The sequence below is a fragment of the Echeneis naucrates genome, chromosome 3 (assembly GCF_900963305.1).
Source record: "Echeneis naucrates chromosome 3, fEcheNa1.1, whole genome shotgun sequence".
Lineage (NCBI taxonomy): Eukaryota > Metazoa > Chordata > Actinopteri > Carangiformes > Echeneidae > Echeneis > Echeneis naucrates.
Window position 1 is genome coordinate 4,736,707 of NC_042513.1, and position 60,948 is coordinate 4,797,654.

A 60,948-nucleotide genomic window follows, 5' to 3' on the forward strand; every position below is an offset into this window, starting at 1 on the left:
TTTTGGCAAAGCAAAAAAAAAAAAAAGAAAAAGAAAGAAATATACCAACAACTTTGTACGCGAGCTCTCTGTAGGTAGCAAATGTCCACTGTATGAGAGCATGTAGTGTGTGTTTTTTTTTGTTTTTTTTTTTGTATGTGTGTGTGTGTGGGGGGGGTGTTTTCTTTCATTTCTTTTTCTTACTGAAACAGGAAGCAGTTGTAACAATGTCTCTTTCTAACACTCTGTGAATCCCTCTCATGGAACATAACAGCCTTTCTCCCTCTGTTTCTGTCTTTCCTGCTCCTCTGGGGCAGTGGCCCCTAATTAGAAGTAGTGCTGCTGGATAGACGTTTTCTTTAACAAGGTAAAAGCAACTGAATGGGACTAGCATAAACGAGGCAGAATATCAACACAATGATTCCTCTGTCTGAGCCCTACAAGTTTGCGGAAAAGTGTTTAACATACTGTTGGAATGGCAATCTGCTGTTGCTTTATCCTCTCTTGCGAAGCTGTGAAACAGCCCTTTTCCTGCTGCAGAATATACAAATCTATGTCTCAGAATCTCCAAATTAAACATGGGGGCAGGCGCTCGGAAAATGAAAATGTAAATCTGAGTCGGAAAAGCATTTCAGTTTCGTTTGCTTTGAGGAGATCTACATCAGTAACTCCTTTCTCTGTTTGTGACCTTTATCATTTGGCTCTTATCTAATGAGCCTAAAAAAAATTTGAAAGGTTTGAGTGGCGAAAATGGTCAGCGTAAAATATTTCGTTGACTCTTCAAAGTTACATTTACCATCAATTTCTCGGGCTGCACTTTGACTGAAACAGGAAGCTGGAGAAAGACTGGGTCTGAATCCTTGTAACTGAGGTCTTGTTGAACTCATGACAACATTACTTGTGTAAAAAATACAGCTGGCTTAGGTTGCAGATACAGTAGACTCATTAAGTATTTTAGTTTTGAAAGCACAAAACTTTTGATTGCTCAAATGGCTCACCTCAGACATATTTTCATTGCTTTTGCAATGAGCAAGGGATAAATTCTTTGAAGAAGGAGATTAAAACCATGTGATCATTTTAATTAGATTGTTAGTCAAGAATTAAGATCCATGTGTGTAACTCGCATTAGCAAAAATGCAAGTGGATGCCAAGAAAGATTTGAGCACTGCATTCAACGCATTTCCATTTTGTCCCATTTCTCTTTCCATTGCAGCAGATCTTTGTGCTATTGTTCTTGCTGTCAGTGCATTTTTTTTGTTTGCTCTTTTATCACATCAAGGTAAAGAGAAGGTGGGTTAATCTCACTCAATCTGTCTGTGCTCTATGTCTTTCAGGCTGTTCGGTACAACGGGGAACTGTGCAGCCTGCAGTAAACTGATCCCAGCCTTTGAAATGGTGATGAGAGCCAGAGATAATGTTTACCATTTGGACTGTTTTGCCTGTCAGCTTTGTAACCAGAGGTAAGAATGGGGATCATAACAGCACAACACAGCATTTTATGTATATATACAACACAAGTATATAAACAAAAAGAACATGCTCGTCTTAAAATGGACAACAGCTTTCTTTTTTTTTTCTTTTTTTTTTTCTCCCCTATAATATAGACCACACTTTGTGAGACTGAAGATTGACTGAAGCCCTGCTAATTATTTTCTATTGTGAAATATTGCCGGTGCTGCGTCCTTTTTCTCCCTAGGCCTGTGAATCTTTGAAGCCTCGGGGAACTAAAATAAGCTCTTATGAGGTATAGAAGCAACCAAAATAAAGTGCTCACATAATATGTTGCTGCATACGGAAGTCCAGACCTACACAGGTGTGAAAAAGTGTTTCGGTAGCGATAGAAGCTGTTATGAAATTGAAGCGATCACAAAGCCTATGCTGTGATGTGCATAGAATATGACATACCCAAATATTGCTTTTCCCCATTAACATACTGTCAGTAATGGCACAAATCTGGGAGCAGAACGTCCTTTGCATGCTTGTCAGGGGTGGTGTGACCCTGTTCTTCCACACAGCACAAGCCCATTAACCTTCTGCAGGCCAAATTCAGTTACCATAGTGAACACCTGCTGTAAGAGAATTATGACTGCAGTCTCTCTCCTCAGCTGGCAGCCATGAAGCCAGGCCTCATCTGGCATGGTATTGCCATGGCCGTGACTGTTTTACCAGTCTGGCACATTACTAAAGCCAAGCTATGCTCGCCTATATTCTTATCTCCGCTCCCCTTCAGTCACATTATGAAGCTGTCTGCACTGTGTCACACAAACAAACAGCAGCTTAGAGGGCAGACTGCTATGTGTTATTTTCCCTCTTCAATTGACTCTTAGATGAAAAATATGCTCGAGCACTGGAACCAAACTGATGCATGAAAAGCTAACCCTGTGGCAGGAGTTTCCTTGGAAACTCTTGTAGTGCCAGAGCTTTTTTTGCCAGGCCGAGGAGCGTTGACCTGTCTTTCACTGGGTGCCAGTGCCCATGTCTGCTTGCCTGTAAGGATAGGATCTGAATCAACATTTATTTGAAGCTGTGCATTTATGATGACAATCAAACAGGCATTGCATCTAACGAGGCACAGTGTCAAAGTGCGTTAGGTAAAATGTCTTGAGCTAAATGTGTGCAATCAAACAAAATCACCCATTACCTTCTGATATGAAATGCTACGTTTTTTTCTGCCAGTAAGCAGAGTGGAGGCAGCCAGCCATCATGCTCACACACACACACACACACACACACACACACACACACACACGCATCCACGCACCACTAACTCCCAATGCCAACAGTGATCGTCTTTGTGTTCTCATTAACAGTTGTGTCTTTGCTTTTCTCTGCCAACAGGTTTTGCGTCGGGGACAAGTTTTTCCTTAAAAACAACATGATTTTGTGTCAAATGGACTATGAGGAGGGCCAGCTGAATGGGAGCTTTGAGACGCAGGTTCAATAGTTGGAACCTCGTGGCAGCAACAATCGGCTCCACACCTTACACAAGATGGATGTTCTGCTGCACTTGGAAAAAGACAAGCGTCTGTCTGCTTGCCTGCAATACTTTTTAAGACCCCTTTATCAGTCCCTAAGGACTGTATTGTAAATGTTCAACTTTTTGCCCCTCCCACACCCCAACACTGAGCAGTTACAAATTTTGATGTACAGTTGTGTCTGCTTAGCTGAGCACTGTATTGCTTGTATGTTTTGTGAAATTGATTTCAGGTTTGTTTTCTTTTTCTTTTAGAAATGGCTCATTGGAGGGTATGTACAGTCTGTTTTCTCTGTATATATAAACTGGAACATTTATTTTATGAAATGTAATGCAATTTTATTACTAGTGTGAATTAAAGATTCTTAAATGTTCATAGTGAGTTTTTTTCTCTTGTACCAAAACCAAAGTTGTTGGAGGAGGTTGGCCCATATGTTGATATGTAATCATGTCTTTAAAAACTGCAACGCCATAAAAAGCCTTGCAGGAGAAAGATATATTTGAACTCCTTCAAAACATAATGCAACAAAACAAGTTTTATTACATTTTGCAGAGTTCTGATGGAATTAGAAATGCTGTTTAAAATAAACTAAATAAGATTTGGAATAAAAGTATGCTTCTCCAAACTGTGTTGTTGGGAACATGCAAGTGCTCTGAAAGGGAGTGCGTTGAGCTGAGGCACTCTCTGTAATTCAAGCTTCACTAATTGCCATCTGATTATGAGGAATCGAGAGGGTGAATTGGCCTGGAAATGAAATGCAACAGCAAATAAATTAGAGACAAAATAAATGCTCATTGAGTTTGAACTCATTGAGACTCATCAGTGACAGAGGTGCAGAACTGTATTAAAAAGTACTTTTCCCAGAAGACTCTGTTAATGGAGTTGTGTGACACTCTCTGTTTATCTGATGAGGTCCTAATCTGATACACACACCTAGAGCCCAAAATATACCAAGTGTGGTGGAGCTGTAAAATATTTAGCTGATTCTTCAAGTGATAATGATTTTGCTTAGTACTTTAGTTGTATGAATTAATTAAGGAGTTACTTACTTTTGACACTGGAAACTAGTTCTTTATATATCATTAATGCTACTGCAACAAAATAATTCTGTGAACACTTGCTACGAATAGTCTGATGCAGGTGACAAACAGCTATATGTATACCTGTGATTTTCTTTTTTTTTTTTCTTTTTTTTTTTTTGCTGAAATATTAAAATATTCTGAAAGCCTGATTTATTTTTACAGACTAAGAAATGCAAGAAAAGTTTGTGATGGCAGGATGACACAAATGTATACTTTCTTGGACTTAGGTTCGCACAAACCTGAGCCATGAATACACTTAATTATCTTTGGTCTGGAATGTACAATGATTTTCACTATGGCTTTATCTGCAGATAATATTTCTTATCATTCTTTGAAACATTTAGTGTGCAAAATTTCACATTTTTCATAACCCAAGATGACATTTGCAGTCACATTGCTTGTGTTATCTGACCAACAATCTAAAACTCAAAGACAATTATATAACAATTATGCACCAGGAAGAAGAGATTTATCAATTAATCACTTCAGCTCCATTTTATATTTATTATTTTAGTGCAACTCTGGATTTACATATTAATTGACATAAAAAAAATCACAACACTATTGTCATGTTAAACACATTGGAAACTCGTCAGAACAAGTTGTGTGTGTGTGTGGGGGGGTGTTTTTGTTTTTTTGTTTTTTTTGCAATAACCAAATAAGAATGCAAATGGGAACAGCTTAGAAAAACTAAGAACTCTAAGACCGTATCTATTTTACTCTAGTCTTGTAACAGGGCAGTATGCTGTGGCCCTTAGGTTCACTCTGGTAGAATGACATCACATCTTACCAGAGCTCTTATATGACATGTCAGACTGAAAACAAAAAGGCCCTGAGTTGGTCATCTTGCATCATTAGCTCTGATTTAGTGGAATGCTAGAAAGCACCTGAAAAACTGTATGACACTCCTGCACCCTCAGTGCAGTGTGTATAATTCAGGCCTTGAAGATAAAAAGTCTCTGCTGTAAAAAGCAATTGCACGTGATGTCCACCTGCGTTAATGCTTTACACATCTGGCATACTTTCCAGTTGTGTGTTACAGTATATGAGGCAGGGGTTTCCAAATATAGCAGTACACGCTGAATAAAAGAGGCAAGGTAGGAGGAATTTGTTCCAGGTGCATGTAGCCATACACCAAGCTAAATGTGGCTCAGCTGATGCATGAATGTGTTTTCAGTGACATTGAAAAGGGCCTACAACTATTACGGAATAATTAAAAACATGTAAATCGTCCAGCCTCTACTGGTGGATTATAAATTATTATTCAACACAGTATCCTATCTTTTTGGAGAAAGCAAGCAGACTTTAGATTTCAACCTAGGTGTGACATTCTGTAGGCACTCTCCTACCAGCAAGACACAGAGCAGCAATATAATTTGCTAACACATAAATCAAGTTTTACAAAGAGAATTAATTAGAAATTCATTAAAAATTCAGACTCACGGCAGGTGTGCAAATAAAGGATTAGGTAGACATCAATTATACCACATAAGAGAACATTTTAATTGCAATTCCTGGATTGATTTACTGAGAGAAACAATCAAGCTCCATGCAACACGGCTGATTGCTGATTTTATGGAAAAATAATTAGGAAAACACCTCACCAGGTAACACTATCCCCAGTTATAAATTTACACACACATGAAGATTTGCATTCGCAAGAGTCGCATATGTTCTCTGCAGATGCACAGACACATCCAGGCTTTTATCTATCGGTCCACATCTCTATCTAGAAAGAGATAGATGTATCAACATATTTATATATGTGTGTGTGTGTGTGTGTCAAACAGGTGTACAGGCCCACAATTCACATTCTAATACTGACATAAGAAAACATACATACTCACCCTGAATTACAACACACAACACCACACACACACACACACACACACACACACACACACAAATACACATGCATTGCAGCTTGGCATTCCCATCTGCTTGTACTAGTGGAGAAGTTCTTAAGCACCAAATGTTGTGCTGTTATGACTCAAGTTTGTGAATTCTCCAACCTCCTCTGTGTTCCTGATTACTGCATTATGGCATCTGCTTAATTAGCTTGGCTTGCGTCATATGTTGCACACACGGGGGTGTTAAAAAGTGCCCTTCCCTATTGCTCATTATCTGCCTCGATTCATGTGGTGTATAATCTCTCTTGACAGACATTCATATTGACATAGGGACAGCTGTCAGCAAAGCATGGTCATAAAGGGTTCACATAGACTAGAAACCACAAGGAGAGCAGATATGTGGAAAGGCTGCCAAAATTCTGAGTGAAACTAGTGATTTTGTGTTTCATTTTGCATCCATCAACACAGCAACAGCTCTAATTATGTTGAATTTAATTTTATGCATGAGAGTTTTTTGGGAGAAGGAACTGATAGTAGCTTATGCATTTTGATTACTACAGGTAACATTCAAAGTAACCTCCTGCCAGCGTATTTTCCAAACTGTCATGGTATCCAACTGTTGGAAAGGAATCAACTTCATTATTGCCATATGGGAAATTGTAATTGTTATCTACATAAAGTTCTGGACAATCATTTCTATCTAACAATACGCTACTTTCTTGACACAACAAGGGGTTAAGATAGGAGATCTCTTCTTTAAATGTCATAGGATCACATTCTGTCAAGTCGAACAAATATGACTAATGAAAGCCGACCAAGAGGACTGTTATGGGATCTTACCATCAAAAAGAACATTGAATGAATTATTTTACAAAACCCAGGACTATCTACACCTTTGGTTTGTGTATTATTTAGACATGGCAACTAAAGGATGGTGACCGTCAATAAAGTATGGTTATAGCCTATGCGCTATTGCATTACCAATGCCAACGCTCGCATTCAACTGTACAAATTTCCCTGCTCGGACTGCCTTGAGCGTTTAAGGTTAGATCACCAAACTCACCCAAACTCGACTTTTCAGTGAGCATTACGACGGTGAATTGTACAAGTTGTAAATGAATGTTTATGCTGTCGTTGTTGGCCATTGACACGTGTGTATTAAACTCAATGCTGCCATTTCCTGTGAGACAGAGAAGCTAATAGTTTCAGCAAAAATTGTTATCATTATCTGTGTGTAATGTTTTGTAGTTCACTGTTTTCAGTAGAAGATGCAATTATCTATATAATCTCCAATTGTCCTGAACAGTCACATTTATGAAGTTTTTTTGTATTCTTTGTATTTATGCAGAAAACCACAACCTCACAATCAGACACCCCGAAAACTGGATGTCATATTGTTGGAGTTCATTAAAGATTACTTTACTACTACTACCAGACTTATATACTGTAAGACAGCAACTAAAACATAAATATATTTCACAGAACCTTAGCAAAGTACACAAATCACAACCTGCATAACCATGATTCATGAAATACTGGGCTGTCATTCCCAAATGTCAAACTCATGGTGGCACTAGAGGAAAAGTCAGGGTTCATCTAAGTCAATAGGATTCACCATCTGCAGAAAATGACAGCAAAAATTTCATGGCATTTAATAGTTGTTGTGATATTTCAATTTGGACCAAAGTCATGGTGGATGGATGGACTGCGCAAACATTGCCAAGTCTAGCCATGCCAGTAGCAAGCCAGCAAACACACGTTGAATTATAAATAAACTATAACAAAAAGAAAACAGAGAAACAAAAACATAACAGAGTGACTGAGTTAAGAACAGTGGGGCAGTGTGCAAAAAGTGGGAGGTGTGGAAGATGTGCACAAACACGCATGGGAGTCCTTAACTGCTCGTTTGTGTCACGTCAGTAGAGGCTAGAATTAATCAACCTTTTTAATATACTGAGTGCATATTTTTACTGAATAGAAAGTGGTCTGTGCTTGTTTGGAATCATTCAGTGGATTTAGGTGGGATCTGATCTTTAAATGTTTAAAAACACACTTTATAGTCTTTAATGCTGGTTGGTTGGAGAGTATTTTGGTGTGTAGTGATACAATCTGAATGCATAATCTATATTCTCTCCTTTTATTCCATTCATTCTGTGCAGAAACAGCTGTGACCTTACAGCATCAGAGATAAATCTAGAGCATTCGTTTTAAAATGAGGTGAATACACTTTAAAAATAAGAGCAGAAATGCTAACTTTCCATTATTCCATTTAAAAATAAACCGATTTTCACACCCAATCAAAAACCAACCAACATATGTTCCACTGATGCCTAATGGGCCTGCTTGTGCTATGCGCAGGAGACTGGAGAGGGCAATTAGCTGCATGTGGCTTTGATTAGCACTGATTCCACAGCAGCGCTGGAAGGAATATAGAAAACAAAACACTAAATTACCGTTGAAGCTCTTTTTGACAGAATGCAATAAAATGAAAAAAAAAATAAAAAAAAACCTATTTAACTTCATGGTAATAATAGGTAAATGTGAACACGTTAACTATAGCTTGGTGCCCATGGCTAAGATTATGCATATTCTACCTACAAACAGCCTGTGCCATGCAATGCATATAAAACTGAAATAAATGGCTACAGATGCTTGAACTTGCCCTGAAAGAGGTTTGCTTACTCTGTGATCTCATTCTTAAATGAAACCAATTTGCCTCGAAATTGGTTCTAAGGCCTAATGCTGAACTCTGTACATCAGCTCTACCACACACACACCACAGCACACGCACGCATACACACACACACACACACACACACACACACACACACACAGAGTTGCTTTTTACAAACGCACTTTCACAGTCACACTGCTTCCACCCCTTCCCTCGCTGCAAATCATGTTTGACTTTGAAGTGCTAATTTTGGAAGTTTAGCCAATTTTTATTTGCTGCTTTGAAATGTATCCCCTAAGCTGCTGCACCAGCAATGAAATATACAGACCTTTACAATGACGGATAAGTGACCAAAATGAGAAGCGCCTGGTTTTCTTACTAACATTATATAACTGTGAATAATCCCCACATTGCATTTTCTCCTGTGCTATCACTGCCTTAATTTATATTCAAAAATATTATGCAGACTTCTTACTTTTTGCTCATTCCACAATCCCCTACCTAATGTTGGAGCTAATTTAAGCTATCTACAGTGCAATGCTGCTGACAAAAACCCTAAACTATTCTTCACATTATTGTTGGGGTTCATCATTATTTGGGAACAAATAGGCCACAGTAACAGTAACCTGAATATGTGGTCTCCCTTTAGATTCCTTTTTATCTTTAGTACATTTCTCTTCAGGTGAAGTGCAGTCTCAGTGTACACCTGTATTAACATACTAAATTACTCCAGTTTGCTAAATCCTGACCATGACACGCAGTTTCAGCATGGACCATGTTGCTCTGTGGACATGTGTCACTTTGTCATGAATAAAACATAATTTAGACTGGTCAGGTTTATGTACAGGTTAAAATTGCATTGCACGTATCTCTGTTGAGTTTTGTTCCTAGCAAAGACCAACACAGTGCCTTAGTAGTACGTGCAGCAGTGTTTTCCTCTGTGATGGATGCAAGGATGACCTCAATCACAATCCTTTTTTAACTACTTTCTGTGGGAGCTGGAGCATTATATAGTAAAATAAGTTGATCAGATTGGTTCCTCACCAAGCAGCTCAGCTAATAACATGGCAAGCAAAGAGCTTGAGGGATAGAAGATTTGGAATGTGGGCCCCTTCACTTTTCAGCATTGCTCTGCTTTAACACAGTCCTGGACTTGGCAATAAATTGCTTTGGTAATCAGCTTTTTGAAAAGCTTATTTACTGCTTGTTTTGTGTTTATTGTAGTTCTCAGAATGAAATATAAAATTGGATTTTATTACATGTGCAATTTTCTCTTCTCGTAAAGAATAGAGAGAAAGAGAGTGCACACCACCTTGTTGAGTATGGATGATCCAGAGAGGATGAACACTGGATATAATTTTTGATGATCTTTTGTTTTAATGCAGCCTCCACATGCTCATAGAAACATGCTTTAGTATTAGGTGGAAACATTTAATGCATAACATTTTCTTTCTAAAAGAAAAAAAAATTAAAATAAAATAAATAAACCAGCGATATTGTTTAAGTCAACAAAAGCTGACGTATAATGTTTTTTTTTTTTTTGTTGAATTTTAATAGTTTTGCTCTTACATTTGATATGATCACAATAACCTTTAATACACACTGTCTGCCTCAATGGCACATTTTGGGTTTATTTATGGTGGTCCTGAGAGCTGAACGCAATGCAACTGAATAAAATATATGAAAATAGATTAAAAACTCATTCAGAAAGCATCATTCATTCAACACAGGCTGAAAATCATCAGAACACCGACAAATGCTACAAATTCTTACAACACAACCAGATACACAAAGGTGCTGCAAATTCTCCCAACACAATCAACCAATGGCTAAATCGCCGGTGAAGCTAAGACTACTAGTGGCAGATGGAGCAAGCTTAGTCTGCCATTAGTTAGTTTGGGGGTCATTTGTTTATGAAAAGGATGATCAGCGGGTTGTTCTACGGAATCAGCATCCAGCGATACAGTCATAGTTAAAGGTAATTCAGAGTAAACAAAAGAAACTTGTGCTACAAAAAAAAAAAAAAAGGACCAGACTCAGTGACTCACTCCCTACCAACAAACCTTCGCACTGCCGTATGTGCCCTGACGATAATATCTAACTAGGCCAGGAACCTCCTTTTACCTGTGTTTCGTCTAGTTAGTCCCACGACACCTCCAGGAGGCTAGACAGTGATCACTGGTGTCCCAGAGACACCCCCTAATGCCAGCTATCAGCACTCCTCATGTCAAGACAACTATCTCAAACAGCACTACTGTCACTATACCACAACAGTGTGTGGTTTACAATTATAGTGTGCGTGTATGGGCACGTACATGTTAAATAGATTGCAAAAAACTAATAAAATGTTTAGGCATGAATGGCAGTTAATAATCATACAATCAAAATCTATAATAATCGTGAAACCGTAATTATTTCTCTCACCATACTCGAACCATCAAATTCCAAAATTGTCTATCTATGTATCTAATAGAGAAGTAGATTTTTCTCTCTTTTCCAGGCTAGTTTCCATTTTTCATCACCGGTCGATGCAATATAATTCCGATATCCACATGACCATTATAAAAGTCATAGAAAAACTGTCAAAAATGCCCACAACAGATGTTTGTACCTAAAACCTTCTGAAAAATCAGGTTGCCAAGTCTATGAGACCTTCTCCCATAAAACTATATAATATTTTAGATTTTTAACAGTACAAGTGAATGAATGTTCACCTATTATTTGTATTCAGCCTACCTATTCAAGAAAAACATGACATCACCGTCAAATAAACAAAAACCTCAGCTTTATTCATATCTTAAACCTCCAAAATAGGCTGATAATCTTATTCTTGTGTAAATTAGCCTCCGTATTTGTATTCCGGTCAGAGGTAAACATTCAGCAGCTAATGCTTAGCGTGTCACAGCTGAGCACCGGCTGCACGCCTGTTGTGACGTCATGACGTGCCAACGCAGCTTGTTGTGTTCTGCTCTTTTTGCTTGGCTTGAATACAAAGAAGTGATGGCAGCACCCAGTAATGAACCTCAGGCAGTGGCAGAAGCTGTTATTAATGTACATCCAATTATCGGAAATGTGTTTAAAACCCTCTCATCGTTACTGAAGCATTTTTATTGCAATATATATTGACACTGAATTATTGCCTAGCGCTAATTCGAATAAAGCAACAGAGAGTTGTCTTCCGCAAATTTCTGATAACACGCTACTACGAAGCAGAGGCAGAAGTATTTTCATATTTAGTCCAGCATAACTTCCAAAGCTAGTACTACTCATATTCAGCTATTATTGTGGTGGCACATAGTTACAATGAAATCCAAATGAGATCTCTGTAGCACTGACATACTTTCTGCTAGCAGGTACAGGATGCCTCATATATGATTAATTAATTGCGGCAGGCTGCCATCTGTGTTTTAACTGATTAAATAGCTCACAAAATGGGATGCACCTTTTGATGTGAGCCTTTGGGGAACTGGCTCTGTCTTTGTATTTCTACCTTGATTAAGAACAATACTCCAGCACTTCCTCCAGCCCTCAATTTCAAAGTCTCTTTAATTTGGGAGGAAAGGACACAAAGGTATTGGGGTGCTTTAAAATGTTGCCCGTTTCCAGTAGTCAGGGGGCTGTCTCTTTCTTCCTTTTTGTTTTTTTATAAAGTGAATGTTTCACACAGTGCTGGGCCGGTGAGCAAGCATCGAGCTTTCAGATAAAAATTGATTCCAGTAAATTCTCACCTGAGATCCATCACGGTGAAAGGCTTTAAAAGGTCACACATGTAATAAGTTCCTATGGTCTCAGTCCCTCCAATAATAGGCCTTTAGTCTGCCATGGAAGGCTGGTATATAGAAATAATTGAGTAATCTGTGGACCATTCAATTCAATTGTGGGACTCACTGACAGTGCAAGGCCTGCTGGGCTGCGAAGAGGTTGTCCTGGAGAGTCTTTTTGCTGGCAGGGAAATGGTTTGTCCCCTGAAGCTATGCACCTCCATATTTGCAACGGCACAGTGGATCCCTGACATTTTAGAGGCTCTTCCAGGCCTAACTTGTATAGGTTCCTGTCAGCATTTCAACAGAGAGAGGAGAGACTGTGACACGACAGAAATGTATGCCCAAGAGCACGAATTCAATTAAAAGCTCCCTTGGTATCCTAAATTTGCATATATCCATTGCATAGATGAGTGCATTCTGTGTTATGGCTATACTGAAAATCAACAGATTTTGGTAGTGGAACTGATAAGTGTAGCCAGTAGATTTTTTTTTAGCTTTATCAAGCTAATTAAGCTAGGTACGCCACCTAAAATGAGCTTAAAGTAGATTAAGAATTCATTTTAAATGTTGCAAATTGACCATGAGACTAAAGATTTGGACATATGATAAAGTTCTAAAAGACTGAGAGCAAAGCTGCGTGATCAAAAAAAAAAAAAAAAAAAGTCAACAAGTTTTACCGTTAGCTTACAAGAAAAGAGAATTTTAGAGCATGAAAACCAAACTGTTTACCGCTGGCAGCCTTTTCTCGATGGGGGCAGTGGCCGCTATTCTTCCTCAAATCTAATACGAAGCAAAACAAGCATAGATTACTAATGCTAATCTATGCTCTGGAGACACCACACTTCCATATTACACGTGAGATTTCATTACCAAATAATGTAGTGTGAAATGCTACATTATTATGTCACATCCAAGCAGGTAAAAACTATTAAATCCATTTATTGCCCTTTTATTCTTGTCTATTCTTGGTTTTGGGAAGGCTAAAATTGAAATACGACCCTAGATTGATCCATCCAAGAGGACAAATTGTTCGATACAGCAGCTCAATTTATATATAGATAAAAGAAACACGAAGGAAGGCAAACAGATAAAACATTTACAATATTTAGATAAATATATCTTCAGCAGTATATGCTTGTATATACACTACCAGTCAAAAGTCTGGGCACCTCTTCTCTTTTGATGGTTTTTCTTCATGACATTTACATTATAGATTCTCACTGAAGGCATCACAACTATGTATGAACACATGGAATTTCTCGTAAACAACTTTGCACACTCTTGGCATTCTCTCAATGAGCTTGGTGAGTTAGCCACCTGAAATGGTTTTCCAACAGTCTTGGAAAGGTTCTCAGAGATGCTGAGCACTTGTTGGCCCTTTTGCCTTCACTCTGCGGTCGATCTCATCCCAAACCATCTTGATTGGGTTTAGGTCAGGTGACTGTGGAGGCCAGGTCATCTGGCGCAGCTCTCCATCACTCTCCTTCTTGGTCGAATAGCCCTTACACAGCCTGGAGGTGTGTTAGGGTCACTGTCCTGTTGAAAAATAAATGATGGTGCAACTAAACACAACATTTCAATTTTGAATAAATCCCCAACAGTGCCACCAGCAAAGCATCCCCAGACCATCACATCTCCCCCTCCATGCTTCACAGTGGGAACTTTGCATGTGGAGACCATCTGTTCACCTTTTCTGCATTGCACAAAGACATGGCGGGTGGCGGATCTCAAATTTGGACTCATCAGACCAAAGCCCGGATTTCCACTGGTCTAATGTTCATCCCTTGTGTTTTTTGGCCCAAACAAATCTTTTCTTCTTCTTGTTTTTCCTTGAAAGTGTTTTTTTAGCAGCTATTTGGATCTTAAGGCCTGATTCACGAAGTCTTCTCTTAACAGTTGATGTCGACTCGTTTCTGCTACAAGAACTCTTTTTGGCATTCATCAGGGCTCTAATCTGAGGAACTGTTAACTTGTGATTTCTGAGGCTGGTGACTTTGATGAACTTACGGCAGAGGTGACTCCTGGTCTTCTTTTCCAGGGGTGGTCCACATGTCAGCCAGTTCCGCTGTAGCACTTGATGGTTTTTGCAACTGCACTTGGGGACACATTCAAAGTTTTTGCAATTTGCCATACTGACTGACCTTCAGTTCTTAAAGTAATGATGGACTGACATTTCTCTTTACTTAGCTGATTGGTTCTTGCCATAATATGAATTCTAACAGTTGTCAAATAGGGCTGTCAGCTGTATACCAACCTGACACAACTGATGGTCCCAACCCCATTAAGAAGGCAAGAAATTCCATAAATGAACTCTGACAAGGCACACCTGTGAAGTGAAAACCATTTCAGGTGAATCATGATGGGTTGATGAAGCTCAGTGAGAGAAGGCCAGGTTTTTGCAGTGCTGTCAACAAAGCAATGGGTGGCTGCTTTGAGGAATCTAAAATGTGAAACATATTTAGAGTTATTTCACACGTTTTTGTTTACTACATATTTGCATATGTGTTCATTCATAGTTCTGATGCTTTCAGTGGGAATCTACAATGTAAATAGTCATGAAAATAAAGAAAAACCATTAAATGAGAAGGTGAGTCCAAGCTTTTGACTGGTAGAGTGTATATATGTATATATATATATATATATATATATATGTTTGGGTTTTTGTTTTTGTTTTTGTTTTTTGTTTTTTTCAAAAACACTCCACACCAAACGCCAAGCATTTACCATACAAAACACCTATCTCTTCCAAATCATCTCAACATCTTGATAATTATAAATATGACAGGGCTAAACTATGATTTGACAATCTATGGAAGGGCTGAAGCAGACAATCATTTTTTGTGCTAGCATGCTGACAGCAGTGCAGTGGAAACGCTGAAAGGAATAATTAAACACACAAAAGAATGAATTGAGAAAATAAGACACCGACTATGATGCAGATCTCTCAGCTCATTCTGTCACCGCCTGGTCTTTGAATAATCTTTTCATATTCCAATTCAATATGACGCCTCTTACATTGGGGCCTTTGAGTGAATCACATCAATCAGTACTCCATCTCTCCATCACTCTGTAGTCTCTTTCTTTCTTTTTCTTCAACTCGCTTCAACATTCTTCAGCATCTGAAAGAAAAAGGGAACAAACCATCTTGTGAAGTTCATTTCATGTGGTGGGTGTCCTGTAATTAACTTACTTCAGAGGGATCATTTGTTGACTCTGCGTACATAACAATGCAGCTGATGGCAGGCACTATAAGACGGCTTTCTGTCTTGTAAAGTCTCCAAACTGCCACGGCATTTCCATGCAAGTCATAGATGTCACAATAGTCTTTACACATAATTTTATTTTGAGCAAAAAAAAAAACTGTTCCCACCCATCAAAGAAGCTTTCTCCACACATACACACAAATGCACACACACAACATGACAGATTTAGAAATATGACTTAAACCAGAACAGATGGCCCTTAAAAGTAAAACACAGTAATTCAATCTGGCTAATGGGAGGAAAGCCACAAACGGCTCCATTCTCATTTCTTTGACTGAGAAACTCAGCTGAATTGCTTCTCCGGCTTTGATGCTCAACCCCTCCATCATAGTGTGTTTCTGTGTTCCCCATGCATATTATAAGACATTTAAAAGGAAAACAGTGTATATTTACTAGACATGCTTCACCACGTGTACAGACAGGAGCTATTAGTGCCTAGACAGAGGGGGGAAATGTATTGTAATTGATTGTTACAAAAGATTACCCTCTCAAGAAGCATCAAGCTATTTCAGAACTGTATTTGATGCCTTAAAGCACTGTGCAAAGAAGGCTCTTTCAGCACCAAACATCCAGGCTGACGTGCAGTTTGCAAAACAATTACTATGCGTGGTTGTTTGATCTCTGTCCCCACTTTGGTTCTCTCTAAGTGTGAGTACGACTCAGTTGCCAGCCACACAGGCTTCTATCGAGGGATGTAATTTGTACGCAAACAGAATGCATATTCTTTACACATGTCATAAAACGTGGTAAGGAGTTGCTTTCACCACTAAAATGATGTAATTAAAATGTCGATGAATTGTTCTCGGAAAGTTGTTCCTGCGTATGTGGCACCCATCTGCGAGATACAAAGTTGTTTTCGTGAGGTCTGTGAGGCTAAGTGAACCAGCGTCTTAACCTTACAACACCAAAACACAGCTGTCTTGAACTCATTTAATTTCACTCACTGTCGCTCAGTCTGTATGTTTATGAAAAAAATCTCCAGTTACAGAGGGTTATATTCCCTCATGAGGATTACCAAATTGCCCAGCGAATCTGTGCGTAGATGTCAACTTTACAAATAGATCAACCACAAATTTTCTACAAAAATTATGATGGTGTAAAGTAGCCGATTTGATGGGAAACAAATCTCTGTCGATTATGGATAAGGAATGTGTGTGATGGGGGATGGGTATTGAATCTAGAATTCCCAACCAGCAGAAAATTGGTTTCTGTATAGCGGCAATATAGTCTGGACACATCTAGTCAGTGTTCGGAGGAAATATATTAACCTGCTGTGCCATGTGCACAAACTTTCCAACCTTATTGTTGACAGGTTTTATGAGCCTAATGCACTTTGTGATGTATAGCATAATAACCCAGTCTATGTCTGTAGGGCCTTACTCTTAATATTGGCTGCCGAGTGGATCAGGCTAAATTATTGTAATGAGACAAAATTTCCATACAACAGCAAAATGAGTTCATTACTCTAAGTTATATCGGTGAAGTAACCAAAAGAAATTGATGGTTTTATTAAGGTGGAATTGAATTTCAGTCATAAACAGAATTAGACCAACATGCAGACAGTAAAATGTAATAATAATTACATTTGTGTTATCTAAAAGGTTATCAGAGTGGCCCCTGCTGCTTCTTATTTGTCACTTTCAAACAGAGGTACTGTTTTCTGCTCTAGGATAAGTCTGATTTCTAGGCTGTACCAAGCTGATTGCCTGAGCACAGTGGTTAAAATGCAGGTGGAAATCTAATGCTTGCAGCTGGTTTCCTTTTTTTCTGTTTTAAGTTTACCAAGAAAATCGTGACCACACAGCGTGTGCACGAGGCTAGCAGGAAGATGAGCTGGTGCTTTCAGGACATCCTGGATATGTCCTGGCGCCTTTCCTAATTCAATCATTTCCTGTATATAACCACAGGGAGGAATTTATTGGCATGCACTCCTGTTTAGATTTCTGATTGTTACATATTCAAAGCATGTAAGATTGCTTTGTGTGGAAATGGTGGGCTTTATAATATAAACTAAACCTATAAAATGACTACAGCGTTTTCACATAATACATCATGGGTACAGATTTTGAATACAATTACACAATTAGGAGCATAATCTACTTTTAGTGAACCCTGAAGCTGCTGAAGTCCATATCTAATGTATCCATTAAACAAAGTATTTGTAGTCACTCCTCCCAAGGTTACTATCCCTCTCAGTAGCTGCCTGCACTCTCCAGCTGTCCACTACGGACCGCTTCAGTGCATCCCCTACATCAGCTGATTATGCTATCTATCAAGCTCAGCTGTCACTGCCCATTTAAAGCTTTGTCAAGTCCTCCAAACAATGCACCCTGCCGTAAACCACGTAATTGCACTTTTGTAATCCAACACCTGAACGTCACTTGCTCTGTACATTTCTAAAAGCAGATAAGCAACACGGTGTTCTTAAAGAATAATATTTTAGGGCTTCACTTGCAATGAAGGAGGTAAGAGAAATAGTCCTGATGACAAATATTCCAGGATTGAAAAGAACATTGTTTCGTTTCTTGTTGTAGTTACAGCAAGCTGAAAGAAGGAAAAACAGATGCCAGACGTTTCTTTTTTTTCTTTCTTTCTTTCTTTTTTTCTAGTTGCCAAGGCACAAACAGGATGCTGGCAGCTACAAAGATTCAATTATAAAAAGTACAGAAAATAATTAGAAAAAATAATAGCACTTGAAAAAAATTGCCCCTCCAGAAATTGTGCATAACAATAAATCTGTTAATTAGCTCATTAATATTCAATTGGGGTCAGTGGACTTAATGGAACCTTTTTCATGGGCCAAGGAAATGTTTAACACTCGGTTTTTCCTCTGCCTGTTCTCATTATCAACTATGCACAGGCAGGCCTTATCACTCCTCCAGATGGTGGGGAACAATGCAGCACCATTATCGTCTTCCAGCAGCATGTGTGCCTTGTAACCGGTGTGTGCCTGGGACAGTGAAGTATAGATACTAAGGCATTTAGTGTAATTGATATGTGGTATATATCGTATTGTTTAGGCCTGTTTGTTTGCTCTGCTGGTATTCAAGGCGAGAGGAGAGGCGAAGATTGATTTTCACTGCAGCCATTCCCGCTCTCACCACAGGTCACAGATAACTTGTCAACGCAGGTTTTTGGGCCGGTATAAAATGCATCAAGGCTAAACTCTCTCGGGCATAGTGGAGGATAGAGAGTTCCATCTCTGCAAACACAAGCCCTCTCATTGCCATTACCTTGTGCATGAGACAGATGTTTTATTCAACAAGTACATGGGATGGAGAGATGTCCGAGCAAAGTCTTGTTGCATTTCTGCTCCGTTAGGTTCACATCGTATCCCATGTTACAGTATTTTTAAGCTTTTTGTTAAAATTTCAATGCAAGGATCAACATGAAAAATGTTAATGGAATATCAACCAATATATTGTTATCAGACTGTTAAACCTTTATACATTTTTTTTACTGTAATTAATTGTGGTAGCTTAAAGCTTAAATAAAGCAAAGACTTCTCTTTTCATGTTCATATTTTATATGACAGCACAAATATGTCAATACTTACAAAACATACTGTCTTTATGATTGTTTTCACATTACATTTGATGAATACTTAAAAGCACTCCCTCCTTTGAAACGGAGGGAGTTTTTAGTTTTTTGTTGTTGTTGTTGTTTTTTTTTTAATCAATGCATCTTGTCAATCTGATGGTCCTTACTTAATTATCCCACCACGGCTGGAGGCATAGAGGAAACTTGCTACGCCCCTGCCTCTGCACTCTTCCTTTCTAAGCTTGTCAAAGATTCAGATTACTTCAAGCTCTTTTCACCAACATACAGCATCACCCTATCATCAGAAAGCAGACCAGGACAAAACCACTCATGCATACACAATCGGCCAGGAAATGACTGTGTCAAAGTCTATATGGTAGAGCCAAGTTTAATTAATGTAGGTATGGTACTAGGTACTAAACTGTCACTATGGGGCATTTCAAGCCTTTAACATTTGTTAAGATCTCTCCTGGAAATCAAGAACACCAAGAAATATGCTCGCAAGGATTTTACAGCTCTGTGAGTTTCTAAGCAGAGTAAATAATGCAATCTGCAAAGAAATCTTCTTTCACTGACATTCAAAGGGGAAATTGATGCCACTTGTTACAAATATTCAGTGCATTTATTTTTTTATCAGCATTTTCCATAATCCAGTGGATTAATGTGCCTCAATTCGAAAGATGAACCGTGACATTGCCATTTTCCATTAACGTGCTCCATCTCTTGTCTCCATCATTATATCTACAATAGTTAAATGTCACCCTTTTGAAAGCCAGCATTTTCACTCTCATCTAGGGTTATCCCCCTTTGAAAATAAGACAAAACATAAAAGCACAGTTTGTTTTTGTCTCGCTCTGAAGCAAAAGCTGTGGATTTTGCTGAGATAATGGTTGTTCCATTTGTTCTTAACATGTCAGTTTATTGACACCATTCTCAAAGCAAAGGAAGATTATTAGAAATGATATATTATCGCTTCAAAAAAAATAACATTTTTGTATCAATTCAGCGGCGCAGAAAAATACCGGGATGGACTGAATAACTTTGGAGATTTTCCCACATCTTCTTGACAAATAAGTGAAACTAAAGGCAGAACACAACAAAATTGAATTCACCTGGCTGAAACAATCTAGAAGGACTTAACAATGGAAGTATTTCTAAACAAATAACTGACAATGACTTTCAGCTGTGAGAGCTAACAGAGCACAATGGCTGGGAATGAATGTGCTGAATGTGCTCCGGCTATCCCACAAATAGAGGTGATCCTAAATCATGTGCTTAAAGGTTGCAGCTTGAAAGCCCAGGTGTCATGGATAATTCCTACTCAGATATCTATAGCTCTCACTATCTCACCCCATCCTCTCTCTCCTAGCTTAACTTCACCTCTGTCAAACAGGCAAGCAGCCATCCTATTGATCCCCCTCAACCTCCTAATGCCCACCCTCCTCCCTAGGCCCAGGAGTTAAGGGCAGTCATTAAACCTGTGGGCAAAGGAAAAGAGGGCACTCCCCACTGAGTGAAATTGGGATTTGAGAAAGTTAAACACTTCTCAAGCACAAAATTCCAGCCTGGGCAGCAGAGAAGGGATTCTGTCCTCAAGCCTCCTCACACTCCCCTGATCAGAAGGTCAGCCCCATCATCAACGTCCTTCTTGCCCATCTTGCACTCTCACTGCCTTTCAGAAGATCTGGAAGAGCTCAGCTCTCTCATTTATTTCAAGCACTCCTGTCAACAGTTTTTGTTGCTATCCTTGACTCTAAAATGGTCAAGGCTTCCTAGTGAATACTTCATACTTCACAGAGAATGACACACTGCAGCAGTGAAGGGCAGACCACAGATGGCAAAACAAAGTCCGTAAATGGTCAGTAAACCAACCTGCCTGGGCCCAATGTGTTTTTAGAAAGGTAGTGAGTATATCATCAAAATGCTCAGAATTATTGGATGCAGAGTTTTAACATGGATGTTGTTTTTTTTAATAATACCTTTTATTTATATGAGGCCTTTCAGGTCACCCAATGTCAAGTATTGTTTTACTCATCAGTCAGGTAATAATGATTAATTTCGTCCAATCTAATTTCCTGGGAACTGTATGCTGAGTCAATTTTTGTAATACTCACCCATTTAAATTTCTTTAAGGCTTAAAACTATGATAATCGAGGGCATAGCCACTTCTAGTGACAGGTTAGTGCAATCATGGTCATCTAGCTGTCTGCTCTGTTATCTGAGCTAATTCAAGACTTCAAGGCCACATTCGTGGTATTGGTGTTTTTTCAATGATTTCTCATGTAACTATTGGATTAATTATGCGGCTTGCTGTGCAGCTAATTGACAAAACGTGGGAAGGCCTTTGCTCCATTATTTTGAGGTGATGAAAGTGTAGCATTATTTTTAGGTTTCCTGCAAGTACTAATTAGCAGGTACATTCATGTTATCATACCAGTCCCAACAAATGATTTTACTCTTAGGTTATCACATGCCCGGCTGTGCTACCAATGCTAACAAGAGTGTAAGTTTACCACAGTTAAACTGGCATGCAACAAAATGTCAGCCCCACTCACACCACATGTTTGCTATTCTTTCTAGCCAGGACTTGAACTGAGTCAGACATTACAATTGAAAACTTCCAAAATCCGTGGGTGACATTATGAAGGTTACATCTTTCTTTATATACCGTCCACAGATAATACCCATGTTCTCCATAACAGATTTACTGTTGCAACAGAATTTGATTGCAGGCATCCATACCTTTTATTACCATGGTGGTTGATTCCATGGGGATCAACATGGAATATGGGAACCATGCACATACAGCTGAAAGCTGAAACTATATGAAAGAGGCTTTAACCAAAATTCATTTACACCTTACAGATTTTGTCTTGAAATTATGATACCACACTGGTCGGTTGATTAAAATATAAGTGAAGATATTTTTATTACATACAGCATTAATGGAAAATGCCAGTAGCATGTACTTGCTCAGTCATGTATACAGGGTTGAAATCTGCCCTTATTTTTAGTTACTAACATACATGTAAAACCGAGCGATGCTTCACTTTTCTTGGTGTGTAATGTGTGCTGAAAAAAAAACAAATGTCAATAGTTTATTGTGTGTATATATATAAATATATATATATTCTCGCATTTACCTTTTTCCACATGAATAAGTGAAATCATGAGCAACATGATGGATTCAATTTAATGTATAATGCTGCTAATAAATTAAGATTAAATTAAGATATAACAGATGTTCTTTGCCTCTGTTCTCTAAATGTGGAAATGATATCATCAGTGTGAAATACCTTTAATGGACGGACATGTACTGAAAATTCAAAGACGTAATTAGCAACAGATGGTGCCTCTAAAGTTACAGAGAATTAAGCAGGACAAGACACAAAGAACAGAGAACAGCAGAAGAGACAGTAGCCATTTAATACTACAAAGCCTCCATTATACAGAATAAGACAATAAAATATGCCAGACAGAGACATAGCACAATTTGGTCTAACCACGTACTGACCAATCTAGAATAAGAGCATACCCAAATGTACTTTCCTCCTGTGCTTGAACAGTGGTTGTTTCTAACAGGGTAAACAGAGGAAACTAGAGTCTTCATGGATGTATACTCCAATTGACTACAAGTGATTTATTGGTCCTGAACCTACAGATGAAAGATTCCTGTTAGCGTTTCTTTTTTCTTTCTTTTGCCAACACCCATGTTAACCTGGGGCTTCTTATCTATTCAGACCTGTGGGTCTCCTATAACACAACCTGCAAGAGTGAAGGAGGGGTATTTAAGGCTGTATCACCACTACAGAAACAGCTGCATGTTTACAAGAACAGGACAAGCACATTACGTTCAAGCGATGCAGCACTGCCTCCAATCCTGTGCTCTCTTTCACTCACTACATCCCACCCCCTCGGGGTTAGCAGACCTTCCTTCATGTTCAAAGATTATCTGTTAATCCAAAATGTGCAGGAGCATGAGACGACAGGAAAGGCACCAATACTCTGGGGGGAGAGAGGGATGCATGGCTTTATTTGTTTGTTGGCTTTCATATTAATCCATTGGAACACAGTGCTGTTCCCCCTCTTTTTCTGGGCATGTGTAAATGTTTTAGAGCCATTAAATGGAAGATGAAATTTTCAATGGATAGCATGTAAAAGTATTAATTGTAAAGACCATTATTTGGTGTCCATGAGGCTGAATCAGCTTAGCCACTCCATTCCCACATTTGCATACAAAATGCTTTATTTTGGCAATCAATGAAAGTGCTCCACTGTATGTGTGGCTTATCACATGCTTGCAGGAAATGGATTCCTTAGCCATCTCGTTAAATTCTGTTGATGCAGAACAATTTGAAACATGGCACAGGCAGCAATGACATTTAAAGATGCCTTGGCTTAATTATATTTTGCAAACATTTGGGCTGTTTGTCCTCGGGGATAAAGTGCCTCCACTACAAAGTTAACTTGTTAATAATTCAAAATGAATCTCTCTTTTTGTTGAGCACCAATCATTATCTCCTATTAGTGCTGGTTAAGGGCATTCAAGGTGGCTCCAGCACACAGGGGAGAAATGCTGCTATTTAATACTTAAAAATTTAGCACACGCATGTAGCACAATGAACTTTCAGCAGAAATATCCTACCACTAAACTTCCTCTGCATTTTTTTATTATTTTTTTTAATAGACTGGAGATGCTGATTTGAACGAAGGATGGCCAATTAATCAATGCATTTTTAAAAATAAAAAAGAGTTCATGTTCACTTTCTTTACAATGGGGGCCAGTGTTATTTCCCTTGTTCTCAGCAGCACCCAGAAATATAGTGTTATTACTTGATGTATGAAAAAACTCTTTTATTTTCCATATTTGTACCTTACAAGTGCCCCTGGCACATGCATTTTTTAAACTTTGTGACACCTCAAGTCAGGGCCGTAGTACCGTTGATATGAATTGTTCCTGAGTGTTTCTGTGGAAGAAAATAACACAAATCTGTGCACACATACATCTGCATAGATTCATTTTGGAAAAAGCTAAAGGAAGTGCTAACTAATATTTGTTGCTTGAGATTATCTAGTTTTACAATTTGTCATCAAAATTAACATATTTGAGGGTGAAACCTCAAAGGGCCCCAAGATCTGATGAATCTTTAACAAAGGGAGAATAAACAATTGTTAGAATTTGTCAGTTGCAGGCAAATTGGTGTTTACAGGTAATTAGTTTGATAACCAATTAATCATTTACATCACTGTTATAATGGGGAAAAAATATCTTTCTTTGGCTCATGCCAACTGAATAACTTTGAATTTCGGACTGACAAAAACTTTCTAGATGATACCTAGGGTTTTATAATTTTCACAATATAATTTTGATTGTGTGGGCTGTCTGCACCATTTTCTGGATCAAATCACTCACTCACTCATCTTCATCCTCTTTATCCGTATCCGGGTCGCGGGGCTGCTGGAGCCAATCCCAGCACACATTGGGCGAGGGGCGGGGTACACCCTGGACAGGTCGCCAGTCCATCGCAGGGGCAAAACACAGAGACAAACAACCACTCACGCTTGCATTCACACCCATGGTCAATTTAACGTCGCCAGTTAACCTATACATATATGTCTTTGGACAGTGGGAGGAAACTGGAGTACCCAGAGGAAACCCACGCAGACACGGGGAGAACATGCAAACTCCGCACAGAAAGGACCCAGGCCACCAATAACCAATATTTGGACAATACTACCAGAAGGGGTCCCTGCCACAGAGTTTCTATTAATTTATCCCTTCCAAATGAAACAATCTTAATAACTGAACAATATAATCTTGATGCAAGAGGATTAACTGTCCAACTGTTATAAGTGAAACTGAAAAAAGTAGTAAATAACAATTTACTGAAGATTAACTTATTAAAATCAGACATTGCTTTTAAATTGTGTTTCAACAGAGTCATGTAAAAAAAAAAACTATCTAATGAAACTGGCTTGGACAAAAATGATGGTACCCTTAATATTTTGTTGCCCAACCTTTTGAGGCAATCACTTCAACTGCTTATCCATTTCTGTGTCGCAGGCAGTGCTGAAGCCAATCCCAGCTCACTCTGGGTGAGGGCGGGGTCACCCTGGACAGGTTACCAGTCCATCACAGGGCCAACACACAGAGACAGACAGAGACCAACAACCACTCACACTCACACTCAGACCTACAGTCCCATTAAAAGGCTCATTCTTTTCTCTGATGAGAAGCCAATGAGCAGTACTAGTCCAGTTGGGAGGAGGCCCTGAGGCAGACCGAGGACCAGGTGGAGAGAGTATATAGCTGCTCTGGCCTGGAAACACCTGGGGATTCCCCAGTCAGAGCTGCTTGGTGTGGCCAGGGAAAGGGAAGTCTGGGGCTCCCAGTTGAAGCTGACCCCAGATAAGCGGATGAAGATGGATGGATGGATGGACATGTATACACTCACAATAATAACAAATCAAGAACACTTGTATATGCAAAAATAAACCTTTTAAATTTTCCAAACAGCAATCATCTGCATATTATCCATTTATTTTCAATGGAACGCACAACCTGATCTTACCACCTGACTACTAAATTTGAAACTTGTCCAACCCACTTAAAATGTCAGATTTTGAAGTGAGTAAAGCAAATTAACATCAGCAGAAGATGTGGATTTACACAATTTTAGTTTTGGCGTTCAAAGTAGTAGATTGGGATATGTGAGAGTGAACCTGGAAATAACAAATGCAGAAATAGTGCTCTATAACATGGAAATGGAACAATACATCAGTAAAAACAAACTTGTCAAACACTGGAATCGAACAGGAGTCAAACACGCGATACCATGATGGAACACATCAGATTGATGACAGGGCTATCAGCTTTACCGCAAATTTGCCAATAGGGATGTCTTATTTTATTATAATATTTGACTTGAGATTGCCTTTAAAAGGGTCAATAACTGGTGAAAAGACAGAAACAACTTTTCCGATGTATTCATTTTTCAGAAAATCTGAACTATAAATGCATACTTTGTCAATGGCTATGTTTTGAGAGCAGTATAACAGTGTTCAGCACAGCTGCATGGCTATGGAATATTCAAAAACTTACAGTCTTTCAGTCCCTCATGCAGCATTTGTATATGAGGGCTGATGACCAGGGTCATCTGAACAGGTGTCCATCCCTCTGTGTGACACATTCAAGAAATTACAGAGTCTTTGAAGCCCTCGTGCGGCATTTGTTGATCAAGACTCTTTTAACCTTGGTTTTCTCAACTGGTGTCCATCCATGCAGTGTGCCACAGCACATGATATAGGCTGCAAGAATAAGAGAAAGCGCAAATTAGAGATGAATACCCCTTACATGCAGTAACAGTGGTGTGAAAAATCATTACTACATTTTTACCAGCGAACCAGTCAATGTCCATGGCCAAGGAGGTGGAGGCTGATGTTGTGGCCTGGGAGGAGGATCCTCGTAATTTACTAGGTGGAGGCTGGATGACACTGCAATCCATAGAATTTGGGTATGGAGGTGCAGTGGTGGACTGAACTTCTTCAGGCAGTGATGGGAGGTTGTAGAATCTCTGAGCACCTCCATCTCTTAATTTCATGCCCTGCTTTGTGCCCTTCTTGGCGTCCACTGTCTTGTCAGCTGTTCCAGTATAGTCCACTGTAGCACTGTAGGACTTGTCATCCTGACTTCAGATCTCTGAAGCAAGCAATGGGTTTATCGTCTGTGTTCAGTATATTACAGATCCTATAGATTTTTGCCATGTATCCATCTTCAAAAGTCAAAAGTACCTGAAAATGAGGACAGAAAAATTGAGATTGTGAGCAAAAAAAGTCCTTCATATTAAGATATCATAAAATTAATTACACATGCTACTTATAAAACTAATACAAAATGTATATAATCTAAAGTAAAAAGATGTATTTAAAGAAATAAGATAAAAATCAAAAAGATGTGCAGTAAAACAACGATGATTCTTTTATCATCATCTTTGGGTGACCCGGGGTCTGGCTCATAAAAGCTCATCCTCTTTGGTGGGAAATTAAAAAAAAAAAAAATCCTGCTGGGCAATCCATTCTGTGTATTGTGCAGCACATTTAAAAAGTGATTCTAAGTTAATTTTATCATTTCATTATATCTTAGAATTTCTATATTGATGCCATTTGTGACACGGATTTGGTACTGCTTCTTTCAGCAGCCATCTTTTAGCGCTAAATCATGTGAATTCACTCAGCAGACAAAAGTTTACTCATGTTTATACCAAAGAATGCATCATTAATAGTAGCCAAGCGTAGTTGTATTGCATTTTAGCGTCCTTGGAAGCAAAAAAAAAAAAAAAGTCTGCTACTGGGAAGTTTGAATCAGTGAACAGATGTACACAGGTATATATCGGCTCATGCTAACCCTGCATGTTAACTTTTCAAGTGGCTCATTTGAGGCTTACATAAACTTGAAAACGACAGAGGGAGAACTCACACTGGAGGATAAAACTCAAGAGCCAGAAGAAAGGCGAGAAAATTTAAATTGCTTTGTTTTTATACGGTCATCTGTTCGTCTTCTATCCACTTTTCTCCTTTGCGTCTGATCACTTGCTGACTGCTTTTATCTAATAAATCTAAGAAAAAGGATTTTCCATATAATTGGGAGAAAGTAAACTGTAGTAAACTGTAAAATGGTTGCTTCAAATTACATTTTATGTCAGCACAGATTATTTTGTTTGAATGTATGAGGAAATGGCTGGAGAGAGCCAGGGCAACCACATACCTCCACCAACGCATGTGAAGGGAACGATCACACAGGCAGGTGCTATATGGAAGCCGAGAGTGGCCATGGATGCTATTAATTTTTTATACTTCTTGTTTTGCTGTGATAATGTGTTAATTTATCTTATTATCATGGGATAACAAAGCTTGTTTTCTCGCGATAATTAGATAATTATTTAGAACTAAGAAATGAGAATCTGGTCCATTTGACCACAGCTGTGTTAATTTCCATATGTTTACACGTATGCATCGATGCTAAAACATTATAGCACATTTATAAAGTAACAATTTATACCAGGTTGATGTCAAGACAAAACGTCCCCATAACCGTAGTAACTCACTGTCACCTGTATGCATGTGCACCGCGAGAAGCTAGTTATCCAGACCATCAGGGGTGAAATGAGAAATAAACACACACACCACTGTTATATTGTGATTAATTCCTATGACTGTTGCTCAGAGAGAAGAGCAGCAGCATGGTGTTTCTCAGATCCAGTGAAAAATATTTGCTTTTGTCAGCATTATGTCACCCCACTCTTCACCATGTAAATATCAAAATGGCTGTTTAGAATATCTTGGACATGTGTTTATTGTCATGGACAAGCATATAGGAGGGTTTTTCCTGGCTTAAAATGAGATGGTGGTGTTGGGCTCACACTCGCACATGTACCTTGCCTTCAACTGGCGCAAGCAAATGTTTTACTAATAGTCCATTTTATGACTTATAAATACATGATTAAAACATGACAAGTATTATTTGAAAGTATATTCATTGGCGGTGGCAGCCACCACCAAATTATCTATGCAGGAAAAAACCCTGTATAAACGAGGGCTGAAAAGATTAAACAAATAAATTGATTGCAAATGATCGAGGCACTTTTTCTTGAAACAAAGCTTTGTTTAATTCAATCCACCCGCATAATACGTCACACTCTTTTTTTGTTTCACACGAACCTTAATTAATGACATGCAAAGTTTTCAGAGATGAGAAGGCCAGATGGAGCAAAGTCAAGAAACAGCAGAAAAGACAGAAAATGTCGAAGGTCTGGGACCATTATAAGTTGCAAAAAAAAAAAAAGAACACTGTGTATTGCATTAACTGTAAAACACAGCTTGCATACCATAACGGCACGTCTTCAATGATGCAGCACTTGCAGTGAAAGCACCCAGTCTGTTCAAGTTCTCAAAGCAGAGATGACAAAAGGTAAGGCAATGTAACACAAACACACTAATTGAAGGTTATTGCTAATCAAAATAAACACAAGTAAGAGTGTACAGTAATTGTGGTTATTTGTGATGACTAGTTAAAAATGCGAATTGATACAGATGGCTAGTTATGATATCCCTAACTTTAGTTCAAGGAAACAGAAATGCTGCTGTGCTAATTTAATTAAATTCTTGTTACATTAAGTTAATTCATGTTTTATTGTGACTATATCTAATTGTTAGCCTAACGCATAAAAACAAGTGCACTTCCACTTGCTCTCATTCACTCGCATGCACACAAACACACACACCCTTACTCCCAAGAGATGGCATCAAATAGGCCTACTAGACATCAGAATATCAGGTGGTTGGTAGGATTAGAGATTGGAATCTAAAATTCACAAATATTATACATTATACATTATATTTATTAGGCATATCGGTTCATCATCATCTTTATTTTGTCTCTCTCTCTTTTTCAGAACATCACAGCAGAGTATGCACAATTTCATTCGCAGTCCGTCTTGTTCACCTGAACAAGCTGCTTTAATGCAATAAACCCAACTGATTGTTCATTTTCAGAAACATGTCTTTTTATATATTTTTCTCATTTTGCCTATTGCTACTTAATCGATTAAACTATTAAATAATCAGTAGGATAATTGATTACCAAAACAATCGATAGCTGCAGCCCATATATAAACACCATTAAAATGAGGGCCATGTATTTGAGTGTCTGTATTAATTTGTTTTATGAAATATTAATTAAAATTAAAGATAAAACATTAGGTCTGGATGAGAATTCAGTGAGTGCCTCTGGAGTGCTCTTTATTTGCGCCACCTGAGCTCAACATGAGATGCATGAGGCTGGGATGAGAATAGTTTGAGTTCATAGTGAGAGCTCTCTGATTTCTATGCCTCAGGTCAAAGAAAGGCACAAAACTTGAGAAAATCTGAGAAGCTGAGCTTGATGAGATCTCTTTTGAAACTTAGGAGTTAGGAGAATTTGAGACTTTGTGAGTCTCAAATGAGAAACAGGAGAGATAAGCCATAGTCTCATAGTCCCACACAGAGCTCATTGTTGTCTAGGAGAAATAAATTAGATATTTTTGAGAGCGCTTTCTAATTTTCTTCTCCTCTGGGAAGCGATTTTCATAACTCTCAATGAGACTTCTTCACCTGTCAACAGGTATTTTGGCCCACTCCTCATGAGCAAACTGCTGAAGCTGTCTCAGGTTTGAAGGGTGCCTTGTCCACACTGCATGTTTCACATCTTTCTACAGATGTTCAATAGGATTTAGATCTGGGATGATAGAAGGCCACTTCAGAATAGTCCAATGTTTTGTTCTTAGCCATTCTTGGGTGTTTTTAGTTGTGTGTTTTGGGTCATTATGCTGTTGGAGGACCCATGACCTGTGACTAAGACCAAGCTTTCCTGACACAGGGCAACACATTTCGCTCCAGAATGCCTTGATAGTCTTGAGATTTCATTGTACCCTGCACAGATTCAAGACACCCTGGGCCAGATGCAGCAAAGCCCCGGCCCCAGCCCCAGAACATAACCGAGCCTCCGTGTTTCACAGCAGCAACAGTGTTCTTTTCATTGTATGCTTCATTTTTGCGTCTATGAACATAGAGCTGATGTGACTTGCCAAAAACCTCCAGTTTTGTCTCATCTGTCCAAGGGACATTCTCCCAGAAGCTTTGTGGCTTGTCAAAATGCATTTAGGCAAATTCCAGTCTTGCTTTTTTATGATCTTCTTTCAACAGTGGAGTCCTCGTCGTCTTCTGCTAACTCCACTTTGGCTCAAACAGCGACGGATGGTGTGATCTGATACCATATGGATTACCTTTCTCTTCAATTTGTCATCAATTTTCCTCTTGCAGCCACGTTCAGGGAGGTTGGCTATAGTCCCATGGACCTTAAACTTCTGAATAATATGTGCAACTGTAGTGACAGGAACATCAAGCTACTTGGAGATGGTCTTATAGCCTTTAACTGTAACATACTTCTATAATTTTCTCATATCCTCATCCAGAACTCTCCTTAGCTTTCTCTGATCCACGTTGGGTGTGGTGCACACCATGATGCCAAACAGCACAGCGACTGCTTTTCACCCTTTAAATAGGCAGAGTGACTGAATTCAACATTGAAGACACCTGTGATGCTAATTACAGGACACACCATAGATGCGATAATCACTCTCTCCTTTCTTTGGTGACTTTCTTGCTAATTCCACATATGTTCACATGTTCACAAATCAGTTACTTTAGCTTAGCAGTTAGTTACTTTTTTTCCACTTTCTCATTTGACCATGATTTTTGTGTCACCAAATAAGCTTGATTATAAGATTGAGATGTTTATTCCAACTTATGCAATATCTTCATCTTCAACACACAGCTCCAGTCACCCATCAGAGTCTGCGCCCATCTATGCAGTAGGCCTCAGTGTAGATAGGCTATTACTGATTATGTAAACTTTCTATTTACAGTTGGTCAGTGTCAGTTTATTCTGACGTGTGCAATTTTCTTATTTTTCACCTTCAAAAGCAAAATAGTTAGCCTTTATATTTTATGTAATCATAGTCTCTGAATTTTCAGATGATATTTTTGTACTGAGCAGAAGAGACATTAAAACATCTTTTCATGTTTTCCCTGCAGTCCTAAATTGAGCTAAATTTTAGATTTTGTCAACACTGGGACACATGGCAGTTTGGGGCATGTTGTCTCAATGATTTTGGGACAAGCTGTATACAGAACATTGTGAGGGAAATCTGAACTGAGACCCCAAATGCCCAGTTTTCTTAAGACATATGTGGCTCCTGACTGATTCCTTCACATGGTCTTTGAAGGTCTCATTTGTGAACAGATAGTCATGAAGTGGCATTGTCCCGTGAGGTCATTAACATGGCCACAGGACAGGAAGGCTCATCTGAACCCCCCCCCCAGGAAAACGATGGACAAAGGACTGGGTTAACCCTAACCCTAACACTCCCCAGATGTTACATGCATTAAACTAAACTCAAGTCACAGGGTAATTGTCCGACTCTAACCCACCTGGAGGAAATAACTCTGTCCCTACTAAGCTGACTAGTTAGATACGACTTGTTGCTTGCTTGTAACTGTTTTGTTTGTAATCTGCATTGTGTTTTGTTTAATTTTTGTTCGTATTGAATCTTTAAGGTTGTCCATATTTAGCACGTTCATTCTCTCACCTGGGAAATAGAAAATTGCCACCCCAAGCATACGCAGGAAACACTGTGATTTTGTGATATTTTGAATAAGGAAAGAAAGGAAGGAAACAAGTCGTTGAATGAAGGTAGAACAAAATAGAAGAATTGATCATTGATGAGCATCAATTTTAACCAAGCCATCAAACAGCCAGTGTGTGCAGTGTGTGAGGTGCAGCAACGATGCTTGCACTTCAGGCAATTTCAGGCTATTTGCCTGAACGGCATGGCAATGGTGGGGCAAGATGTCACAAGTGCACGAACTGCATTTAACTGTCTACAACTTTGTACTAAAATAAGATATGAAGATGTATTGGATATAAAATATGTGCCCAAGACTTTTTCTCTCATTTGGTATGGCATTTACACCATGATGATGTATTGAGGCCAATCAATATAAGGAAGAGTAAAACGTGTGACAACATAATCCGCTCGCCCCTACATTATCACCAAAATATATTGATACTAGAAATATTGATCATCGTAAAAATGCTAAATATTTGATCTGAAAATGGGTTCACACCTAAGTCGTACTCTTCATGCTTTAACATAGACAACTAAAGCAGATAACAGAGAAGCAGGTGTGATGTATTCCTGAAAATGAACGCCTTAGCGCTGCCTTTACACAAAAGAGCATGTGTACACACTGGACATGTTCGTTCTTGAGAAAATGATCTCATTCAAGCTCTCCACAGCAAGATATGAGCATGTTTTGTACATGATAGCCCACAAAGGCAACACACATTTAAATTGTATCCCTTGCTGATAGTGTCTGTCCTTCTCGTAATGATAAATTAAAGTGTGCAGACCAACAATCATACAACTGAAAGACAGTCAAGGTCTAGCCCATGTTGTAAACCGTGTTTCAACAACATTAATTCACCTCAATCAGTTTTCACAACTGTCTCTCTTCTATGAATATACAAGATTCCAATTTATGACTGTGTGTCCTTCATGACACTCAAAGCCAGGTGCATCCCCATCAATATCAGCAAAAAGAGGGAAAAAATTAAACCTTCTCAAAATATATACTTTAGGAGTGCATTGATTTAATATACTGCCATAAGCCCTTGCTCCTACACTCGACATGCAATTTGGAAATAAATTGACTGATTTAGATAGAGGCACAGGGAGGAGTGAGGAAAAAAACCTGGCGTAAACCTGGCCCACTACTATTGAGTAAGGTGACATTGCGCAACAAATCACTTGCATGAATAGAGAAAGAAAACGATTTCTATTTCTGAAAAGTAATTTTGTTTGGGCAAGGTGCGTTGATTGCCATGTATGTGAATCTATTCCTCACTCGAGTCGAGGAGCACGAACATTTTATAAAAGTCAATGTTATATTTTGCTGTTAGCATAATAATCAGAAAGGCCAGACTTTCATCCAAAGAAAAACAGAATCTCATTTATTGCAAGTACATAATAGAGGGCCAACTGCAACAGCCTATCTCTCCCGTGCTTTGTGTACTGCTGTGCAGGAGCAGAAACAGTTGACTTTTGCAGCAGCAGAGTCCATTGTGTTTTAATTGAGCCCAATGAAGAATAATTAAGTAATTAAAGGCTTGATAAGAGAAAGGCATAGTAAACAGATAAAAGACAAGTGCTAGTATTAACAATATGGTATACTGCAGAGTAAATTGGACATGCCACCAGTATGGCATCACTAAAAGAAGACAAATCTTCAAAAGCACTACCCAAAATGGGCCTTCAGTCTGAATGTCATTTCTTAAAAGAGCTTGTGGCTGTGAATATGCACATGGTCAGATTTAAAATTTAATACTTCCCAGCTGGATTTTTGGAATGGGAGTGCACTGTGATTTTCAACACTCTGACATTAGCGGGTTTTATTTTTTGAGTAATTGCACAGCTTGATGTGTACTCAGGGGTTTCCATGAGAACGATGAAAGTCTTATTTCAACAATGCTGCAATTATGGGGAAATATGGAAATACATTTTGAGCCAGTTCACAGTTGAGTTGACTGGAATAATAGGAATAGAAAACAGAAACAGGAAGCAAGGGCGAAAATAGCAATTCGAGACTCAACCATCTTTAAAATACCAGCCTATTATGAAAAAGAGTTCTTATAATTTATAAATAAAATCTGTAATATCCTTTATGTGTCAAATACTGCAGCACATCCTTACTTACTAACTTACTTTAAAGTGATTCACAGTGCCAAAATTTCACAAATAGTGGTATCAGCTTTATTCAACATACAGCAATCATAATCTGTATTGGCATCATGTGCTGGTTAGAAGTGATAATCTATAATCCATTCATCCGAAGAGGGTACACAAATGCATATTTGTTTCCTAGGATTAAAAGCTTATAGAGGGAGTATGGCATGGCCAATGTTGTCCATCTGTGCCAGCTATGGCAGAATTTTTCAGCTGTATTGTGGATACAAGTTTGTAAAATATAAAAGCACTATCCCAAATACTTCAACAGAACTAAATACTGACTTTATTCTTCCAATTTTCACCTTAACAATCTGTCATGTAATAACAATTTCACTATCCAGTAGATTTGATTTAGAAGTGATGTTGAAATTGTTACTTGATACCCCTGCCTGGTGCTTGACAAACAAAGCTGTCATAGGAAGATCACAAGTTCATAGATTGAAAGGGTCTCCAACCATTGTTCGACTGAAATAAAACCTACGTTTCTGCACAAATAGCATGCCAGTCATAACACTAAAGAACCTTCTTTAAAAAAAACACTACATATTATGAGTACTGCTATTGTTTGATTAATTGATTAATTGGCATGTATTGTAGTTGTCATACATATCAATTTGCAAATGTTTTATTTGTTTTACTACACACACATGGCTTCTAATTTAAAATTTATTATCATATCATATTTACCAGCAGATTGACAAAGGACTGCAAATGTACATATAAAAACAGTTTCATTTATAATATCCACTCTGTAACAATGGCTTGCTATATCTTGACATTCTTCACTTAGTTTAAATCTCCTCTTGGTGTCTGTCTATAAGCACTACTTGGACTTTCAATACACTTGAGAGGGATAAAATAAGACTTATTCCCTGTGATGCCCTGCAGGTTTCTATTGAGAAGGCCTTGGTAAGGTTTTTTCCACCTGATAATTTTTTGCACTTCAGTCAGTGGCGTGCTCTTTATAGACTGTAAAGACTCATATTCTTCTGTAATACATGCTGACCTCTTTACAAAACCCTCTATTCAACCCCAAAGTTCATGGTGATGTAGAAGTAATCAACTACCAGCATATCACGCATTAAAAAGCTTCCCTGTCAACTGTATTTAATCAGGCCAAAGCCAAAATCACAGTAAGTGAATGAAGTGTTGTTCACGGAAGTGTCTCAATTTCTTCTGCGCATGCACCATGGACAAAAGTAGCAGATTTGACCAACAACAAACACACATACCTGGGGGTGTAATTTGAGCTGTGTTACCCTATTTACTAGAAGGAATTCATTTATCAACCATCCAGTGGGATAGTTGTTTGGCCTACATTGGAGCTTTATTTCACTTGTTGAATAGGAAAAGGAAGTTAGCAGTTGGGCATGCCCTCACAGTAACTCAGAGTTGTAGTTACATAGAGGAAACTGCTGTTTGACATATGTTCAGACCAAAGACTTTCAGGAAAGGAGTATAAAACTCTAGGGATGCAGAGGCACAGATTCCACTGGAGTCCCAGACAACAGACAGCCAAATAACCACCTCTTAATAACAATTTCATTAGCACATGCCTCCTCACCATGAAACAGTCAAAGCCTTTGTGGCCAGTTGCAATTTTTTACCATATAAATCTAACAAGGAACAGAAGAACCTTAAAACCATTTCCTTGAGGTGTAAATGATGATTTGGAAAATTGGTTTTATTTGCATCTAACCACGGCTAATTTGAAAACATCCACTTCTGAATGCCTCAGAGGTGGTTATAATGACAGTCAAATTCCTGCGGGTTTTGAGAATTGCATAATAGGTGAGGCTGCATATCATCTACATAATAGAGAACACTGATGGTATGCCAATGAAATGGAGTAAAGACAACATAAACGCAACTGGATGTAGGTGTGACCCCTGGAAAACTCTAGGGAGCACCCTAAAGGTGAAGAATGTCAACATAATTGAAGTGCTATTAACTATTTTCAAAAAAAGGTGACTGACATGTACACCCACAGCTATCGAAGGATTGCATATGACAGCTGAACCAAATACAGTACTATAGTCAATACATTTGACAAAATGCTGCCTCATAACATTTAAATAGTCATGTAATTAAGTCTGATCAGAATTAATAAAATTGTATTATTCATATGAGCAATCTACAATAAAGATTCTCTAAAATATGGCAAGAAAGGAGATATTTGTTTAAATAGTTCAGGGGATGTTGGCTTTTTATCCATCACTCCACAAGTAAAGGGATAGCATAGGCAGATATTAGTTTAAATCAGCTTGTTGCACTTAATTCTTTGTACTTAAATCCCAAAAACCAGGTAAATATGTTACCATCTGAAAAGGCACAACACTATCAATACAAATAAGCACACTTAGTAAACATAAAAAAATAATGGTAAGCCATACAACTGGCAGTGATGTGTGGAGTCAGTGATCACTGGATGGTAAAATAGAGTAACATGAAGTACTTTGTATATGGGTCAACCTTAACAAGTAAACAACAAAGCTAAAAATATAGACATAGCACTGAAACTATTTATCACTTTAATTGAATAAGAAGTACTTCATACAAGTTTTATAAAGTTTTGGTGACCTTGTTACTCCGCTTGGCCTACAGTAGTCTTAGTACTTAGTGTAGAAGTGCTGCTTATTATTTCAGCTGTTTTTTAGACTTTTGTTTGTTTGTTTTGAGTGACTTACGGATTGATGTGTAAGTCGACTTGTATTTTACTGGTAAAGGCAAAACCCAGAAGACCTAAATAATCTTAAATTTATATAAATAACATCACTTATTTATCCGGTCAGCATAAGGTTAACAAATTGATCACAATATCAAAAACCTTTGGTCACCTGACAAATATTCTGTGAAAATGTGAGAAAAAGTGATTTTTCATCCCAGCGCTGGTCCTTCCTAATAGGTTCCCCATGTCCCACTTACATGACCTTTGTGCCTGCTGCTTTAGACTGGAGTGTTGCACTTGTGAAATACTTTAAAATATAGTGACAAATTGTTGGGAAAAATACCTACTATGTAAAACTTAATATAGCCTTGCTTTTGTTTCCAATCTTTATTTAGAAATTCTTTAAAAGCAGCAAAACACCATAACCTTTAACGAGAATAATCAATGGAACACAATTTACCCTAACCATCTTTTGGAGCTAATATGTTTATGATAATTACTTCCAATAACTGTTCTGTTCATAAGTTTGAGCTCATTTGATTGTTTGTTTTTCACTTTAAACTGATTTTCACATCCCATATTCCAGTGTGAACAATGAAACTCAAATTTTCTTTAAATACCGGTTAGTATACTAACTGAAAAAAATATGATAATAATGTTCCAAATTTAAGATAATAATAATAATAATAATGAGACCCCTACAACCATCTTAGTTTGATAACATCTAACTGCATGCATCTGCGTGCCAGGTGAGCTAAAAATGTGAGAAGGGAAAAAACAGTAAGACACCAGATCCTAAACTTATTAGCCAAATCTATTCAACACTATAAAGTACACTGTAAGCTACTTGGCTGTTTGGGCTGAGAAGGTAGTGCAAGGCTTCTTTAACTGAGCCTGCACTGCCATCTGCCGGTGTGCAGTGTGAAACACACCACACAGACAACCATCGCAGTGGGTGGGATAGGAGGTCGTGTGCTGCATTCAAATGCACATTGCAAATATCTAAGCTATAAATGCAAGTTGCGCATTCAAAGCCTTTCCCTGGAAATTATGAATTGACCCTGGCTTCTTTCCATTTTCAGTTTATCCCAATCAGGGTTGCAGCATCTCCTTCAAATCAAAAACCAAAATATGACAGTATGACAGTTCAGAGGAGAAAACCATCTATTAATAAACACCAAATCTAGATAAATTCAACAACAACACACACAGACAACACCTTTACAGCTCCTGAGTTAGTTTTTTCTTTTTAGTTGACCACTTTTTACAAACCGAAGACAACTAGCCAGTTTAAGCTGTCAAGAAGTCAGAGACTGGATCCTCATAGGTGAACCAGTAAAACACTCGACAGAGCCAGACAAACATTTTTTAATATAGCCGACATAACACACAGTGGGACAGTAAAATAGCTTTCCTTTAAGTGGTGTCTGGGCAGTTCTTGGCCCTGACTCATCTTCCAGCTTCCGTTTGTTGTGCCATTAACCTGAAATAATGATAATAAAAAAGTTCATCTATTTTAGAGGTAAAATTTGGATCTTGATGCACCACCTGGGGTTAAAGGTCCACCTTGATTTATGTATGTGAACATATGCACAAAATGTGGTACAGTAACACACAAAGGCAATCGACTTGATCATAGATCACATTAAATAAATTCTGGGAAGATTTCATCCAAACAGAAAGCTTTTGTTTTCATTCATTTTTGTAGCCAAATAAATAATTATGAAGACACGTATTTGTGATGGAGTTGGCAGTAGCAGAAAGATGTGTTTTCATTGATTGTATTTCTAAAGTGTTTGGCTCTCGTGCAAAAAGCAAAAGTGGTGATTTGACGCTGATTGTGAGAGTCAGCCTTGAAAGCATCGGCATCTCTCTGCTACCTTTGGCTGTTGTAGGTTTTGCTGTTTTTGAACTCCAGACTCTTGCAGAATAATGATAATAACTGGGCGAGTGGATTGCGCCTTCAGTGATTTATACTTAATATTTCAAATCTCACTTGAACGCATCTGGTCTAATCTAGTCTAATCTGGGCTCAAACGTCAGTAGATGAGAGATGGCATCTGTGCACACTATCTCTACTGCTCAAGTGAAATAAATGCGTGGCTGTTATTTTCTGAGACAAAATGTCTATAACAACTTGCCAGAAGGTTACTCTTATATCATGCTCTGTTCTCTGTGTTTCTCTTTTCCTGCCCAGAATGCTGTTACCCAGAGGAAAAAAGGAGATGGAGCATCCTGAAGGTAAAGCGGTTTATCAGATCATCATTCATTCATCTCCATCCTGTTCCATGTCTTTTTTTCTTTCCAGCATCATCACTATTGGAGTTGGTTCCAGCTGCTCCTCTGACAATACAGTACATAGTGCACAAGGCCTGTGGCCTTGTCTGCACATGTTCATGATAATATTTAACAGCATAATTATTATGATTGCAGTCACACCATGGGGGTATTTGTTGGAATTTTAATCATGTCCACAAGCATTCGTATGCATTTTATGTTAAGGATTAAGCATTAATACTGTAAAGATGAAGTGATTGAAGGGTTGTGTTATTATTCATATGAGATACTTTCAATAACATTTCATCTATTGATAAATCGCTTCTTGCTTCTTCATGTTTTCCTATTCCCTGTAAGAGTTTTCTTTGGGCTATCTTGTGACCAAAAAAGACTTGCTCAAAAGGGCATTGTCTGGAAAACTCAGTTTGTTTTTATTGTTTGATTGAGTAAAATGCTTATTTACATATTGCTGTGAAACAAAGATGCTTTTTATTTAACATCACTGTAGTCCAATGAAAACTAACAAAAATATTCCTATGGTAATAGTGTCATAAGTGTTTTCCCCACAGGTTTCATGCTTTAAAGTACATCTGCCAACAAATTGTACTTATGGGCAGTATTTGTATGCATGTACACTGATTATTTCCGCCTCTGCCTGGCATGTTTTGAATACACAACAGAGATTTTGTCTCTTTTAGTTGGACCTGGGTTCTACCCTCCTGTGATGCACCAGCTGTCAGTGCCAGAGGACTCAGATCAGTGGGATGTGGACCCTTCATACTCCATGACCCACAGTACAGAGGTCATGGCCAAAGTAAAAGGCATCGGACGAGGCAAAAAATACAACTTGATGGCTCAAGTGATCCCAATATATGGCTTTGGGATCCTTCTTTATATTCTCTATATCATTTACAAGGTGATTCGATTTTGTGATGATAAGATGCTGCATTTCATGAATATATTTATAAAAAAGGTAACCTGCAGCTTTGCACTACACTAAAGTTATGTCACACGATACAATGTCATGTAAATACAGCAAGAACATACCTTATGATCTTTGGATGTAGTTTCCAATTTAAACACTTTGAGGTGCAGTGTTTTTTTTATAAATAACTAATGCTGATGATTTCAATGTTCATAGCTAACATGTAAGGGGAAGACCACTAAATCGGGAAACAACCAACCAGTAACCATGGGTAACTTGGAGAGTAAGATTAGTGAGTACCTTGTGTACTATAATACAAAATACGAATATGCATTTGAAACATAATTCCAACAATATTTGTACTTGTATGTGTCCCTTTTGAAAGAAATTTACACGCCTATATATAATAGGTTAATATTCTGTTGAAAAGTGTATCATATTTTGATTTTAAAGAGTTATTTCTCTTTTACATCTCACAGCAACAGATTATTGTGAGTTTGTCAGGCTGCAGGAGAGACTGCTACAAACAGAAAAGATGATGGAGAGGATTACAGTTGCAAAGGGGCGTGGATCCGGGAGGTAGAAGATATATTTTTTCCTCCTAACACACTACTTACTACTACACTGCACATAGGACAGGAGATCCTGGTGTAAATCAGGATAGACCTGGCATGGAAATGAAAATCTCAAAAATAAAGGAAAGCATATTCAAAGGACATTTTAATAAACAGCCACTGCTGCTGCTGCTTTAATGAAAAAAGCTTGAGGTCATATTATATGTTGTTTTGAAGTAATTCGAAGTAATTCAATGTATAAAAAAATGGAAACAGGTTTTTATCTTTTTATCTTTATCAGTCACAATTATTTGATTGACTTCAAAAGAATCAAAAACGCTACTTCAAGTGTAAAAATGAAGTTCATTCATTGTACTGTCATCTACTCTTACCTGCGTATCTGTACTGCTCTCCAGTGGCAGAAGGAGGAAGAGTAAATCTTCTTCATCAACATCAAAGAAAGAAGAGAAATTACTCAGGCAACTTCGCCAGATCACGCATCTGATGCAAGAGGGTCGGTTGGAAGGAGCATCTCCAGAGATTGAGGCTGAAGAGGTCCCTTATGGCGTCGATTGGGAAGGTAGATGCCGAAAGCTCCTAATGAAATTTCTGTGATATATTCTGAAAAATGTGTTGCCTGTGCGGTAACAGATTTTGGCCTCAAAGCAATCATATGCATTTATCATCATACACATTAATGAAAAGAAGCTGTTTCTATCATTTATATGTCTGTCTTTATACACCAATGCAGGCTACCCAGAGGAGACGTACCCAGAATATGATGATTCCTATGACAGATCTGAATTTGACAAAATTATACGAGAGGAACCCTGCATGCAGCCCACTGCTGAGGCCCTGGCAGAGAGAATGGAGCAAGAGGAGGAAGATGTCATGGCAAGAAAGCTATCCATAGTGCAGGAAGAGGATGAGGAGGAAGATGAGGATGAGGGTGATGGAGAAGAAGATGAAGATGAGGAGGAGGATGAAGAGGAAGAGGAAGAAGAGGAAGATGCAGAGGAAGTAATAGAAGATGAAGACAAAGATGAGGAGGAGGAGGAGGAGGAGGAAGAGGCTGAGAAAAAGCAGTTGCTCAGTCCTCATTCACCTCACCTTTCTGCAGAAAGACAGCAGGAGAGAGTTGGTTTGGAGGTGAGCAAAGAGCTACAATATCAGAATGGAGGAAAGAAGCAAATAAGCTTCAGTGACCACAAAGATGTCTTCCACTACCCTAAAGAGGACACTTGTGAGGATGAGGGGGAGGAGGAAGAGGAGAAGGAGGATGAGGTGGAGGAAGAGGATGATGAGGGAACAGAGGTGGAGGAAGAGGAAGCTGATGAAGATGATCCAGTGATGGAGGCAGAGAGCCTGCAGTTCGCCTGTGAAGGTGGGCCAAACCCAGAGAAAGAGGCAGAGGAGGATGAAGAAGGGTATCTGTTCATGTCAGCACTTGTAGAGGGTGATGTTGGCGTGAATGCAGACATGCCTAAAGTTGGGGTTAGTGGGCTGAGGATGCGGAACAGGAGGGAAACATGATGGACTTCTCCTTTATTTAATGGGGAGTTTGTAACCACCAACTCCATGTCCCTCACATTGTACAGAGTTTATGACTAATCCTTATGTTTTTGAGATATTGGGCACATGCTAAATAGAAACATACCACAGTAAAGATCCAGTATGCACAAAAAAAGTAACATTTTATCAGTTCAAACTGTCTTTCTCATTCACATTCCTCCCGTGTATTTTTTCTAGAAAAACAGATTTGGATCATTAGCTGTTGTTGTTCCTTACAGTGACAGAGACTGTTACTATTTTAAAGGTCCTGCTTGTCCTCTGTCCACACCAGTTCCCCCCGTGACAACTCAGAATGTAACCTGTAAGAGAAGTCTATGTAATTCTTGTTTCTCAAATTTTTATACGTATCTGTGGATAGAAACAGTGTGTTAGTGTTCAATCCAATCAAATTAGCCAACTTTTTCTGGTTGTGAGTGACAGAGTAAAAAGAAGATAATGAAGGATATACACAAACAGGGGGACATCCAGACAAATGAAGAGACTGAAACGGAATCTCACTGGAACAGAGACATTGATGAGTGGATACAATAGCAAGATCAAGCTGCCGAAATTCCCATGGTTAGTGTTCTCTCTCTGGTCTACGAAGCAGAAAGCATCATCAAGGAAACAAGGCCAAACAACTGATCATGGAAAACGTGCCCAAGTAGCCCAAATATCCACAGCTAAACAATTACAGTGTGTCAATCTCTGTGGACAAGCAAAACATATTATTATTGTATATATCCATATATTCATGTAAGCTTTTTGGCTACTTTTCAAAAAAAAAAACCAAACCATTGTTTTTTGACTTCTAATAAAACATTACGGGTACTGTTCTGCTTTGACTTTTTTGATGCATGATTTCACCATTTAACTCTCCCCTGTACCTAAATATTAACTATAGACTGGCTGTAATAGGAAGAAAAAGTACAGTACAGCTCTGAACAAGGTGCATGTAATTCAAAGGGAAGTCATTTGGGTTTGAACCTTTGAGTTTTGTTTTTTATTTTTCTGAAAGTACAGGAAACGAGTTATGACGTACTGAAGTTTTATTTATTGATTTATTTTCATGGTCAAAGGACTGTGTCTATGTCACCACAGTAAACCGTAATACCATTCATTGTACATTACAACGAGAGCACTGAAAACAAAAAGTGGAAGAACATTTGGTTCCAGGACACATGTATGAAAAGCAAACTTTACAGCAAGAGTATCAACAAATTTTAGAATAGAAATTGAACGTAGTTAGAACACAGTTGAGTACAAGAATAGCACATTTGAACATTTCCTCATAAACCGCAGTAACCACAGTGGTATCAGAGAGTTTTCTTTGCGTTCATTCAGCATTTTCTAATATTCATAAAGTACAAAATACCATTATATATTTGAGAAAGGACACTACCCCCAGAAAGGGCAAGAGGAATAATACTTTGAGTAAAAATGTGAAGAGCATTTAACCAGGTGATATAAAAACTTACTGCCAGTCAAATGAGGAATGTACCAAATTCCATATCAGTGGGGCACAAAATTAAGATGTCAAGAGATGGACTACATGTCAGCTGTGGCACATTCACTCATTCACTGTGTGTTTGTTGGCAGTAAGTCAGTCTGTATTGAGTTTGTTTCTTCGAGTGAGAGACATCAGAAGAGACCAGCACAACCTTAAGCCTGAGTGCCTTGTAAATTATATCCACTGTCTGATCTATAGTTCTCTGTAAATAATTATTCCCCTTATTAGTATAATACGTTGAGGACCCGAAACACGACTTCATCATTCATGGACAATTCCTAAAATGTTGTCCAGTGATGTGCACTTTGGATTATTATTTCCTGGAGATTTTGCAACCCCAGCTATCTAATCCATCTAAATCAACTTTGCAATATTTGACTTAATTTGAAGTAGCTACAGAGAAATATTTCCAGTGCATATGAGGACAGCAAGAGTAGCAAAGACCAGTTCAAGCTCAGCTCATGTAACAGCCAAAGCGTAATACTGGAATTAGTCTTCAAAGGCACAATAAAGTATATACAGCTATATCTCATCCACTCCAGACTTCAAAGTAAAGTGCACCATCGTCCCATACATTCACATACATGACACTGTGACACAGTCTGGTATATTTTACAGTGTAACATGCTTTTGTTCTGTTTATGTCCAAGTCACTAACTGTTTTGACAGATTTTCCGTCTTGTGATGCAAATTCATGTGCTTCGTGAAGACATTACTGCTGAAATAGATGCAAATGATAATGAAAAACAAAACAGTATGTAGTACATACATAAATACCAAAATTAATATATTGTGACGTGCATGTTGTTTTTATTGGAGTTATTATATAAGCAGTGCTCATGCTTGAGGAAGTATAGGGAGCTGTGTTTTTCATGAGGCAGTCCACTTTTAAAACTTACAGATGTGTTAGTTATATTTTATAGACAAAAAAAAACGGTAAATTTCTCTAACTACTACATGAAGGAACAGTGTTTGTTTTTATAATGTCATTACAGTATGAATTTAACATAGTTATCAAAACAAATGAATATGATTCGAGAGTGGATCGCGCTTTGTGCTTGTTTTCCTCCACTGACCAAAACCAACACGCACACATACACAAACACATACAAAACTTGAGGCCTGTAAAGCATTTTGAAAAATGCTGGACTTCCGAGGGGTGGTTTGAAGATCTCAAACCAGCCGCAGGGATACATGAACAGCCCTTGTTTAGAGGACAGATGGATTAGTTCTCCACTGAACTTCAGGCTGGGATCTATTCACAGGCTAACTTGCTGTCAAAGCTGGAGAGGGCAATAGCAAAGGCTTGCAGGGCACACATTGGGTAGTTATAGTCCATGGTGAAGACATCTTCTGCCACACGGCCAAACTGCATCACAATATAGTCGGCTACAGAGGAGGAAAATCAGAAGGCAAATTACACACGTGCCTCAATGAAATAGAATCCCTTCCTTTGTTATAACTGATGACATTAATTATGAAAGGTATGAAAAGTCATTTTCCACTTCTAAAGGGAAATCAACTGCTTTCTAGTCTCAGCTTGCTTGTGCATGTTCACTCACAATACAAACTATGTACAGGAAAAAAAAACTGGGACTCACGGTCATTGTCGTGAATTATTTGGAAATTCTTGACTGATGCCTGAGTGACTCTGCCATGGAAGTTGAGCACATAGGATTGTGTGTCATCATTCCAGACGGGTGTCTTGTTGTGGAGTTCAATCACACTCTCTGTGTTCTTGTTTTGCCACCTGGCCAGCAGTGACTCATGGTCCTGAGAAGACAGAAAGCAACAGCTCTTGAGACGGACATCCCAGGTATCAGATCAATTAAGAAAGTATGACAAGAGGCAGAATTGGTCAGAACAGATTTGGCTAAGAATTATGTAATACGTACATTTCGTGGGCGAATAGACACTCTCTCATGGTCCATGTTCATCCCAGGAATGATGACGCTCATTTTGCGAGGTCCTTTGAATCCTAAAACATTGGTTTCCTAGATTGGAGAGATGATTAACTTTACTGTAAGCATATTACCCAGAAAATCTACAACATTTGATAGCTAAAGCTACAGTAAATTTTATTTTTATACACTTTTTAACGTAACTGTGAAAGTAAAGGTCATTCACCTTTATAATTTGCTGGATTTAAGCCTGCAAAAGGAAAAACTTCACTTCAAATTGCTAATGGCAGTGCCCTGACTGCTAAATTTGTTGCATCAATGCCTTTCGCCAACAATTTGAGTCAGAATCTCTAAATTGTACATTTGAAAGGTCACCAGACACATCAAGCTGGTTATTACTTTTTCAAACCAAATGCAATACCATAACATGAAATACATCTTTTTTTTTATTGGTTCATAGACTGACATTTTAAAGAATTAATAATACTTCAGACCATGTAAACAATAATTAAAATCCCATTGTCAACAATACATACAGGTCCCTCTGTGTATGTAATCACTCTAAATGATAATAAGCTGTTGTGCTATCCTGTATCTCAAAATCATCTTCAACATTATGAAAATCAGTAAAGCTCTGCGATTAGAAGCACTTTGATCAACTTACATAGCAAATTGCTGCTAGTTCTTGACGCAGATTGCTCGCCTTGAGGCTGGTGGTGCTCTTCATCGGGTTCAGGCCACTGTCATATACTGTGAATTTGGTGCCCATGAGGTTAGACCTGCAAAGAAGTTAACACAAGACTTTTGTTTGGAGCTCTATATGTTTCTGCGAGCATGCCAGGTAGTATTTCTGTGAATTTGATGGGGCTTTTGAATTGCTTTCATTCATTAAAAATCATATAATTCAATATTTAAACTTCTACTATTGGTACCAATTCATATTTATAAAAATTCCCACATTATGACATTTTTGAATAGTAATGCAGCTATGGGGCTTTGATGGACTTTCTTCTTGTGGGACTGTGGGTCAGTGGGGACTGATGGCCTAGTTTCCCAGAATGATGTCAGATCCAGACCCTGACCACAGAGGCAGTCAAGTGACCAGCAGTTAGTGCTTCGCCTTTAAATTATGCTCTTTGAGTTTAACTTTAAAATGAGTGCTATATGTTTATCTACAGAAAAGAAAAGAAATACTACCCTGACTAAAGATTCTTAATATTGCTACACTGTAGTTCTATGGCATTGTATGAAATGAGAGATGTCATTAATATCATCAGCATATAATGGTGATTCATAATTACTGGTGTATTTAATACAAGCCCATTAGCATCTTAATAGCCAAGCTCCATCATATCTCAGAGAGCTCATAGTCCCTTACTCTCCTAGAAGGCCACTCTGCTCTCTAGATGGAGGTTTACTTGTGGTTCCTAGAGACTCCAAGAGTAAATCTAGAGGCAGATCTTTCAGTTATCAGGCTCCTCTTCTATGGAACCAACTTCCAGCATCGGTCCGGGGGGCGGACTATTTAGTAATTTTCAAGACCAGGCTTAAAACTTTCCTGTATGACAGAGCTTATAATTAAAAAGTTAAAGTCCAACTGCTCTTTAGCTATGCTGCTGTAGGCCTAGACTGCTCTCTCTCTTTCTCTTTCCATAACCATGCTTCTTAAAAATCCCTGTTTCTCCCAGTTCTACGTATGTGTACTGCATTTACTGACCATGTTTTCCCGAAGTCTCTGTGTCTCCCAGCTCTTCTCTTCTCTCTCCCTGTCCTCATCCTGCAGGTGGTGATTCATCGCAATCCCATGTTCCTGCAACGCCTCCTGCTCCTTTATCCCCATGAATTCCATACCACAGCATCATCTCCATGAACTTGTTGCAGCATCATGTTCCTGCCTACACCTGTTTGAATATCCTCTCCTGCTCACCCCCCCACCGTGCCACTCTCGCTATTTCTCCCACCCAACCGGGAGTTTGGTCTAGACCTGCTCTGTATGTAAGGTGCCTTGATGTAACTTTGCTATGATTTGGTGCTATACAAATAAACCTGATTTGATTTGACTTTATTTAGCATGTATTCATAATGTTTTGATGGATCACTTCCAAAATCATTTGTGTGTTCGAACCAAATAATTTATTTAATCTACAAAAATATTCAGGAAATATTATAGTTAGTAATTAATCTCATATCAACACAGTTACATGTGTTGTTTGGATGTTTGGGGAAGCAGGTAGGTTTTTTACCAAAACAAAATCATTCTTCATTGTTAATTCTTGCATATGCATCGCATGTACAGCAGCTAGTGTGATCTCAAAATAGTTTTTCGTAGGTGTAGTTTTAAGAAACATGCTCTCTCTACCTCTAATTGGCCTTACCTGTTTTAAGTGATTCACCTCGAGAACTTGAGAAGGACTGAATGAAAGGTCACTGTTGCTTTAGATTCAGATAGCCATCACTCAAGTGGGCTAGTGATTGCAAAGGTTTGAGCAGTGCATCAACAAATAGTCAGGCCAGCTCTGATGATTAAAGGCTGCATGCAGCCATATTTGATTAAACTCCTGAAGAGTTTCCATGGAGCCACTAACATGGCCCTAAAGCTGTCTCTAAGGATTATGCCAATACTCACTTTTTGTCAGTGTGAACGTACCATGGCCTTTAAAACCAAATTAAATTCCAGTTAATATATATTTATGAGGAAGGTACAACCACTTCACAATATGTTTTTGTTCTTAATTGTTCTCAGTAAAGCTAAAAGGGAGGAAGGCATTGGGTTCTGCTTCTATACACTATGGTGGTTTACATAAGTCAATATTAATATTAAGCCATTAACATTAATACTAACCCTTCTTTTGAACTATTTTCAGCAGGTACAATTCACACTGATTTGTGAAACTTAGTGTAAAGTCTTCATAATCCATTTTCAGAAAAGGGTTCATGCAGCAAAACCATCAAGGACCGACCTCAGTTTACCAATGAAGCTTTCACCCCCCCTGGACAGATCAGTGGGATCAATGGAGATGAGGTAATTGGCTGTCTTACTCTTCTTCCTCTTCCTGCCGGCCAACAGAAACACCTTTGACAAGCCAAACCAGAAACCAAATTAGAAAAGCGTAAGCTTCCCTACTATTCTTCAAGATAAATGGTTTTGGTGCAAACAACTTGGAACTAGGAAACAATCTCTTTTCAATAACATGCTGGTCAGCAGACAGAAAACAGATTTGGGTCAATGAAACATTCTGCAGTTTGAATTGAAATATATGGGCAGATATCCCACATGGATATAAATATATTATATATATATATTTAGATTCTGTTGTTTATCATAACAATGATTATGCTCCATCGACTTTTCTCACCTTCTTCCCATCCTCTCTCTCCAGATGAAGGTAGTAGGTAGGATACATGCCTCTATCCATTCCCTTCTTGTCCCTGGTGATTCTGCACTTCACTCTGAGTCCCTGGGGTGCAGGTCGCAGAGAAAACTCTTCAAGGTCGTCTACATCGATGGCAGGTTCACTGGCTGGTGGAGTGGGTGCTGAGGCCACCTCCTGTAGAAGAAAACAGCCCACAAAGGCCGGGACCCTTGGTGAGTGGTGGGAGTGGTGGACTGGTGAGTAATTCATAAGAGTTGACTTTCATTAGAACAGAGTAATGAGTCTGAAGATCAAACCGTCCGCTGGGACTGAGAATTAGCACACAGTGTCTAAAATAAGGACCTTCCTTGAGACGGAAGGTGGAGTTGATTGGAGTGGAAGAAGGAGGAAAGATAAATGATGATTTTGGTACAGTTCAAGCTGGTATTTCATTCTGAATTGAGTGTAGGTGTTTTTAAAGAGCACAACATGATTTCTCACTTCATCCTAATTAGCACAATGAAATGGATAAAAAGGAAACCTGCAGTACATGGACTCATTAACTTCAGATATTAAGACAAGCAGGTACAAAGCTAGCTGTGCTAATAATTAGAAGAATGCAAAGCAACATCTGAAAAAAACATATATATGTTTTCTAAATATTTGACAATGTCATTATATAAATTTCACATTAAAGGTTCACCTGAGTCTTGATCCAAATATCTTTGGTTCAGTCGTGGAATTTATAAGCAAAATATCTTTTTCCTCTCTTGGAGGCAAATCATGTCTGCATGGGATTAACAGAATCATTTGCACTGTACCATAACACAAATCTGTGTGGCAGAAAAACAATGGCAGGCCTTGAATAATCCTGGCATTATTTGTAAAAGAAGCAGAGAGGGCAAAGAGCAAACCCTCTTTGTTTGTAACAGATTAAGGCATAATAGTCTATTAGGGTATTTTTAGCCATGAAACAGTTTTAAACACAAACCAGCTGAAATGACAACTCAAACTAAACATTTTTCTGCTCATTATTTAAATGTAAAGGGCAAATTAAACAAAAAAAAGACATATGTTGATGAGAATAAATGAGTATAAAAATGCAACTTCCTTTGACCTTTGAAGACTTTTTGCTGGTGGCAGAGCCTGGTCTGGTGTTGCTGTTAAGCTGTGAGGAACTGGAGCTAATTTCATCATCGTCGTCCTCTTCTTCATCAAAATTCATACTGCTGGATATACCTTAACAGAAGAAACAGAACATATAAAAAGAAAAACAGAAATGTGTCAGGGATTTTTTCTGCACTTAACTGCTGACACGAAGTGTTCTTCTACCTTCTTCATCCACTGTTATACCTCAGCGCTCTTAGAAATTGCTAAGAGGCAAAGCTTAAATAACTTGCAGTGTGCCCAAGATGATGAATGTATGATAAAACCAGGCGTCTGAACTGACAGGACACCCACTGGAGTGTTATTTCCCTTTCATGTAATTTCACTTCATGTGGAATTCAACAAATACTATCATTGCATTAAAATCTACTGCCATTCAGAATGTGAACTGCAATGCACATTGATATCCAGGTGAATGGAGGTTCTAAAATATAAAACATAAGCACTGGCAGATTGAGTAAATTATTGAGAGCAACAGTTTTCCAGAAATTGGTGAGTCCATGCTGAGCAGGTTATTTACAGGTCACATCGTGATATGCTTCTGTCACCAGTCAGTCTGTGGTCGGACTCACCACATGACACTGACAGTACCTTTCTTGAGCATGGTGATGCGCAGATCCTGTTTACTCTGTGACTGTGTGCAAGTCATGACAGGCTCACTGTCGCCCTCCTCTGCGGTGGGATGACCCACTGTCAGGATCTGTATCTGACCGTCATCCTGCTGGGAAGCCTGGCCATCGATTGCTGCCGAGCCACAAAACCACAAGACGCCATCAGAACACAAGTGCATGTGTACTGCTCGCTTCTTCTTTGTTCGTTGTCTTTCCTTTTCAATTAGCTTCTATTGCATACCTGGAAAGGACATTATGTCTGTGCTGCCTCAAACGTGTTTCCTCCACAAACAGTACAAGTGCAAAAATAGGATAAAGACAATAAGAGAGGGTTAAATACTGCAAATTGACTTTTATTAGCACTATTTTAAATGGTTTGCTTCGTTTTCTTTTTCTGTGCGTTTTTTTTTTTTTTTTCCATTTTGAAATTAGTTGGAAGTCTCACCAAGACGAGGTGTGCGTGTAAGAGACTGGTCTGTATTTATTATTTGGTATATTTGACAAATTGAGCAGTCTTGTGTTGTGTATTAAATATCAGATGGTGCAGCTTGAATTAATCCTTTTGAGTAAATTTACTGCTCATCTATTTTGTTGCCTTAATGCAGCTGTCTTAGTGATAGTACAGTAGCTTAGTGAAATCACTCCCCTGATACTGTGTGCTCGAGCGTTAGAGACAGAGTGAGACAGACAGACAGACGGGGAGACGTGATCATAAGTGGTGAGTTCGGCACTACTGGCCTGATTAATCTCTTACCCCAGCGGACTTTTTTTTTTTTTTTTCTGGGACAAAGTGATTCTAAAGAAGAGCATTTAGTCTACTGAGATAAATCCATAGTGTCAGAAAGATTATTTAAGTATGCTGTCATAAACCTTTGGTTGGTAAAACACAGCAGGGAGCTTTTCTGTTCCTTTTTGATCTGCACTGATTTTTTTTTTAGTGCTTAAATTGTATGGTAAATATTTTGCTGTCGTTGCGCACCAGTCAGTCAGTTCAGTCTGAAATAACATGAAAAAATGCTGAAAAGCACAGAAGCAAAGGGGAACAATCAAAGTATCGTAGATCTAATTTTCTCAGACTAACTCATGCGTCCACTTGTGTTGTATCAATAGGCTCACAGCATTCATTACAGACAGTTCAGTTCTGCCAAGTATGATGCCCCAGTGGCAAGAGAAGCTGAGCAGCTAAGAGAGCAGTATCACTGGCTGTGTTTGTTTCCAGATGTGGATTGAAAAATCAGCAGGCCAACCATTATCTGAGCATAGACAGCTGCAGCTGCTGGATTATAGAGTTCTTGTTCATACTGTGAACTGCCTCTAATGACTGATCTGCTTATTTGCTGTTCAAACACGTAGCAAAAGCTACAAAAATCGTGTTTGGTGGGTTTACAACATACAATTTTAATCAATAGTTCAATGGCTCAAATACTCTCTTTCAATCATGTTTGTTTTTCTCTTTTCTGACCTATTCCTCCCTAATTCACTCCGTCACTGCTGTCCATTCATCTCAGCTCCATCTATTCCTGACTCCATTTGACGACACGCGTCTCTTAATGCTGGCAGGCTGACCTTTGTGCTTCCCTTTCCTCTCCCGCTTTTCGCTGACTGTCTGTGGAGTGGAGCTGGCTGATGCCTTTCCCTTTTTGGTTGAGCGAGGTGGCTGTGTGTCCGCAACCACCTTTACCTCCTCCTGTTCAGCTTCTTGCACTAAATACGGGGGGGCAAAGGAACATGCAGGATTAAAATGGGATGGAGGTGGGGAAAGAGGGGGAGATCAATTAAGTTCACATTGACAAAAGAAAATAATTTTTTGGCAGGAAGTAATGATATCAATCCAAAGGTATCTAGACAATAATTTAATGACAAAAAAATTCTGCAGTTGTGGATACATTTCTCTAACCTGACTCTGAACTTTCTCCATTCAATCAAATCTTTCAGTATGTATTGAAGGATGCAGATACGGTTTTTAAATTGTAATTTTATATCATTAAAAACATTTTAGGACCATGAAAACATTCATGCTGGTTCAGATTCACAAAAGAAATTGTGAGGAAACAAAATCCCTGCTTGTGAATCACTATCTTGGTGAGTTACACTGTTATTTCTTTCCTCAGCCAACAGCAGCAAATGGTCCCCACAAACAGTGATCAGATGTGGCAGTTTGGTCTCTGTAAGAAGATCTCAATCAGTCCCAGTCCTACCATCTAATACAGAGCGCTTACAACTGTTTCATTTCAGTCTTTTTTGTTATTTAACATTAAATGTACTATGTGCAGAATGCAGTTCAAGTAGGAAAATAAACAAAAACTGCATGAAGAACTTAAGTGATCACTTAAGAGTTAAGTGTGCCAGACTTAGCTGGCAATCTGATATCTTTATATGTCCAATCCATACTGTTTCATAAAGCGTCTGTCTGAGCCTTGTGAATCAACGGAGCAGTGTCAGTGGTTCATACCGTGGTAAATGGTGCTGCTGTTGCTGCTGAGGTAGGATTCCACCAGTGGAGCCTGTTCCTCGCTCTGCTTGGTTCGGCGAGTGCGAGATCGCCCTTCCACGTTGGACTGAACCATCAGGGGCTCCTGCCTCTTCTTTTTCTGCTTCTGTTCGAGGAGTACTCGCTGTTTTGGCAGTTTCATGTGCGTGCATGTTTGTGCACATGCACACAAACATGCCCAGAAAGATAAAGACACAGTCTAAGCAGATGACAGCTTCACCCTCCTATGGTACAAAAATCCTGATCTGCTTTCCCCACTAAGTGATTATGTAAAAATTCAGATGCTAATTGTTTGCGATGACTTCAATAATTTTGAATAAACTTTGTAACTGTTTCACAAGGCAAAGCTTTTGAGCTTCTTGCGAAAAAGATAACTTAAGAAAATATACTACATAATTCGAAAAGCTTTCCCTTTCAATAATGCATCTAAAAATTGTCTCTGATAATCTTCAGAGTGGCTGTCTTGTCAGATATCTTAACACTGCAGGTTTGCTTTAAAATCAAGTGGCAACAGCGCAGCCTCAGATAACCCTGTGAAGCCAGGAAACACTCTGAAGAGGTTTCAGGATGTGCTGTCTTAACCACTCTGACCTGAGGCCAGATATAACTATTCATTTGGACTAACTGTCAGCTATATGGAAGTCTTCAAACCAGAGCTCATCAAATATTGAAAGTTTCTATTAGCGGAGATTCAGGCTGCAGGGCGCTACAGACTCGTCCAATACAGCAATGCCTTTAACAGCAGGTCAGGTACAGGAATTCATTATTATATGTTATCTGTTGTTAACAAATAAACTAACCCTTGGAATAAAGATTTGGAATGCACAGTTATAACCAAGTTCCTCTCCCTTGTTCTAACCGATTACATCACGCTGTACTTTCAATCCTGTCTGTAGGGCTTCCAGTTTAGGGGAGTAACTGGATTATGTATGGTGTTCTTCACCATTCAAACATGGATGGCAGGCCGTTTAACCAAATGTTAGGCAGACATCTTTGAAAAATAAGGGAAAGGTTGCATGAAGAATTTGATGTCTCTCTGATTACACTGGAGAACAGCAGTTTTGAGAACGGTACCACATTCACACAGCTCAGGTTCAGAAACATGGTTGGACAGCAGAAGTGGCAGTTTTCACAATACAAAGAAAACACCATCTGTGAACCTGTGATGAAGCAGTGGAAGTTTTTGTCATGATTAAACTTGACTGTTATAATTGATTCAGCTGCTAAGTAACACTGCAGACAGAACAGCACAGACCCACCTGTCTGTCCAGTTTCTGCTGTCGGAGGTTGGTCCCTTCATCATCTAAAGTGCTGCGAGAAAAGAGCAAAGGAAGACTGGAAGTGTTCAAATTATTTAAGATGTTTAAAGACATTTTCCAAACTGCATAAAATGCATGGGGTCCATAACCCTGGAAAGCAAAAAGTAGATCTGATCTGAAAATAAATAGATCCATCAGATTCACTGTACTGCATGATTCCATTTATTGGGTTATCTTGGTAGTGTTGATAGTGTTGACCCTTCATTCATATTCTACCACTTTATACAGAGATGTACCTAGACACCGGGGCTAATGCTAAGCGGAACCTGCTTTGTGTAAAAAAAAAAAAAAAAAAAAGTAAAACTGAATAGTCCCATTTAGAAGAAATTCCATCATAATGTCATCTAAGTGTATGTACGGGTGTGTCTACTGTGAGATTGACAGAGCCACCTGACAATCAGGATCCACTCCTCACTCCTCCTCAGCTCACCCTTCTCCTGCTAACATTTCTTCTTCCGGTCGGTGACACCGAAATCACCAGCTCCAGACCTCAACACAGCAGCTCGCAAACTAATGGGTGAAATCACAGCAGGGTGCCACTGGGTGTTGACAGATAATACTTTTTTCACGTCTTTCCGGATAATTTATGTGTCCACAGAGCATATTTACCAACTTTTAAAAGATGATACAAGGACAAAGGAATATTGTGGAGGGCTCTTTGTAAGCGCATTATAGTGTCCTAGCAGAACAGTACAAAACTGACTACACAATATAAAGCATGCAGCCTGTAAAAGGATTCTCAGAGCAGACTGCTCAAGCACAGCTGGGTTATATCTTTCTCAACAAGAACACAGGATTGACTTGAACATCATTTGATTTGCCAAGCCCCACAGCCAGACATAATGTCACTGGCCTAACTAAATGCCCAATGGTCAGTGCAGCAAGAGTAATGCCTTTAAAATGAACCAATGATTTCAGAGCGTTTGCCAAGCTTTCTCTTCCCACCCCAAAAATACTTATTTGTAATAATCAATCAATATCAAAATAATGCTTGGTAAGAGCATAAATGCAGAAATAAATCAACTTAAATGTTTGTATATTAACAAACTCAAAATAACCCACCGTATATTAACCTCTTAAAGAATATGGAGTCAGGTAACATTGCTTACTATGTAAACAGTGCAAACTAACCCAGTCAGAGCAGGGGGCCGCTATTTCATGAACACTTTACTTTGTCTAACCGCCAATTTTCAAAATATTATAAAGGTAAGGGTAAATCTTACATTTCCCTTGCAATTTTTTTGGTATTTTAAAGAGATGCAGTACATTCTCTTAAACTAATCCATTCATCTAACAGGTTTTGCATGTCCTGGCAAGAGGTTGCATGATGTACATTCGCTCTAAGTGACGCAGTTAAATGTCATCTCCATGCATGCAACAACACTTTATCTATTTCTGACCTTTTCTGTTTCTGTTATCATGCAATGCTACGGAACCCAAATATTTTTTGTGTACTTGGGCACAAAATAAATGTTATACACTCCAAGCCTCGGACACAGCTTGCATCCAGTTCTTCGGTTTTTATAGCCAGAGCTTTAATCAATGGTGAGCGACTTCATAATTGTTCCTACATCTCATGTGGCCGAGCCTCTCAAAGACCTCTGAGTGACCCCTCTGGTGCCTAATCAGAGGGAAATGGGAGGTTTCCTCTTCAAGATGAGGAGAGAATGACCTGTAGCAGAGCAGAATATCAGAATTTTATTCCCCATTATTGTACTATTTTCAGTTTAAGGCACAAACAGGAAATGTCCTTCTGACTAATATGCTTATGTTTACTCTGAACAATTAAAACCTTTCAACCATAAAGATGTAATGGAAATTTAAATTGAAAACAAGACAAATGCTAAGAACCAGAAAATTTGTTTAATTATGTAGTGTTTTTTTTATAATTGCAGGCTTACTATTTAAAACATGCAGATATATTTAAGATATTATAGTTTCTTTTAGTTTTAGCTTTTTTTGCCTGTTAATATTTTATCTATCAGCTTTTCATTTACCATAATTTCCCCCCTAATGAATGATAAATAAAGTATGTTGTTTGTCAGCATGGCTGATGAGGTTTTTTTTTTTTTTTTTTCTTTTTCTTTTTCCTCAATTGCGGGAGCGTAACGGGGACAGCCAGTCGTGCAGCTACGGTCTGCAAAATAAGTTAATGAATATTCAGTCTACCTGCTTTTTTGCACTGCTGACTGGTTTGATGACAAAGGCCCGCACAGATGCAATAAAAAAAGTATTTACCTCCCACTCTCTCTCAGACATACAGACAAACAAAACACTCCATGCCTGCAATCAGCGTAATCAAGGGTGTAAATAGGCATCAGACAGGAATACAATGACACAAAGAGAGCTGTTCCACTGGAGGTCAGACAGCTCATTATAACGGAGAGTCTCTGGTCAGTCTTCTCCTGCACCACACGGATGCTGATGTTTACAGAGCTTGTTGTGGAGGGCAAATAGCTATTGAGTTTAAAACAGCGGAAATGCTCCTTTGCTCTTCACAACAACAAACTGAACTTCACCGAGGAATTGAACACGTTTAGAACTCTGACTCTTCTGAGTCAGCGGGAGAAAGCCTCTGCACACTGAGGTCAAATGCAAGTATTTATTGATAATGCCAAGAATTTCTGCTCAAGCTTTATCAGTGAGATAGAGTGAACAAGTCCTTTAACATGAATAAGCCTGAGTCCCTTTCCATGGTGTGCCAGAGGCAGGTGCACTAGATCTTGTCATTGTGGTAACAACAATAAACACACATTAACGTTTAGGGAAAGGTCAGGGCTAAGTTAGCCTTCAGGACAAACATTATTTTGTTGGGTTAAGGAAAAGACTGTGGCTGTGGGTGATTTGGTTGTAATAAACATGGTAACTGTGAAATTCTCACTGGAAACAAACAGCAAACAGGAATATCCTGTTTTGTCCTCCATTCATTTCCTCCAACCTCCAAACAAGAACTTTAATACTCTTTATACTCTTTATAAGTCAGCTCACTTCCTGCTTTGTTCATACTCCAGATTGGTACAGTCACTGGAGGCTGTCTCATAATACACTGTAACCATACTTTAGATCATAGTGAACTTTTTTAAAGAACAGTCTCAAGTGAACAAAATGGGAATTTATGGTGAAATATTTGCAATTAAGTATATGTGTAATTTTTTTTTTTTTTTATGTTTTAAAATTTCGATGTACATTGTGTTGTATTTTGAAACAGCTGAATTTATTTGTTACTTGTTACTTGATATGACTAGTCCTCATGTCCATATTGTGCTTTTATTATTCTGAAAACACAAAATAAATCAATGGCTTACATGAGCAATGTAATTACATTGTAATTAATTGTATTCTGTCAAATGTCAAGTTTAAAACGGTAACTCTAAAATTTTCCAATTCTCCCTATCTATTAAAAACTATTACAATTTTGATTTGCTCTTGCAAAGAAATAGTGAAGATCTTTCACTAAACCACAAATGAACTAGGAGCAGCTGATTTGGCTATTATCAGTCAGTGAAACTTCTCCACACCTCTCTAATCAAATTTATATGCATCACCGGGTTTTATATGCGTAAACTTCCTCAACTGATTATTTTGAAGCAGCACCTGGCAACACTGATAATCAAATATACAGTCAAAAATATGTTTAGTTGCCATTTGCATGGTAAACACGCTTATTGTAGAGAACTCTGTAGCTACAAACAATCTTTCTCGATTTATATTTTTGTGAGATATCTCTCCTTTATTTTGTCCATTTTTGTGAACGCATACACGTTTCCACCGAGATACACAGTGCAGCTGTTTCCCTCAAATCTACACGGAGGCCGTTGCATTTTTCATGGCAGCTTCACGGGATGAGAAAAGCTGCTCATTGAGAAACCACCAACCTCTCTGCTCTGTTTTTTTCACTGCCACCAAAATGGCATTCTTCAAGAGATCATTGCCAAAAGTTTCGATAAAATCTGCACAGCTCCCTTACTGCTGTCCTTCTGATGCAACCTCATTCCCAAATTCATGGATTAATACTGTAATTTATAGCGACCATGAGTCAATGGCATCAAAGTAAGAAAGGAAACCATAGCAATAGGGGTGTTTAATCAGATGAAAGAATCAGCAGCATCAGCCCTGCACTTGGTAGACAAGAGACTAAAAGCTCATCAACACACAAGTTAAGTTTTGTTTTTTGTTTTTTTTACAAAAATAAAGTCATTTGGCACAGATGGCAGGAGTGAACCGATAAAGCCCATTTTGAAAAACATGTATGCAGACGTACTCATTAAATGCACAAATGCAACTTCTTCAGTGACTTTATGGAGAAACAAATGCAAATATTTGTTAAATAAATGTTATTGTACTGCCTCCATTGATACAGACATCCCAGTGAAACTAATTTGAGTCCAATAAACCAGAGCTGACTTCAATTATAGACAGATTTACACATGAACTGTTTTATGGTGAGGAAAGATGTGATTAACTACGAACCAAATTGAGATCCACAGTAGTTATGGAGCCTAAATTCTGGGATTCACTCTTTCGTATTATTTCATTTTTTTCATCATCCTCAGTCCAAAGCGTATGAGCACATTTTTTCCCATATTGATTGCAGAAAATGACCCAAATTGCCAAATTCTACGATAACACATGGTTTTCTTTCATTGTGTCGATTCCATTCAATTGTTATCAGTCAAATCTCCTTGTCAGACACTCACACGACTGAACATCTGCTCAAACACACACACACACACACACACACACGCACACAACCACACACTGCTTCCACTGCTTCAACAGATGAACACTGTATCCTTTCCTGTGTTCTGAGGAATGTGCTACAGTACCTGTAGGGAATCCAGTCGGAGGAGTGCTTGGAGCTCATTCTGTATCAATCACTCTGACTGCTACTGCCAAACTGCGAGGCTAGTGGCCTGCAACAGCACCAGTGCAAGTTGCTACAGGGTCTGAGGACAACGATCACAGCCAGAGAGCCCACATCGCTTTTTCATCCTCTGCACACAGCCCTTATATCCTCAGCCTTGCTCGTGTTCCTTCGTATGTTTTGTCCTCTGGCTGAGAGGCAGCAGATGACTAACAATCCAGACAGACAGCCGCACTCCTCAGCCATGCACAGTGAGCACATGAAAGATCTGTTTTCTTGTCTTCCATGTGTGTGTTTGGCGTCAATGCCTCTCCTGTCCTCTCCTCTCCTCTCCTCTTCTCTTCTCCCCTTCTACCGTCTCTGCTCCCGCTCTCTGCTGGCTCTGTAGGCTGTATCTAAATCTCCCTCCGTTTCTTGCCCTTTAAATCCCCCCTCCCTGGCTTCTTCTCTGTCCAAATCTCGCTCTCTACCTCTTAGCCCAATCTATCTCTCATTATCTCTCGTGCAGCATCACCTACGGCAGCAGTGAGTGCCAAGCCTAAAGCAAAAAAGGTTACACAGAGGCACCTTTTTCTCGTTTCTTTCATTTCCCCTCTGTGCTGTTTCTGCTCAGTACCACCCCCCTTCCCTGCTGCAACCATCCATACATACATGCTCTCTCCTTCTCGATCTTTTTTTTTTTTTTTTTTGACACTTTCTGTGGCCCCCTTGCAAGCTGTTTGTGCTGCATGAGGCATGCAAAGCAGGGACTGAGATGTGCCTTCGCTACCATAATTTATTTATTCTCTCAAAGTGAGAGGCATTAGCATATGACTGCGCAGAGTAGTGTTAACAGTCTTTAATTCAACACTCTCTACGGCCAGACAAAGGCACCCTGTGATAGTGCCACAGCTCTGAACCTCTCTCGCACACATCTGCTTCCGCCTTCCATCTGACGCCCCTCACTGTCACCACACAAACACACATCACTCACTGTGTTCCTCGGCTAATTCAGGAGTCCATCTTCAGACAGTTAAACTAATCGGCTTCCTTGTATAACTGGATAGTTTACAGGCAGTTTTCTTAACATCACGCTGTATCAAGACGCACACAGCATTATTACTTTAGGTGCAAACGAAAGTTGTACATCTAGCAGCATATAGCCTCCCAGCAACCAGCGAAGTCATGCATTTTCTGTAATTCATCATTCATATGTGGTGCACCGTTTCCAGGGTTATTGTCACATGGCTTTAGAATATTTACTGCAC

At 38.7% G+C, this 60,948-nt stretch overlaps 3 protein-coding genes across 3 annotated transcripts in view; 2 read left to right on the plus strand and 1 right to left on the minus strand.

Annotated features, from left to right (window-relative positions):
- Positions 1 to 3,283, plus strand: part of lmo1 (LIM domain only 1) — a 22,909-nt gene extending 19,626 nt beyond the window's left edge. Inside the window, exons 3-4 of the mRNA XM_029498402.1 lie at positions 1,314 to 1,439; positions 2,818 to 3,283. Coding sequence (XP_029354262.1) covers positions 1,314 to 1,439; positions 2,818 to 2,923 — 232 coding nt within the window. The 3' untranslated portion in view covers positions 2,924 to 3,283. The remainder of the gene's footprint in view (positions 1 to 1,313; positions 1,440 to 2,817) is intronic.
- Positions 3,284 to 39,301: 36,018 nt separating this feature from the next.
- ric3a (RIC3 acetylcholine receptor chaperone a) lies at positions 39,302 to 42,467 on the plus strand. The gene is made up of 7 exons (XM_029498475.1): positions 39,302 to 39,419; positions 40,154 to 40,371; positions 40,597 to 40,663; positions 40,860 to 40,959; positions 41,351 to 41,514; positions 41,686 to 41,822; positions 41,859 to 42,467. Exons 1-7 carry the CDS (start codon positions 39,302 to 39,304, stop codon positions 42,465 to 42,467), a joined length of 1,413 nt encoding a protein of 470 aa, XP_029354335.1.
- Positions 42,468 to 45,250: 2,783 nt separating this feature from the next.
- On the minus strand, positions 45,251 to 59,855 carry tub (TUB bipartite transcription factor). Its single transcript, XM_029498703.1, has 12 exons — positions 59,664 to 59,855; positions 54,778 to 54,829; positions 53,480 to 53,642; positions 52,594 to 52,731; positions 51,008 to 51,160; positions 50,367 to 50,488; positions 49,253 to 49,444; positions 48,857 to 48,969; positions 46,561 to 46,675; positions 45,891 to 45,989; positions 45,597 to 45,768; positions 45,251 to 45,384 (listed from the first exon to the last, which is right to left on the minus strand). The coding sequence occupies exons 1-12, from the start codon at positions 59,699 to 59,701 to the stop codon at positions 45,251 to 45,253; spliced, it is 1,491 nt and encodes a 496-aa protein (XP_029354563.1). The 5' UTR covers positions 59,702 to 59,855.
- Positions 59,856 to 60,948: the final 1,093 nt, after the last annotated feature.

Excerpts from the sequence above, each read along its gene's own strand:
- tub (XM_029498703.1), bottom strand. The coding sequence starts at position 59,701 with ATGAGCTCCAAGCACTCCTCCGACTGGATTCCCTACAG. Across the intron at positions 45,990-46,560 it reads AACTAGCAGCAATTTGCTAT|GAAACCAATGTTTTAGGATT; the intron begins GTAAGTTGATCA and ends TCTCCAATCTAG. Across the intron at positions 45,385-45,596 it reads AATAATTCACGACAATGACC|CCGACTATATTGTGATGCAG; the intron begins GTGAGTCCCAGT and ends CCTCCTCTGTAG.
- ric3a (XM_029498475.1), top strand. The coding sequence starts at position 39,302 with ATGTCTATAACAACTTGCCAGAAGGTTACTCTTATATCATGCTCTGTT. Across the intron at positions 39,420-40,153 it reads GGAGATGGAGCATCCTGAAG|TTGGACCTGGGTTCTACCCT; the intron begins GTAAAGCGGTTT and ends TGTCTCTTTTAG. Across the intron at positions 40,664-40,859 it reads AACCATGGGTAACTTGGAGA|CAACAGATTATTGTGAGTTT; the intron begins GTAAGATTAGTG and ends TACATCTCACAG.